The sequence below is a fragment of the Anopheles nili genome, chromosome 3 (genome assembly GCF_943737925.1).
Source record: "Anopheles nili chromosome 3, idAnoNiliSN_F5_01, whole genome shotgun sequence".
In the NCBI taxonomy this organism is placed as follows: domain Eukaryota; kingdom Metazoa; phylum Arthropoda; class Insecta; order Diptera; family Culicidae; genus Anopheles; species Anopheles nili.
The window spans coordinates 7528126-7597325 of record NC_071292.1 but is presented as its reverse complement, the minus strand read 5'-3'; the positions used below and the strand labels follow the sequence as shown (position 1 = coordinate 7597325).

At 49.3% G+C, this 69200-nt stretch overlaps 6 protein-coding genes across 11 annotated transcripts in view; 4 read left to right on the top strand and 2 right to left on the bottom strand.

The window, feature by feature from the left end:
* Positions 1 to 15412: 15412 nt before the first annotated feature.
* LOC128723022 (protein Wnt-10a) lies at positions 15413 to 25596 on the top strand. Its single transcript, XM_053816724.1, has 5 exons — positions 15413 to 15456; positions 19424 to 19650; positions 24501 to 24886; positions 24953 to 25325; positions 25409 to 25596. The coding sequence occupies exons 1-5, from the start codon at positions 15413 to 15415 to the stop codon at positions 25594 to 25596; spliced, it is 1218 nt and encodes a 405-aa protein (XP_053672699.1).
* Positions 25597 to 29227: 3631 nt separating this feature from the next.
* On the top strand, positions 29228 to 34878 carry LOC128723093 (neither inactivation nor afterpotential protein C). Its single transcript, XM_053816804.1, has 12 exons — positions 29228 to 29521; positions 29602 to 29905; positions 29968 to 30248; positions 30328 to 30603; positions 30676 to 31064; positions 31132 to 31680; positions 31750 to 31900; positions 31972 to 32980; positions 33046 to 33296; positions 33377 to 33762; positions 33839 to 34223; positions 34281 to 34878. The coding sequence occupies exons 1-12, from the start codon at positions 29228 to 29230 to the stop codon at positions 34755 to 34757; spliced, it is 4752 nt and encodes a 1583-aa protein (XP_053672779.1). The 3' UTR covers positions 34758 to 34878.
* Positions 34879 to 35396: 518 nt separating this feature from the next.
* On the bottom strand, positions 35397 to 36879 carry LOC128722928 (cardioactive peptide). Its single transcript, XM_053816621.1, has 3 exons — positions 36805 to 36879; positions 35850 to 35972; positions 35397 to 35789 (listed from the first exon to the last, which is right to left on the bottom strand). Exons 2-3 carry the CDS (start codon positions 35937 to 35939, stop codon positions 35397 to 35399), a joined length of 483 nt encoding a protein of 160 aa, XP_053672596.1. The 5' UTR covers positions 35940 to 35972; positions 36805 to 36879.
* A 1473-nt stretch (positions 36880 to 38352) lies between these two features.
* LOC128723618 (ficolin-2-like) lies at positions 38353 to 39677 on the top strand. Its single transcript, XM_053817375.1, has 4 exons — positions 38353 to 38480; positions 38566 to 38927; positions 38989 to 39221; positions 39285 to 39677. The coding sequence occupies exons 1-4, from the start codon at positions 38353 to 38355 to the stop codon at positions 39675 to 39677; spliced, it is 1116 nt and encodes a 371-aa protein (XP_053673350.1).
* A 741-nt stretch (positions 39678 to 40418) lies between these two features.
* On the top strand, positions 40419 to 54273 carry LOC128722978 (uncharacterized). 4 transcript variants are annotated; one of them, XM_053816677.1, is made up of 7 exons: positions 40419 to 40548; positions 42326 to 42575; positions 50151 to 50398; positions 50503 to 50678; positions 51101 to 51350; positions 51442 to 51588; positions 51980 to 54273. In XM_053816677.1, the coding sequence occupies exons 2-7, from the start codon at positions 42511 to 42513 to the stop codon at positions 54271 to 54273; spliced, it is 3180 nt and encodes a 1059-aa protein (XP_053672652.1). In that variant the 5' UTR covers positions 40419 to 40548; positions 42326 to 42510. The 4 variants fall into 4 exon arrangements, with proteins under 4 accessions (XP_053672652.1, XP_053672653.1, XP_053672654.1 ...); XM_053816678.1 differs by lacking the exon at positions 40419 to 40548 and adding an exon at positions 40953 to 41077; XM_053816679.1 differs by lacking the exon at positions 40419 to 40548 and adding an exon at positions 41513 to 41605.
* A 14022-nt stretch (positions 54274 to 68295) lies between these two features.
* Positions 68296 to 69200, bottom strand: part of LOC128723404 (neural-cadherin) — a 166718-nt gene continuing 165813 nt past the window's right edge. For all 3 annotated transcript variants that reach the window (XM_053817140.1, XM_053817139.1, XM_053817141.1), the window contains one exon: positions 68296 to 69200. This exon is cut by the window's right edge and continues 780 nt beyond it. The gene's annotated coding sequence lies outside the window, so the exon portion shown is untranslated.

The window sequence follows — 69200 nt, the reverse complement described above, 5'->3', positions numbered from 1 at the left end:
CGCTTAATTCAGCACACCGAGCAGAGTAGCAAAAAAAAATATCTCCTACCAGAGAGTGGGCTGAGATTTTGGTTTTATTATGGTCGTTTTTTTTTCTCGTATTTATTTTTCACGTTACTTCGAGCGGTAAGATATTTTTCTCCTGGCCCTTCGCGCGGCCCTTAAGCGATCCAAATATCGTGATTATCCTGATGGCAGGAGTATGTCGAAAAAATCTCGCCAACCACGTCCCAAGGAGGGCTCCGTGTGGCAGACCCAACAACCGACAGGATGTTTGCGATCGGCAAATATTCCGGTAGAGCCATCCGACACCGGCCGAGATCAACCGGTGTCCTGCCTGCCTGCCTTCTGCCTGGTTGTGTCCCTTTTTTTTTACAGCAACACTCAAGCCTTCCTCAACCTGTCCGGGGCAGTTTTTCCCGCGCCGGTGCTCGCTTTTTCTGACGCTGTTTGCACCGCCCTTACCGTGCATTTTTTTTTTTTCATTCGTCTTCATTCCCTTCGCCGCTGCGTGTTCGAGTGCGGGCACGGGAACGCTTCCGGGTGCGCAGGGTGCGGCGGGAAAGTCAACAAAACGCGCTAAACTAAGGGTTCCATCTTCATAGCGGGTGCTGATGCTGAGCGTTTGGTTTGATTTGCCTTTCTCTGGCCGCCTGGTGCGCTTGATCGTTTTTTTTTGGTATGTTTTCCACACGGACGACCGTTTTTTTTCATTTTTTCAGACATCGCAAGAATTGCGGTTCAATCGGACGATCGAGTGAATGATCGCCTGCTTGAGCCTGCGTTCTATATTCGAATTCGCGAACGAGATCGCGTTTTGATCGCAATTGCCGTTTTGTCCGCGCCCAAGGGACCCCCGTTGCTGGCGAGGATTAAACAAAGACAAAAAAAAATAAAACAAATAAACCGTACACATACAGTACACAGTCGCAGAAAAACAGCGCTCATCGATCGGATTTAACGGTTCACCCTTTTTCGGACGTGTGTACCCTTTTTGTTTCGTTCCAAATTTTCTTGCGGGGTGTTCGTATCGGGGCATTTTTGTTTTCTTGTTGTTGCTCGTCTTGCATTTATGCTGCGCTTTTGTTCGCGACGCATCTTATGATGCACAATCCCCATGTGGATCTGGTCGATCGACCGGTGACGATCCTGCAAGCGGGCGCACGAGAAGCTGAAATATGTCCACCCGACGACGGGTCCTTAAAACATCGTTTTGAATAAGCCAATCTCGCGAACGTCGCAGTCCGTTGGCTGGGGCTTCTTTTACTGCTCAACATTATGTGGAGGTTTCTTCTACGAGAGAGAGGACGATCCGGGACGGTCGTTTGGGATCTTCAGACCGGTGCAGTTTAACCCCGGTACAGGAGGAAGATTTATTGGTAGTTAAAATAAACGAAGCGATCCACGCGGTACGTGGCTGGTACGTGGGTGCACGATCAGCCTGCCGTTTAATGCTCGATTTCGGCTCGTTAAAGATTATGGATCTTTAATCGGTTGCCTGATGACACCGAGCGGATCCCCGTTCGAGCGTGTGGTATCGTTTCCACCGTTAATTTCCATCACAAGAAGGCAGCCAAGGAAGCATTCTCGCGGCTATTCGCTACCAGTCGGTCGGCTTTCGGTCCGTTCACTTTCACTTTCTTTCACTATGACACACATATCTTAATCATCACGGCGATCATCTACTTGATCTAGCTATCTCTTTCTTTCTTGCTCTCTTCTTCTCTCTCTCTCTCTCTCTCTCCTTTTTCTTGCCCTCACACGCTAGATCGCATCGCATCGCTTCAAGAAAATGTCTCAGTTGATCTCGGAACGAGACAAGGCGGTTCTCATATCATGTCATAAATCCATCAGACCAGCCCAGACTCACTCCGCTCCTCTATGACAGGTTGCGTCCTCCTTCTCCTCCCATTTCTGCCTCCCACACCCCCTTTAACCCTCGTGCGCGGAAGCAAAAAGGGCTAGTAGAGGCAATTTCCGGCCACTCCGGCGATGGTATGTTGGGCGATAAACCAAACCAAACGAACGCGCACGCGAGACGAGATGAGGATTTTTACTATCGCACAACACCACGCACACGGCCACACTGCCCACGGAGAGGGGATGCATTATTTGACCCCTTTTTCCACCTGAAACGTTGCTCCCGTTCCCATGCGCCCATCCCCGTGGGTCCTGGTGTGCCTTTTTCCTCTTCATTTACTGCTTCTGCTCGTCCGGAGTCACGAAGCATAACCGACGTGACGCTTTGGGGTTAGGTGTTTACAGCAGTTTTTATGGCGGGTAGCTGGCGAGAGAGTAACTTTCGATGTATGTTCGAGTATAAAACATCCATTAAGGGGTTGGCATTAAAATTTAACTTACAGTAATCGATTAGATCGCGCGCGAGGGCCTCGAAATATTAATCTTGTCGTCCGATCCCGCGGACGCGGCGTCCTTCTTGTAGGTTGACCCTTTTAGCACGGCTCGATGCGCTCGAAAAAACGGACGCTCAGTCGATGCACGGGACACCCGTAAAAATACAGCACACCATTCGGCAACGGAAAACGAGCAGCAAATCAAGCGAACATGACCTTTAATTCCCGGCAATCATCGATGGCGATCAATCCCGACGCTCGGCTGCATGTGCAATAAAGTGATTTATTCCATTTCGAGCGCTAATTCCCCCGTTGTTGGGGATGCGTAATTATGCTGCTGGGTTTGTTGCGTTTTTGCGCACGCCATCGTGCCATCGTGCCATTACGCAACCAAGCAAGGGCGTGATTACTTCTGTGACTTCAACCGAAGGGACCATTCAGGTCGATTTCAACGATCTGATTCGCCATCTGTTGCTACCATACTGTTGCTAAGGACGCATGTCTTTTCTGCCCTTCCGAAGGCATAAAACTCGTAATTACCTCACATGATGGCTTACCTCCGGAGCGAGTGGAACATCGGGAAGGCGTTCGATCAGTTCGAAAATCCTGCCACCCGGCCTGGGCCGTTCATTCATTCATCTTTCGATGCCAATCCCGTTGGATGTGGCATTCTTGCTTTCGATCCGCTCCACCGACACTCTGTCTTCGATGCTCCGTATCAAAGGCCACGTCTAGGATCTATGCCAAGGGTGCCTTCTGCTTCGCGCAGGATAAGATCCCCGAGGGCCCGTTCGATTGAATGCTCGATTTGTTCGAATCGGTTCCGCTTTCTTCGCTTCTTTACCGCACTTTTCACCGTTGAGAGAAAGAGAGAGAGAGAGCGCGCGATGGAAAGAGAGAATGCGTGAAAGCGATCGCCCAGTAGAAGAAGCAAAAAGCTCCCTGAAAAGGATGAAACATCTCGAAATGATATGGAGTAGAGAAAAAAAAAGAAGCATAAAACGAAACCGATATGATCCGCTCGATGCGTCGATTCTTCGTTCGTTTTGTGCTCATTCCTGGTGCCTCCGACCCGGGACCGTCACGCCGATTGCCCCGAGATGCCGAGATGTTATTTATATTCATCGAAATAGACATGTTACTCAGCGGGTGTTAATTATATTAACAACAGTTCGAACAATAGGGCCCACAACGGGGCTCCGGGCTCACGACCATGGAGGTCTTTCTTGGTTGCCGTCGACACACACACACCGCCCCCGATACCCGTCGGCATGTCGGCCCACCGGGGGCTTTTCCTTCAGCCAGCCAGGTTTGTGGAGGAGGATCACCGAAAAGCGCATCATTCCTGCAAAAGGCACCGGAAAGCCCCGGCATGTCTCACACGACGAACTCGCACGGAAGCCACCGAAGCTCGAGTGCAGGCAATTGCAAACATTTGCCGCATTGTCTGCAACGTCGGCTGGCAAAATGGCGCAGAAGCGTGCGCAATTTCTAGCCATCGAGACGGCCCACATGCGGCGGCCCTTTTTCTGTGGATGATCATTACGCGACGTGCTGAAGAAGCTGTCACGCGCGAGCGCATAGTGATGCACTTTCCCGTGCGCATCGTGGCGATGATTGCGGTTTCAATGGCCGTCACGCCATGATCATTGTGACTTAGTTTCCATTCCGACGTTGGAACGGCACAAATGAGCGAAAGAAAAAAAGCCCACACCCGGCAAGGGGTGAGCGCTTTTCCGCCCTCGGAGGTGTAAAGGCGGCTGTTTACCGCACACAGGCACGTCCCCCGGGCGGTTGGGACCCAAGCGGACAAAGTCATACACACTTAATGATTGAGGAAATTGACTGTGAAAAATATTATAAATGATACGAGCGTGAGATGCACTTTTGACCGTCGGCCAAAGCACAGATTACGAGGCACGCCAACGAGGGCCACCGGTGGGGTGGAGGTCTCCGAGGCATGGAATGCCTTCAGAGCGGCTCCGAACCAGCCAAGGAAGCCTCCTTCCGTGCGGAGATAATGGCCCCCGGTCCCGAGAATGAAGCGCAATTCCTGCGCCTCGGTGGTATGTCGGTTTTTGTGGTTAGGAAGCTGTCGTGCCTTTTGAGACCGCCTTCACGCCCTTGGAGCGTGTCGAAGGGAAGAGGGACACGATGATGGGGTTGTCACTCGAGCCCTCGAGCTCGTTATGCCGCGGGTGTCACCGAGAGAACGGCCCCCACACAATGATGCGATAATTTATGACGCAGCTGTGATTGGCAGCTTTTGCATCCGCTACACATTATTCGTCGGATGGTTGCGTGGGGCGAAATCCGATTTTGATGAAAAACCACATAAGTGCATCTTGCACGGTCGATTTGCGTTTCCCTTTGTGTGTGTGTGTGTGTGCGTGTGGACGTGTGCGTTTTCGTTTAGCTTCCTTCTGCACCGTGGACGGGTGCAAAAGAAAGCAGCTGCCTATGGTGCGTTCTATTTCCAGGAAGCTGGTCCTAATTTCCACCGCACTCTCCGACAAACAAACCGAAATTCTCGTCGGCGCGAGTTCAAAGCCGTCGGGCGGCAGATGACGGTCTGGTTGCGAGTGGGCCCATGGGCCCCGGGAGGCGGTAAATTGAAAGTACATAAAATCAGCCCCTAATTGGCAGTTTAAAAAGGTTAATTGACCATTAAAACAGCAAGAAATGCGCTCACGCAAACGCACCGCGAACGCAACGCCAGGCCCGCTTCCAACCCGTTGCGTCGAACCGATAAGGAGAAAGAAAGAGAGCGAGCGAGAGCGCAAGAGGGAAAGTGAGAAAAGTGCCGTAGCCTGCGGTGTAAGGGAGGGAAGCGAAAAAGAAAACGCAACGGGCCCAGCGATCGTTCCCATTACTGGCGCGGATTCCCTTGGCACGTGATCGCTTTGATGTTGACTTAGATTTTGGGTTGGAAAATTACGCTACTTTATGCAGTCGATCAATTACGATCGGTACGAAGGTGCGTTCGATCAGGTGTATGATCGTTTCATTTAAGCACCGAACTGCTGGTTAGAGGCGCTCTGGAAAAGTGTTCCTTCGACGGCTCTGCCGGATATGGCAACATCGGTGAAATATGTTATTTGCTAAATTTATAAATCCATTCATACGTCTTCAATGAAACGCAGCCATCTAGCTGGTGCTCCTCCGGTGATCAATATGTTAGTTGGTAGTTTCCCGCTTCTGAACAAAATATGTGTTTATATGACTAATATTTTATGCCATGTTTGGATCGGTGCATTACTGTTTACTAGCAATGAGATTCATCCTAAACGTTACGGTTGATCAGCTACGGCGTTATATCGATGTTGCAATTCCATTTCGACCATAGAAACATTCATATTTCCTGCTAATTGTGTGTTTATTGTTTTCCATTTGACACCCAAAGCGAGCATTTTCTCCACGTGGTGAGCAAACTCGCTCACGTGCGTGAGATGAGCTCACCTCTCACGGTTAGCAGGGGTTGAAAATGAACTCTTTCTCATGCGGGAGCTCACGGGTGGCTTTAGCGTGTGGTCCTTGTCTTTCTCACGCTACAAACGCGCTGCTAGCCCTTAAAGCGAGATGGCGTCTCACATGGGGTGGAGCCTCGGTGGCTCGGTTATGGGAATGCGTATAATGTTGAATGTGAATAAAAATACATGGTTCGCGAAAATTCACACTTCTCGCATGCACACGAGCGTCTTTCGCGTGCGAAATTCCTATTCTTCTGGGAAGGAAAACGTACAGCACGCTAGCCTGAAGGGAAAATAAGTCCTTCTACTACACCATCCAGTTCCGATGTGCACTTCTGATGCAGGCTACACCGCTAGCTGCAACAGGTTGTTGGCCACGACGCCCCAGGGAGTTGCAAGCAAACCGAAGGTACACAAATCGCCGTTATTAGTAGCACATCGTGTTAGTGTGCAAATTGGCGATAATCACACGGCACACAGCGCCGAGCGAGTGCATAATGCAACGTGTGAGGTCGACACAACATAAAGGGCTCCAAGACCTGCAAGGTTGCTCGATTGAACGGTGTGATAATGCTGACGACAGGACGACGATAGCTTGAAGCAAAGTGACCATCGAAGTCGTTGGAGGGATTGTTCTTGTAAGGGTTGGAATAAGCTTCATCGTTTAGTATTACTAATTACTAAAAAAAGGGAGTGTTGTTCCACGTGCCCGAGGACTGAAATTTGCATGACGTGGTAACAAGTTTAAAAGCAAACTAATTCATGCTGAAAATGCGTCATTGAACACTTCCTTTAGGTGGATAGAAAAAGGTGGGGCTGCCCGCTCACTAGCGCGCTGGTTCAACATGTTCGCTATGCTAATAAATCCTTATCATGTTAATCACTCGCCATGTGGTACTTGCGTACGCATGCCGGCACGTCCTCAACCGTGACCGTGAGCGCGCAAATTATACTGCCTTCATTTTCATTCACGGCTCGCTCTGGCGTCGGAAAGGAACCTGATTAACCGTAAGTGCGTAATCAACTAAAACCGATGATTGCGAGGTACGAAAGGGCGCTCGAAATGGATGCAAAGTACACGCTTCAAGAAGCGCACGCTTCCGGTGCATCTACGCCATTGGGCCCTTTGGTATCGTTGACACAAAAAGTTAGAATTCATTCTCATTGTTTACAAGGAAGTCCCCGGAGACCGGAAAAAAAAACGTCGAAATTGGGGTTGAAGAAAAACCAGAGGACGACATAACTGCGCCACAGTCGAGAGCCGAGCCCATCCGTTTGCTCACACCCGCGAGTCACACCGGAACTGCGACTTGCGATGCCGATGGGCCGCATCCGGCGATAATGAGAACGGTAAACAAATCGAAATTCCACACGCCTGGGGGCAGCTTGGGCACGCCACGGAAGCTTTGGCCCGGTGAAACGGCCGAAAAATTGAAATTGAAAGCCGTTCGTTTCGGGCTCGCGCCAAGCAATTAAACGCATAACGTCTCACTTGGCGGCGAGCTCGCGCGAGGGCCATCTTTTGTTTAGCGTTCAAACAGCTCGAATTAGTACGGCAAACAGTGACCTGGCCGATATGGAGCCGGATCGGGCTCTGGTGGGTGAATTAAGCGCCTGAGAGATGGAAAAAAGTAAGCCAGGTTCGATTGCTAGCTTGGTTAAGTCCTTGAACGTCCACAATTTTAATCAATCCAATGTTTTACAATAAACAGTTTGATATGGTCAATAAGGAATCATGAGATTTATGGTGAATGTTAATTCTATTTTTAGAAAAAAAGGGCTTTTTGTTTTTTTCTCTCTCCACTGCAGCCCATAAAAAGTAGAATTCCATGCCGTGTGTATGTGATGCTTCAACCGGCATCGAATCACATGTAAACATCGAAATAAAAGCTTTGCCATGAAACATCAAACCCCACCTTATCTTATCGCTATCGATAAGCGCTACGAAACGGCACTGGTTTGAAAGCCCGCACCGCCCAACGACTCGAAAGCCCTCCGGCAGCGCGGCAGTCGCTGGTGGCAGAATAACCAGAGAGCGCTAAAAGACGCGGTTGATGGATTTGACTCATTCGGCGTGCCCACCACCACGGTAAGGATCCGTGCACCAGCCGTGTCAGCCGGTGCGTCATGGGAAAATGCTGCGTTCCTAATTGGTTCCACCCGAGCGTAAACGAGCGACAAATGGAAGCATAAACGGCTCGGCGCAAACAGAGTAAACAACAATTAATTGTTGGCGCAAGGAAATTGACTTGCGTAAGCCGTCGTCGCTTGGCATCGCGGTAGGTTCCCAGGCCCCCAATGGTGACTTCCCCTGCGGCTGTTCGATTGTCACCTGAGCACTGACAGAAGCGAAGTTGACAAAAGCCCGGCCCCGAACCAAGCGATTTAGCCTTTGGCAACCCATCACCAAGATGGCAAGTTGCTGCTTGTTTGCCAAGCAATCGCCATGCGGAAGGGTCCTTAAGGGATGGAGGAGTGGGGGGAGGGGTTGGTGAAGCTGCGAATTGGAATTGTCCCGACTGCGAGGGCAAACGCGGCGAAGCTCTTTCGGGCCACCGTCACGATGAGCCACCCCGCTGAAAGGTTTCCATTCATCGGGAGGGTAGAAAGAAAATGTGGAGGAAAAAACTCACCACCCCCCATTCTCCCCCCCCCCCTCCCCAATGCGGTGGGTCAGCGGGGTGCGAATAGATCGAATGGATTTCTATGCAAATGCCACCAACAACGTTTTGACCACCATCGAGGGTTCCGATTGCGGCTTCACGCCACCCACAACCGCTCGTCGTGTCGACAACAAAGACGCCGCCTGTACGCGCCTGGCCAAACCGAGGTACGTGGTTTTCCCTTCACCCTTCTCCAACCTCGGGTCTTCCGCAGCCCTCTGGGCGGGTGGACCTTTTCGGGTCAGCGATATTTAGCCGGCGACACACACGCAAACAGCGAGCTCGGAAATTGCTCTGCCAGCGCTTTCGAAGGCAAATACGCGTGAAATGTAATTCCACGGGACGGTACGTCCGATCGTACGTGACCCGTTCGTTCGTAATGTTGGGCGGGCCTTTTTCCCCAATGGCACACGTCTCCGGGGCCGATAGTTTCGCGCACATGCACCACATGAGAGCGCGTAAACACGTGCTGGGGCTGTGGTATTAAACCGATATATGGGAGAGGTTGCAAGAAACAAACCTATTAGCTATAAACGCAAGCATAAAAGTAGCCGGTAATCATGCAATAAACCATACTAACCGTACGGCGTCGCCTGCTGCGTTTTGTTTCGAACCACGCGTCCGAAGGATGCGGCCACGCTAAGGGAGCGTTTTTATGCACGCCTCGTCCGTTCCTCGCTCATGCCATCGCGCAGCTCGTTCGCTCGAAAGATGGGGAAGAAAAGAGACTCGTTTTGCGACTCGTTCGTACAACACTTTTTTTTTTAGCAATTTACACCCGCTAGTGGCACTGTCAATATTCTCCCATCGAGAGGGCAGCCCTTCACGAAGGCAGTCGGTTTGAAGCGCGCATAATAATTCGCGTGACGCTATCCGTGTGGGATTTTTTTCGTGCTCCCTCTCTAGTGTGCTCTCTAGTGTTTTTTTTTATTTTCACCAATATCGTTTCGCGTGGGTGGGTGTGATAAGTCTACCACCAGGCGCACGCGGGATGGGATGTGCAAAAATCCCTTTGATGTCGGGAAGAGCGCAAAACCGGTGACTGAGTGAGCGATTATACGTGGAATTATTCCGTGGCAGGTTTTGCCACCGGCTAAGGACCAACGGCGGGCTCGAAGCTGCCGGGCTGTCGCGTTCCAGCTCGAGGTTAATCATTCAAAATCGTAATACCCACGACGCAAGGGCAGGGCTCGGTCGATGAGCCCTTTCGGTGGTGCTAAAAATGCCGGTTGACGCTTCCGGACCGGTATGGGCCGGGGCTGATCCTGAGCCGTGGAAGGTGTCGTGGCGTACCAGGCTCTGGAGAAAAAAAATTAAAGGATTAAACACGATAAAGCGAGTTGCTGATGAGTGATGTCTCGGTACACGAGGATGGCTTCCGGGGTGGATAATTTGTTTGGAATTAGAAACATCACATATAAGCCAGTCAGTCAGCGGGATCTCGACAGCCAGGAAGAATTGTTAATGAACGAGTGTATTAAAAATAGCAGCACACAGAACATTCCGTAGGGTTGTGTTAAGACACATCATACAGTGGATTGAAACCAGGAGCTTCGAGGCTATAGAGACGCTTCAATGTTGTATGAAGGATAATAGGCAAATTGCATTTCGATCAGCATCAAACAAGCGTGTAATGGTAGCTTTTCTTTAATTGACACTGAATCCGGATAACGTCGATGTTTCCGGAGTCTAAAGCAATTTTGCATTATTCAACATGTATCCTTCTTGAAGGCAACTTCAAATAACTCCTACTTCATTCTCAATTATTTATTCGCATGTAAATTACATCAAAGCTGAAAGCATGGTTAATGTTGTGGATATATAATTATTCTTTGAAACTCTCCCTTTGAAAGAGGCTGCTTGAGAGCCACTGTGACAAGAGGGACTTAAAGCCGACCCAGCAAAAAAAAATGGTTTTCTTTCGCAATCAACGCACTCATCAAGTCATTTGTCTCATTAAGCTATCTGCGTGAATCTGATAAGCCACCATTGCCTGTTTTTCGCCTTATTCGCCTTGGCATAAATAACCCTTTCGGCTTCGATTGCATCCCTTCCATCGAGCGACGCCGGTGGTCCGTGGCGTCGATTGAATTATTCGCCATAAGGGTGCAAGAATTCCACAGCATATCTCACACCTTCGCCTGCCTGTGGCGATGCATTTCGCAGACCCTCTCGGTGCATCGCATCGCATGCGAAGGAACGCGAGGGCCGCCAGCCCGACCGCAAAGGAATGTGCCATCGCACCGCTCGTTGGCCTCAGGACCAGGGCTTTAATCCTTCACCTTTCAACCAGCCCGCTAGCCCGATCCCTCATCCGCATCCCCGTCACGTTCGATACGCACGCTGGCATTTTGTGGCGATGCAACGCGCGTTTCGGTGCATTGATTGTTTATGAGAAATAAATTATCTACGCCCCGGCCCGTTCGGGTGTTTTATTATCATTCCGCTCGGTTGCGTCCAGGCAAGCCTTCCTCGGCAGCCATTTTGGTCGATCCTGCCGATCGATGATTGCGGTTTTGCGAGAAGCTTTTCGGACCCTTCGGGGCAGCTGGCCAGCGCCGGCAAGCCATACGGACGAACGTTCGCCTTCACGGGGTGGAGGATGTTTTGAAGAAATATTACCACCACCTTGATGGTGCTTGCTTTCTCGCTTGCTCGCTCTCCCCAGATGGGCTCGCTAGGGGATGGAAAATGGTGGAAAGGAGGCGTGTGATTTAATTCGGAAGGATCCGACCGGGCAGTGGTGCTTTGTGGAGCTGGAACCGCTTTTCTTTGAAACGGCATGGCCACCATGGTCGTCCATCGGGAAGATGTGCGAGCGAAAACGAGAGCATTGAGAGAAAGACGAGAACGAATGATAGAAGAACGAGGACAGCGAGACATCGACACCGTAAACCCGAAGAGTGACGCAAGGAAGCAGCTTTGGTGAAAATATGTTGAAACAGCAAATTAAAGATGCTACACAAATTACAGCATACGATGTGGTGTTCTTTCGCCTCTTTTTTTTACTGTTTGCTGCCCTTTTAGGGTCGCACCAGGGTGGTGGAACCGGGCACGCGGAAAAATACCATCGTCATCGCCGGGCTCGGGATTGGACACCGAGGACTTCCCTCGTCCAGGGAAGCCATCACGGGTGGAACAAAAATCAAAGCAAGAAGAAGAAAAAAAAGCACGCATCTCCAAACCAAAGGCACCAAGCCAAAGGATCGAGCCCGAGATGGCCGATAGCATCGTGCAGGCCGCAAAACCCCGGACCCAAATGGGGGAACGAAAATTGATTCTCGGAAAAACGGGCCGAAAAACGCAACGCAAAGGCGCCGAGTGCCGAGATTTGCGCGAGCGGGCGGGCGGACAAGGCGAGATGAAACAATTTAAGGATAATTATTTTTACTTTGTAACGGGCCGCAGCTGAACCCGCGCGAAACGTCCTGCCGCACCGCGTCAACCGTTAATGCACCGGATCGGCTGATGTTTATCTAGGATCAGTCGCTGGTTGGCAGGTTTCGGCGCTTTTGGCTTCAGCGAAACAGAAGGACAAGGGCTCGGAAGCAGCACCGCAGCCAATTTGCATATCAAAAGAGGGTTTGCACGGTGGGAATGTAATTTATCCACCTCTTGGCCGCTGGCAAAAAGGGCTCGCAATAATCCACCGGCCCCGGGGACGCACGCATCCTGTGTCATTTGTCACCGCGGCTGCAACGATCCGGTTGCGTGTGTGTTTTTATTTGTCCCAGCTCAGCATGCACCATTTGCCCACCGAAAAGGGCACCGGTGGTTGTGTTTGTGTTTTTTCGCATCGTCCCTCGTTTCGTCCGTCCACAACGGGCCGGTTAATCATAATGTTAAACACTAATTTTCATGTCAACGGGCGCATCGCGCGAGCAAACGCGGACATGCTCGTGCTGTGGTCGATGAAGCGCAACGAAGCGCGTGGAAAACGTACGCGTTATCCTTCCAGCACGAGCGGTGGTGCAGTGTTCGGCTGAGGGAAAACGCAACCCTGCAATGCCATCGACCAGACCTAATTGACCCATCGTCGTGTGTGTGTGTGTCGCGGGGTTACGGATGCATAATTCACCTTGTGTGAACTGTGGATTCGCTGCTGCAAGCCGGGAAAAACGGGGTTCCGAGATTTATTTTTTTTTTATCCGATGGGGATTTTCGGGTGACAATCACACTCGAGTGGGAAGAGAGCGAAACGGGTCACGCGCACACACGCGTGTGTGTGTGTGTGTGCCACCCCATGCTGGCCATTATTATTGCGGACCGGAAGTTGTCGCGCAGCGAATTCGAGCTCACCGAGCTGCCGAGGGCTTTTGGCGTTTTGTAGTTTGATTCCCATGTTTGCGTGGCCATTATGTGTTATGTTGCGATACACCCCACATCGGTTCCGGTGAGTAATATGCTAACGGGTCGAAGTCAAGTAGCGATTCAAGCACACTTGGCCATTGAGGGCAATTATTGTCCCTTGCAGCGGGAAAACATGAATACGATATAAAGCGATATCATCTTCATTACGTTTGATTACGTTCGGGGTATCAAAGTAGCATCCTATTCAAGCAACCAACCCTTCACCGAACGCTTGCATCCTATTTCACCACGCGAACCCGGAAAAACGAAACCCATCGAGGACCGCACCCACTTCCTGCCGTGGAACGGGCTCATCGGCTGTTCAGGTGTGTTGGCTCCGTGTCTTTTTTTTTTCTCATTTCTCCTTTTCCAGCTTCCGGCCAACCGCAAATACATGCGCGCCCCACGCGCGAGATAAAAAGGACCCTACGCTAGAGCAAGATCGCGCGAACAATGCAACCGAAACGGAAACCCCGCGAATGCCCTTGCGCAGTGGCGTAGGGTGCGCGTCCGCACAACAATGTTGTCATCGCATGTCGCGGTCGCACGTGTGTGTGTGCGTGTATGTCTGTCCGTGGTCCGTATATCCTGGCTGGGGTGAATGTTGCAGGAGGCGGACGGACGCCACGTCAAAATCAATGCTCGAAAGACACATAAAAATCGGTCGTGTACTGGGCGAGATTTACGCGCTCATTCAGTTGTCGTCCTGCGAGTCTCCGGCGTGGAAGCCGCGCCTTCCGTTTCGTGCTGTTCGTTCGTTCGTTCGTTCGTTCGTGCGTGTGTCTGTGTCCCTGTACGAAAAGCAGAAAGGAAGCAAGAAAGACCGGGGGGAAAAACACACACGCACATTCCCTCTAAAAACACATCATTTCGTTTTTCGCTCAAGATTTTCAATTTGCGGTTAGTTTCACGCGCGCGATGAAGCGCAAAGAAACATAGCATAGGCATAGCGAGAAGCGCGAAGCTCACGTGAAGCTTAATTTAACGCCACCGAAAGGGTTCGTCATCGTTTGACGCGTCACCGCGCGTTGCCAGCTCGAAATCTCATCAACGACTCATCGCCGCCCGGCCTGAGTTGAGGCCAGCAAACCTGAGCAAAACGGGGTCTTCGACAAAGTTCAATTCCGAATTCCTGAACTAGCCTGTTCGCCCCACCGCCGGACGCACGAGAAATGAACTCAACCGTGCTCCAGCGTGAGCGACCTTCCCCCCAATAGCTGAGCGGTTGCGTTTTGGGCTGGTGTTGGTGTCTATTGCTACCGCGGGTCGCGACCGCGGCACTCACCATCGACGGTCGTGCGCGGTTGCTGAAGCTCCGAAAAGCTCCGCGGGATCGCACGGGACCTAGCGAGAACTAGCGTTTCATTTCGCGCGCGCACGGCCCCATCCGAGTTTGACTGGCGCTGTTCGGCATCGCGATCTTGCCTTGGTTTGTTTGTGGTCTTTTACGCGAGGTAGAAAACGAGCTTGTGTTGGCGAGCGAGGACGTGGTGTTGTGATGCGGTAGTGCTATAGCTAGTGCACAAAATGTGTCTTTAATCGAGCCTGTGACGAGTGTACGATAGGTCAAAAGTGTCAAAAATATTCTCAAGTGATGTGATGTGCACAACGAGTGGTTGAATTTTCCCAAATTCCGAGCGATCCATCGCCCACCGAGAACGATCTCAAGCGAGCCGAATCGTTCAATAGACGACGAGCCCGTTTGTCTATCAGCCCGGGCTGGAAGCGTAAAAGCGCATCTGGAGAAACGCACAACTCGACCGAACGGAAGGGAAATCGAAGAAAAACAAGACCAACCGTAGTGGTGCGTGTGCGTGCGAGAAAGAGCCCAAACGCGTGAGTTCCCCGTGCCAGCAGGATCAGGGCCCATTGAGGTGCCAAAAGCCAGGGTCTCGTTCGACCAATCGGAAGGACCACCGGCCGACGGGTGTGGTGATTTTAGTGGCCTCAAACCCGGAACGGCTGCAAATCGACAAATTCCGAGCCCTCCCGAGAGAAAACCGCGTGTCGATACCGCCGGGAGAAGATCGCAGACGAACTACCGCTTACACCATCATCAGTTACGTGTGATTGTCGTCCTGTGGACGACGAAAAGTTGGCACCCCATCGATTGTGAAGAAGTCTTTCGTGACGTTTGTGACTCGTGGAAGGACCTCGTGTGTTGTGTACGAAAAAGGAAGCCTCTGAGCCCACGGTTAGTTTCGCGAGATCCTGTTCAAAGTGTGAAAGGCTCGCATTTGCATCCCCAGTGCCGAGTGACCTTAAGGGTGGTTGGGTGGAGGGTGTGAGTGCCACGTTATCCTGCCCAGTGGGGTGAGATTGGGCCAGCGAGTGTCCTCGAGGTTGGAAGAAGACAAAGGAAAAAAAAACACAGACCCCAAACGCGTGCGGTTGAGATGCGATTGCAAGGTGACGGATCGATCGGAACCGGTACGCAATGGATTAAGCAAGCGAACGCGCTGACACTGAACTGCATACCGTGCTGCAACGTGCATCGGGTGCATCCTTTCGCAAACAACACGCAACGATGGCCCGCGACGGAGGCCAACCAATGGGGAAAAGGAGTTTCGGTGCGATGCGGATGCTTTTACCGTGGGTGTTTCTAATCGCACTGCAAAGGTAAGACCCTCGTGAATAGTGATGTTAAACTCAGGTGACTCATTTGTAACACCGATAAAAGGCTTTATCGGGGAAATCTACTAAAAATAAACCGTGCATCATTTGAGGCAAGTTCAATCTCTTCCCAATCGGAAGAATTGCTCCAATAAGCGCCTTAGAAACTCCCGAATACACTGATGCATGGCCCTAAACGTAACTGACCGTCCTCGTGCTCTGACGTTCGACGATATATGGCCCACAAATTCTTCTACCGCTGACCCCATTCCAGGGAAAACGTGATTCCAAAAAAGCTGCCCCATTCGACGTGGCGTCAAGTTTCTAAATTTGTTTGTTTTCAAAAACTGCATCAGCAGCTTGAGCCACACCACAGATCGTCGGTGCCAGCGCCAACCGAGAAGGTATTAATCAAGATTTATCAGTCACTCAATGCTTGAATGCTTGCCAAAAACGGAGCGCTAACCATAGCTGCGCCAAAACAGGTCCCTTCCATCGCGGGCAGGACGTCCAGGGCGCCAGGGATGACGCGAGCAAACTTCACCCCACGGCCCGTAAATCAGCATTATGCGCGCTGTAAAACATTTACCAAACTGTTACGAAAATAATAAAGTGCGCTCCCAGAACCGCTGGATGGATGGATGGGCTCTCGGCTGTAGATCCGCATCCCCGGACTGTCGGTAAAAAGTGATCCGATAAAGGCGAGCGCTCGGAATGAATACAAATTTACGCATTACTCTCTGTTCGCGCACGCCACTCGCCGGCTGGCTTCCACGGCAAGCATGCCCAAGTCAAGAAGGAATTTATCTTGTCAGCTAGCTCGCTCGCATGCAGTTTCGCACCGCCACCAGAAGGGCCAAAGGACGGTTCCCACAAGATCGATCCACCACGATAAGAGCCGGCAGAGGAGGAAGAACGCGCCCTACCGAAGCGAAAGCCCTCGGGATAAATGAGAACGCGACGCAAACAAAACACTAAACAAACACCGGGGTTCCGGGATGCGCTTATCTCCCGGAGTGCGGGCTTCCGCACAGCCTAAAAAAGGATTTATATCCGCCCAAAGTGTGGCCCCCGAGGGCTGACCTGCATCTCCGGTCCAGTTTCCATTCACAAAATGCAGCCGCGCATCGTTGCGCATCAGCTGCCGGAATCGAACCCGCTCTGTGGCCCGGCCATGATTTTGCATCGTATTGTGACATCTCCGGCTTCGGCATCCGGCCCGAGTTGAACGATATCGATCTTTCGCTCTCGTGATCCTGCCTGAGGAAGGATCTGGTGAAGCGAGCGAACCGGCCAGAGGAGCCAAAGAGATCAAGATCGAGATCGCAGATTAAGCGACAGCGACAGGCCAAAAACCCGATGACGACTGGCAATGAGCCGTTTTTGGGCAGTGATCTGAAGGGATTAATGACGGCAATCGGACTCGGGGTGACATTCGATACAGTAGGGCAGGGGTAGCTTTTTTTTTTCGACCCCTCGAACGACCCCTTCGACCCCTGCGCGTTTCGCAACCCCGTCCCCGTTGGCCATCAATCACCGGCCATCAGTTGGTTCGATTCTGGGGGTCATTCATGATTCGGCCCTTTTCGGACGCGCCACACATTTCGACGCAGTGTCCTGCCTTGCGCATTCCAACCAACCTCACGGAACGGGGCTATTTGAGAAATCTGTTTCGCGCTTGTTCCCATGCGTTACAAAATTTGTCCAGCCGAATGTTTCGTTGGCGTGGCTCCGAAATTCCAACCTCACCGTGGTGCGTGGTGGTGATTTAAATTAATTTTCCCTGCCGTTTCGTTGCGCTTTGCCGTGTGGCTCTAGGACGCAGTGCGAGATAATTTTCTTATCCTGTCGCCTCAGTGCGGGTTCGCGTCCTGCGCACACAAACACCCTCCCAAATACCGCACATTCTTGCAGCGGGTGCTGAGCCGCGCGAGCAGCAAAAAGGGATGCATTTTTCGCCCGGTAACCGGCGATCGCAAATTAGTATAAAGTTTCATCAGCAGGCACCCGCGAGCGGCAGGCAACCATGCATTCCTTAATGGAGTGATTATTTTCCCCCGGGGTTCGCATTTAATCGCCAGCGGGCCAAAAAAAAAAAATAAAGTAACACAAGGTCCCTGGGCGAATGGAAAGCAGCATTACGAAAGTGCATTGGCTTCTGGTGAATGCGCGAGCGCCTGCTCGTGGACGCGCCGTTCCCGGTGGAATGCGCTTTGCGCTTCGAGTGCGAGATGACTAATTGCGTTGCGGTGGCCCTGGAGCCGCAGGAATCCGGCACGCTGCACGGGAACTGCACTCGCACTCGTCCTAGTATGTGCGAGCTTTTTCGCTATCACAACGGCGGCCCCCGTTTTCGTAGTCGGTTCAGTCGCTTCGCCTCGAGATCATTCCGCTGGTGGTGCAGATCATTGCTCAAATAACTCTATTTTTGCGCTCAGACCCACCGATCGGATCGAGCGACCCTTCTAATGCCCTCTCGGCGCTGCAGATGACCATCGTCAGCCGTGGTCCCATCGCTGACAGGAATGCCAAACATTTGGTTTTATTGGGCTTCGTCGCGGGCTTTCTTCTCTCCCGTTCGCGATAAGACGGGATCGGGGTTTCTTTCTCGCGCGTTGATTCGCTAGCGCAAACGATCTTCCCTGTGTTCCCGAGAGCTTCAAGCGAGAGCCTGGTGGACACGATGGAACGGGGATTGAAAAATATCTTTAAAAGTTCTCACGGCCCCCAAACACCGAGCCGAGGGATCGTCCTTTCGATTGGTGTACAGTGCGCGACTGCACACCGCAACTTTGCCCTTGTTTTTTGCCGCACCGAAGGGCTTTCGACATCGATTTAAAGGGCTCATATTTACCTAACCGGCTGGGCTGGACCGGCATGCACTTTGGTTGTGGTTCTCGCAAGCGTTCGCCCAGCGGAATCTAGTGCCGAGCGAACGCGGACACGGTAGCAATTATGATGAATGCCTCCACGAGGAGCCGCACAACAAAGCGTCCTGGGTCCTGTTCCCAGGATCATCTGCCGGGTTTCAGGACGTCTCGGTGGGAAACGGTGGCTTGGTATTGTCCCTACCGTCAGCGGTGGGAAACGTCGCAGAAGAATGCCCCTGAGATCGGTTCCGAATCGCTTGGACGAGATGAATGTTTAACCGGTCGACATTAATAACCGATATGACCGTTGGTTTCGTTTTTTTGTGTGTGTGGCGAACGTTTTTGCAAGCGAATTGGCAGCGCATTCCGATGGATGGCAAATATTTTCCGACCAAATAGTCTCTCGCTCGGTATCGGCCAGCTTCCATCTTGCGTTCGTTCGACGGGGCTCCACACAGGATAAAGCAAAGCAAAGAAAAACAAACGAAGTGAAAAAAAGAAGTACCTCGTTTCCTCGGACTCGAGCATGATTAACTCATAACTCACCCGTTGACACCAATTAGGCTCGGATTAATGCGCACTGCATCGCGACTGCATCGCTGTCGCTAATTGATAAAATTAATTCTTCCCCCGAAAATTTCCCGACCCACCGAGAAAGCGCTCGAAAACCTCGGAAGTGAACCTCGGAAGGGGGGCGAAAAACATGCACACCCGACCGCACACACCATTATTAATGGGACGGCTGGCCCGCTGACTTAGGTGCAGCATTTTGCAGCCAATAAAACGACTCCGGGATGCTCCGGCCGATGCTTGATCCTCGGGTGGCAGCTCGAATGGGGGACCTCTGACAGCTTTTGCGAGCGATTGCAGCCGTGTGCGGACACGGCAACAATCCTACGCGCAACGGACGGCAGGATGCATAATTTATCTGCCACGTATTAATTGGCTCCCATTAAGTTAACGATCCCAAATTAGCAGCCATTTCGCTGCCACCCAGTCGTCTCTGTCCCTTCTCGGTGGCTCCCGTGTGTGCGGTGTTGACGTACATTCTCTCTCTCTCATTCTCTCTCTCTCACTCTCTCACTCTTTTTTCTCTTCCACAGAGCACAGAGTCTTCCGGATGTCCGGGCGACGTGCCGTACGGTACCGGGGCTAACCCGGAACCAGCTGGAGCTGTGCTACCGTGCCAGTGACGTCACAGCGGCCGCCATTGAAGGGTTGGAGTTGGGAGTGCGCGAATGCCAGCATCAGTTCCAGTGGCACCGCTGGAATTGTTCGTCACTCAGCACCAAAAGCCGCAATCCGCACACATCGAGCATGCTGAAACGAGGTAAGATTTCGCTCTTTTCCACGCAAGCAAGCGATCATGGCGGCTTCACGCACGGCAGGAGATAAACACACACACAGACACACACGGAAGGACGCACACGACGCTCGATCGAAGGAGATCGGATCCTAAGCGACCCGACCCTCAAAAGCGTGACCAACGGGCTTATGGGTCATAATTTTCCCTAATGCTACCAATCCGAATGGATGCGTGTGTTTGTGTGTCATTCTCTCGGCTTCTTACGCCGGGAAAAACGGACATTTCCCCGGGTGTGCCATCGGTGACCGGACTCAACAAAGGAGCGCAACCAGCATCTCCTGTGACGGGGCATTTGCGGGCCGGCTTCGGGACATAAAAATTGGAAAATTTATGGTAAATTAAAGCTTCCTCCCTGTAGCCATGAGCATGAGGTGTCGCTTTATGCACCGAAGACTTCGCCCCGGGGTCCGCCGACTCATTAGCATAGCTCTTGCCACAATGACGGGATGAGCGTCAGTAATTCGTTCGGCCCTTTCCACGCCCGAGGACCCACACGGTTCGGTTCGTTTCCCTTTTTTTTTTCTTCCGTTGGCACAGGGCGCACGCGTTGGGTGTTCTGCCGGTGTGACAACGATCGACGACAAAAGGTGACGAATGAGAGGGTTTGGCATCGAATACCGAGGGTGGAGGTGCTGGTTCGAGAAGCCTCGAGAAACGGGAACGAAGATGTCTCCCAGACTGCGAGGGATTTTTGGTCCATTTAATTGAAATCTCGAACACAGCTTTATCGGCATGCTGGAAGCGGATTACACGCGTACTCGTCCATTGAGAAGGTTTAGTGTTACACAAGACCTCGTGACGCGCTACCAGAACGGTTCACTATCACTTTCCACCTTTCGCCAGTGCCAGTGTTTGGTCCCGCTTAAGGGCACTTCCGATGTTCCGAGGCGCGCAGATTGACGGTTGCTCTTTGGAGAAGCGCACACGGGCTGTCCTGCAACTACCTGGCAGGCTGCGAGGTCTTAGCCCAGGTCCATTTCCATTCAATTGTCAACCGCCGGTTCGTCATGTCGACCCGATGGTGGTCTTCGTTCTCCACGCGCGCGCCACACCAACCCCGGTGTGCATCTCATTCAATCGTCAAACTGAGCGGGCAATCAATCCTTCAACCGCCGGACAAAGCGCTGCCAGTTGACAACTCGGAACGGAGCCTCACCGGAGTTCGCCCGAGATGGATGGATGGATGGATGGGTGAAATGAAACATCAAAATCGAAATATAAATTGATGTAAATGCCGCGCCTCCTTGCGGGATGCCCACGTGTGTGTGTGTATGTAAATGACACATCATCATGTCGCGGATCTCCGGCCGAGGGACAACCCCGAAAGGCAAATTTAAACACGCGAAGAACATAATTTGTCATGACGTGTACATATGTCAAAGTGTAGCCACCGAATCCCGGGTCGGGGACTTGCAGAAAGGCTTGTTTGTGTTCTTGCTGGGTTCGCGATTTTCCGCGGGCCACCACGTGACATTTCGTCTCCATCCACTGGGGAGGCCAATTTATGCAGCCTGGGTTGTGAGGCATTTTCTCCTTCTTTGCATCGCAATCGATCGATCGATCGATCAATCGTGGTCGCGGTTACGGCCATTCGTCAAATGGGGTTGAAGTGTGTTGCAATAAACCAAACCGCCCGCGTTTGGGCGCTGATCGATCGATTGATTTAAAGGTCGCCGAAGCAGGAAGCCCTGTTGAAGCCGGCCAGCAGGCTCGAGGATCTACTCGTGGAAAACAATGAGCCGAAACGAGGGTTGTCCTGGACCGTGGACGAACGACAGATGGGGGTTGAATACATTTGAATGCACTTACCAACTGATTCCACTTCCTTTGATGTGGATGACGCAACGGGTGCTGGTAATATTTATAACCACGTGGAAGCATGTTTCCCCTGCCAGCTAATACAGCCATCCGTCAGCAGGATTCGTCCTTCCGCGGCATGGCGTGCTGCAGGTTGCACCGTTTTTTTTTTGGACACGAGAAGATAAAGCCCGAATGTGTGCGATTGTTGAAGCGAACCGACATAATTGTGTGAGTGAATTATTACCCAACCGAACCCACGCCTGTAGGATATTAGCACTAATTTCGCTTACTGTTTGTTTTTCCACCGTTTCCACCCAACGGGCCACCGTTATTGCATTCCACCCCTTTTGCCGAACGCCGGGAGCTGTGTGTGCATGACCAACGTACACGAGAGAGAGAGAGAAGGAAAAACAACGCTCGACCCGGGTATTGAGCTAATTGAAACGCTTCCGGTGGTCTTTCGCAACACGCCACACTCTTGCAGCCAGAATCGGCCGCAAAAAGCCGCGGCAAGCTTTAATGCGCTCTAAGCGGAATCATTAAAATCAATAATAATTTGCCTTGATTGACTTCCAATCCGACCGTCCGATCCGGGCGTCGATTTCCTACCCCTATGCATGGGTGGGGGGTTAGTTTGCGGGCGCGTGTGCAGAACAACCCCCTTACACCCCTATCGTTGCGGTCCGTTGCGATTACCGTTATGGAGTCGATTTCGATCTCTCACACCCACGAGTAATGATGGCTGGCGCGCGCGCGCGCGCGAGTGAGTTCGAGCCCGAGATCATTCGAGCCATTTTCCGAACGTGGCGTGTGCAAGATATGATCGATTATTTTTACATTTTCACCCTCCGGCAACTGGGCTGGGGAGAAAGTTACCGGCTGGCGTCCTTCTTTGGGCCACCCGTTCACACGTTGATCCTGGGCGGATCCCTCGAGGGGACGTGCTCTCGATCAGTGGTCTCGCGATCGCCACAAAGCAGGCCGCCGTAATGACGGACCGTCGAGGGTCTTTTTGGTATCGATGTTTGCACAAACGAAATGACGCAATTTGCTACCACGATATGATAGGATAAGGGACCCGCGATTAGTGCCGCAAGGGTTGAGAGTGTGCAGCGCGTTATTAGAGCCGCATTATTAACGATAATGTCTGGGCTTGTGTGGGACTTTACGTGCTTGATCCTCGATGTACTTGAAACGCAAATCAGCGCCAACAAAATCAGTGGAAAACTGCCCGAAAAATGCACCCAATTGCATCACCCGCGATTGCTCGTGCACACGGCTGTATCGGTGCTGAATGTGAAGAATGTCCCTTCAATCCACTCGATCGACGGTCGCGATCATCCCGACCGAAGGGAGCCTTATCGTCGGAAGCATTTTCATTGCTCATTGTCAACACTCGTGCGATGGTAAATTGCGACGGTGCTGTCAGTGGCAGGTAACCCGTTCGCCAGCGAGCCGCATCAGGATCGAGGATCGAACGTGGATGACACGGCTCCAGCGAAAAGGGCGAATAGGGCGATCGTCGGGTAGAAGTTATCCCGTGATTGTACGCCTCGAAGCCTGCAGCCTGAAGCCGACGCGAAGTGGCCCGTTAACAAAGCAAATAAATTCACCCAACTACACGATCAGATCAAATCAAATCTGATACCTCTCCACAATATGCGAGCCCTCCGGCTGCTGGTTCCGGAGGGCAATCCTGCCAGTGGCCTTATTTATGTGCGCTCGCGTCCGTATTCAAAACCACACACACAAAATGTCATTTATTTACAATCCGGCAGCGTGCACGGCGACCGCCTGAAGGGCCGCTAGCATTGTCTGGTGGCTCTGTGCCCCGGGTGGTGGTGAGTTCAGTGCAGGATGCATCAACGCGGGCAGCAACTTTATCATACAATGTGCCTAGTTTGCCGGTAGCTCTCTACTGCTTCTAACTGACTGCGAGCCCCGGGCGATTGACACTTTGCCGACGCCACGCTCGACAGAAAACGCTCACGATGGTGTTATTAATTTGATTGAACGTACCGGACGATCGCACAAATTCTAGGCGCGGGTTTCCCAGCGAGCCCTTTTGAGGGAAGTCCCAAGGCGATCGATGTTTGCGCTCGTCCTCTTCTTTTTTTTTTCTTGCTTGCTTCACTCTCATCTCACCCGCACCAGAAACGTGGCCTGGAAAGCGCGACGTAACGAATGGAACGCCGCCGGATGCAACCCGTGCAAATTCCCTCCTATCAACTTCAGTTCCGCTGGCAGGTTGTAATAAATAATTCAAAAATCACCAGCCAACCCTGCGCCGCCCAAGTCCTCCACCCTCTCTCTCTCTCGTTCGCAGCACTTTTCAATTTAATTTCCATACAAATGAAAGAAAATTTATTGGCTGATTGTTTTCGGATTTCATCTCCCCCCTTCCACGGCCGTCTGTGCCGAGCGAAAAGGGACCAAACGTGTGGGAAGGGCCAGCCGAGAGCATCATGCGACATCTTGTCTGTCTGTCTGCTGGGCGAGCGGTGTCGCGGGCTGCCAATTCTTCGGAGGCTGCCTTTTTCGCGTCGATTCGTGAAGGAATCGCTGCAGCGTGGGGACAAGCGAAACGATTGAGGCGAAACGATGAATTTAAACGTCCATCCAGTTCGGTGTTTCCCGGGTGCCTTTTGGGGAGTCGCTAGTCGTGGAGGGCACAAAGGGAGGTCCTGCTGGTGGGGAGATCGAACCGGAGGAAAAGGCTGAAACGGAGCTAAATCAAAACCTCGAACCTCGGTTGGGCTAACGAGCGCTTTACATCGGTATAAGTCATAACAGATCACATCGAATCTCGCAGGGATAACGACAATGAAAGGGCTACCTCTTGAAGGGTTGGAATTGGACCGCGTTCTGTGTGTGTGTGTGTTTGGTGCAAGGTTTTTGTCTCCTGTGGACATATTTTCGTTTAATACAGAGCGTGCTTTTCGATTGATGCTTCAACAAAAAGGCTAGAGCTCTCCATCGCTAATTACTCATCAACCCCCTGGATCTCGTTTCAGGCTATCGTGAAAGTGCGTTCGCTTACGCAATCGCAGCCGCAGGAGTCACCCACAGCGTAGCTCGAGCCTGTGCCCAAGGACGTCTCATCTCGTGTGGCTGTGATCCATCGGTCAACCGACGCGGGATGTCAAAGTCCTTGCGCGAGAGTCTGGAGAAGGAAAAGCTGCGTTTTCTCGACGCTATCGCCGAGAGTAACAGCGTGTTTGAGGAAGGCGACAGCCTGCGCAAGATGAAAGCGAAACAAGCGAGCCGCTGGAAATGGGGCGGCTGTTCGCACAACATGGCGTTCGGGGTGGAATTTTCAGAGTTGTTTTTGGACGCGCGCGAAAAAGGCGCCGACATTCAGTCACAGATCAACCTGCACAACAACCGTGCCGGTCGAAGGGTGAGTTCGAAGGTTGTCCATTGGTCATAAGAGACGCTCGCAAACTAATGTCCTTTCCATCCTCAGGCTGTCTCGAATAACATGCAAGTGAGGTGCAAATGCCACGGTATGTCCGGAAGCTGTCAGCTGAAGACATGCTGGAAGGCAGCACCGGATTTCCGCGTGGTCGGGCGTGTCCTTAAGCAACAGTACCGTCGCGCGATCCTCGTTGATCAGTCAAACCTAGGCAATGGGCCACCGATGATCGTCTACCGCAAGCCAAAGAAGCGAAAGCACGTACCCAACCTGCGACCACCCAGGCGTCAACCTCGGGAACAACAGTTTATCCCACTCGGGACACAGATCGGCGGTCCACAAAACCGGAAGCTGGAAAATGCGCTCTTCTACTACCAAAGATCGCCGAATTTCTGCGAGCGCGACCAGATCTCGGACATTCCCGGTAAGCCGCCCTTTCTGGAAGCTTTCGATTTCAATCGCTTCAATTGGACGGGCTTTCCCACTTTTTTTTTTACCATTTTGCAGGCACGATCGGACGGCGGTGCAACAGGACGAGCAGTGGTAGCGAAGGTTGCGCCTCGATGTGCTGCGGCCGAGGGTACAATCTGATCCGCGAGAAACGCGTCGATCGGTGCAACTGCAAGTTTCACTGGTGTTGCTTCGTGGAATGTGACGATTGTGAAATCGAGGAGTGGATCAGTGTGTGCAACTGACCCGATCGCCGCCGATCGGAGGCCGTATGCAGTGCACGTTTGTGCACGTTCGATTGTTCCGAACCCTCGCATAGGGGGTGATCTTGGTCCGCGGAGTGTCCGGCTAATTAAAACGACCGCGATGGCGGATGGGAAAGTGAAACAACCAACAGTATTACGCACAGTGTCAGCTGATGGCACAGCTTGGCGATGTTTCTGTACAATGTTGTATAATTTTTTTTTGTTTCTTAAGTCGCAACCCCAACCGGGAAGGCTAGCAAAATAGGCGGATAGACTAATCGTACCATTCGTTTCGTATCTCCAACCCAATCTCTCAACCTCTCTCTTTCTCTCTTTCTCTCTATCTCTCACACACTCTTGCCGTTTTTTCCGTGCGCTTAACTAGTGATTTCATTCTAGCCCCTAAGGACGGTGTTATTTATTGGATTGTGTGTTGCGTTTGAATTAGTTCTAGCCCCAAAACGAGAGCTAGCACGTACTTAGTGTCATAGTGCGGCGAGCGAAAGTTGCTTCATGCTAGCAGCGCCAGCGTACCTTTTTTTATGTTTCAGCACGTAACGAAGCTAACGAACGTGAGGTAGGTGTTGTAGCTGGGGCGAAGGAAAGAAAAACCGTGGCGTAGCAGAGACCGATGTCTCGCAGGATCCGTAGGCGAAAGTAGTAGACATGCAGCGCATCTTTGGGCTTTAGCAAGCGCGCGGCTAATGTAGCGAATTGAGTTCGTGATATAAATTATGTCAGTCAATAAAGCAACGTTTCAAAATCGATCCGATCGTGCGTGTGTCTCTTGTGAAATTGGCAATCTAGATCGATGGGATGAGCAGAGGTTTTTGCCCCAGCATCGGGAAGGTTTTATGGGTGTTTGTCTTGGCGAAAGAAATCCGACATTTTGAACCTTTGGCACGAACAATGCAACATTACGGCGCACTTCGGGGATCGGAACCGGGAAGTCTCTTGGCATCGATCCGTGTCACAGTGATCCTGACCGAGTGCTTCATTCATAGATTGCTTTCCATCCTGTGATGGGTCCATTCATGTAATTTCGCACGCGCATTCAGCAGACTCGGAGTTTTGCGCTACGAGATAATTACACCAGCGGCTTCATCACGACCTTTAGCCCCTCGGATTCTGCTGAGTAGGCAGCTTTATGTCCCATTGATACATCCTCATTGATGCAGCCTCATCCGCGTTGGCTTCCCATGCTGCCAATACTCCAGGATATTGCTCGCACAGGGATGCACCCAAAGTCCAGCGGAAGTGCAAGCTCACGCAAGCCACGCTTACCTGAGCACGCCAGCGGTTCTAGGCGCTTCAGTCGCCTCACGACGACTGCCTTTTAATCATCGTTGTTTCCCGCCGGAGCCGGATGATAGCTTCTTTGTTTATTTTCAGCACACCTTCAGCACACCCTTGGCCAAGCGCTTTGATCTTTCCCGCCACGGACACAAGGACACGAGTGAAAGCACTTCTGCGCGATCGGTGATGCGGCATTCGAGGATCGGATCGTTCACCGGGATCGTTTCGGGGGCTAATCTGATCATCGAATTATGCGCCTGAGTGCCTCTTGAGCCTGAGCGAACCGATAATGCGACCGGCCCGTGATGCCATTAGAGCGTGATGGTCTTTCTTCGCTCGTCAAAAGTTAACAGATCGTCCGAGTCCGATAGCGCGTTCCGTTGATGCTCGAGGGCTTTGTTTGCAAGAAAACACAAAAAAGAGGCCCAAAATCAGATTAAATGTGCGAACGATGTATGCGACGCGGCAAAGGGCAGACAACAAAAAATTAGAAATAGAACAAACAAGCTTACGATCGTGTATCCGTTCTCAGCGACCCCAAGCCATGGATCAGCGTTAATAGACTTTCGTATCACCGAATTGCGTGCAAATGACGCGCCAAAATTTCGAGCGAATTAAATCACATCAAACCCTTTGCCCTTACGCTTTGCCCTCGCGTATTTTTGACCGTTGGATGGTGGCGAAATTTGAGCTCTAACCCCTGGCATCGGTTTTCACGTGACGTCCGAAAATGCCTCCACGCGTTGCATTAACACGCCGGACGTTGGTGTCGAGGCAAACGCCTAGACAAACCACGCGGAATCGCACGACATACGGTGCATGTGAATTTGAACGCGCAATCGGCCTTTTCCGATGATTCAACTGGTTGATGGCATTCGTCCACCCACAGAAAGTCTCGAAAAAGAAAACGTGTCCGGTGTAGACGGAAATCGCGTCGAGCTACTCCCGGGGGAGGCCGGTTAGATTGGTGTAACCGTGAATTAGAGCACCCGGTAGTGGGCTTCGACAATTAAATTAGTGCTGGCAGGACTTTTGGGGCTTCCCAGGACGTAACACCGGTGTCAGAGCGCTTTCCCGGTGACAACCGGTGGCGACCAACCGTCAGTTCGTGTCCAGAATTCGCGGTTAGCAGTCGAGCCTGCTGGAGCCTCGGTCTTCGGTGCCGGTGTCGTTGAAGTTGCCCAGTTGTGACCCCTGCAGTAGCTCAGTAAACGAACGGTGCAGATTTGGTCAGAATCCAATTGGTGCTTTCACTTTTAAACCTTGTGACACAGTGAGAGAATTTTCCTAAAGTGTACATTCAGCTATAATCACGACGTTGACGTAAAGTATAACTGAAAGCAATATCTTTTGATATTTTGCTTATCGAGATCGAATGCAATAATATGTAGTGAAAGCATTCAGCACCTTTGTGTCATCCGCCTGACCTGGTGCCTTAAATGTACATGTTAAATGAATTAAGAAACCTGGCGCCGGAAGTGTTTCAAGTGCTCTCTGGTCGATGGCAGCTCGACCATCTAACAGGATTAGTGTACGGTGTGACCTCGAAGTGAAAACCTAGAGCATGATATATTGAAACACTTTTCAGTGTTTCATGTTAATGTTGTTGTGACATGGTGGCATACAAATTTTAAGGATATTTAATGTAGAACAGAAAAATTTTTAAGCGTAAAATTGAATACCTTTTTTTAACAACTAACTTATCTAAGAGAATTTTAAAGCTAATGTCGAACTTTTATGCTATGTTTCGTTGGCTTATCATCAGTATCATTTGTTATAACTACTTAGTTTACCCATTTACTTTGTGGAAAGCAGTCGTTGAATCGTCCGTTGTGTGAGTTATTTACTGAGAGTATCTTTTTATGCGAATTCATTAAAACCTTGACACATTCCGCACCGTCGACTACCATGGACCAATCATCCACGGGATCGTTAACGACAATCGGAGCGTAAAACCGCAAATGGGCATCCCAGAATGCGGCCCAAGGGTGTATGCGGACTGGTAAATAGCTCACTCAACGCAGGTCGCAGGCAATGAAAATGAATGAAATTCCTTCGGTTCAATCAATAATGATTGAAGTCTTTCCGTGGTTTATCTCGCAAGCTGTGGCTTGTGGAGGAAGACTCTGCCAGGGACTGAAGAAAGACTGAAGAGAATAGCTTTGGATGTGTGCACAAATGTCAAACATTTAACTGGTTTTTGTATTCTACCCAAAGCGCATTAGGTCGCTAATTCGATTTCTCACAAATTTTGAGCTCCCCTCATGAACGTTGCGATTGGGAAGTAGTCCAGTTGAGCTGTGAACCAGTGAACTAGTGCGGAAGTAAAGTGGAAATGGCGAATCTCAAACTCGAAACGCTGCCCGATCCGGGCAACCGATACAAGCTCGGTGAGATAATCGGCAAGGGTATTTGTGCGAAGGTGTACCGTGCCACCGACACCCAGGCTGGTAACAAGAATGTCGCGATCAAGGTGCAAAAGTTCGAAGGCGAAACGAAGACGGCCATCCAGGAGGAGTTTCGGATCTTGCGGGATCACTCGAAACATGCGAATCTGATCGACTTCTACGGCGTGTATCGGAAAAAGTGCCCGGCTGGTGAGAGCGACGAGATTTGGTTCGTGCTGGAGGTAAGTGATCTGTTTGTACTTGAGGTGGCTTTCGATAGCTTATCGGTTTTCGTTCTTGATTGGGACCACCATTACTGTAGTACTGCGACTTCGGTCCTGCGGTCGACGTTGTTCGGAAACTGTTTGTGAGCAATCGCCGCGCAAGTGAGATGCAGTTGGCTTACATCCTACGTGAAGTATCGCGAGCGTTGGTGTACCTTCACGAGCACCATATCGTTCATCGGGACGTCCGTGGTAACAACATCCTGTTGACGAAGGAAGGAGAGGTGAAACTTTGTGACTACGGGTTGGCTCGCGATACGAAGTCTACGCTTGGAAAGCGAGGCACTTGCATCGGATCACCCTGTTGGATGGCTCCGGAGGTTGTGACTAGCTCCAAGAGCGGTGAGTAATCGGTAGACTACCAATAAAGACGCTAGTAAACTAATTTGCGATGCACTTCGCAGATAAGGACGTGTACGACAATCGATCGGACGTGTGGGCGCTAGGTGTGACGGCGATTGAGCTGGGCGATGGAAAGCCTCCATTTGCGGACATTCACGCCACCCGTGCAATGTTTCAAATCGTGCGCAATCCTCCACCGACGCTTTACCGGCAGTCGAACTGGTCTCAGGAGTACAACGACTTTATTTCCGAGTGTCTGGAGAAAAATCCAGACCATCGGCCGTTTATTATGGAAATTATTGAGCATCCGTTCCTGACGCAGGTTCCCGAGAATGACTATCATGTAGGTTTAAATCTCAAGAAGCATAAAAATGTCGTTGTTCTTCAATGATCTAACTTATGTTTTTCATCGACGCATTCAGTTGAGCCAAGAGCTGAAAATGCTGGCCGAATCGGTGCACGACATTCAGCTGCCAAAGAAAGAGGAGGTATCCGTAGTGCGCGGCATGTTGAAATCAGCGGGAAACAAGTCGGAAAAGATGCACGTCGAGGATCTGGCGACGCTAGAGCAACTGTCGGAGGAGACAATTTTGGAGGAAATAGCGCAGCGATATAAAAACGGGTCCATGTACAGCTTCGTTGGAGATGTGCTGCTTTCGGTCAATCCCAACGAAAGCATCCCAGAGTATGTCCGTGGGGTGAGTGAGACACACGTGTGGGAAGTGTTTGGTTGAAGAGGTACTAAATGATCTTGCTTCCATTCCATTCAGTTCCATTCCAAGTACATGTTCAAATCTCGCTCGGATAATGCGCCACACATCTTCGCGATCGCCGACAGCGCCTACCAGGACATGCTGCACCACGAGGAACCGCAGCACATCATTCTGGCTGGTGAGAGCTACTCGGGTAAAACTACGAATTTGAAGCTGCTGATGAAGCATCTCGGCGTGCTCGGAGAAGGCAACCCGGGTGTGTACGAGCGAATCGTCAACGGATACAAAGCGCTGAGTTCTCTCGTTAATGCTGGCACCCCGTTGAATCCGAATTCTACCCGTGCTATCGTCCAGCCGCAACTCACCTACGGATCTAGCGGCAAACTCTCTGGTGCCATCTTCTGGGTGTATCTGTTGGAAAAGCTTCGTATTTCTTCCACAAACATGTATGTCAAGATGCGATTGATGGAATAAACTGATCCCAATAGTACTCATTTTTCGGCAATTTTTCAGGAATCAATCGAATTTCCACATTTTCTACTACTTCTACGATACGATGGATGCCGAGGAACGTCTACTAGACTTCTCTCTGGATAGTGGCCGAAACTACCGCTATCTTCGCATTTCCGAGGAGATGAGCTCGGACAAGCTGAAATACTGCCGGGACGATATCCAGGGCAACGTCAAGGCGTTCAAGGAATTTGAAGAGCAACTATTGGCGCTTGAGATTTCCCAGGACATTCTCGACACCATCTACCGGACGTTGGCTGCCATTCTGATCCTTGGAGAGGTACGCTTCAAGGAATCAGATGGCATGACGGAGCTGGAAAACCTGGAGGTGATCAGCAAAATCGCCACCTTGCTGCAGCTGGACGAGAAGAAGTTCCAGTGGGCGCTTCTAAACTACTGCGTCATAGTACGTGGCTCGGCGGAGCGTCGTCGACATTCGGCGGACGAAGCACGTGACGCACGTGACGTACTGGCCGCAACCATCTACTCTCGACTGGTTGACTGGATCACGAACACGATCAATCATAAGCTCTCGTTTAGTAGAGCGATCTAGTGAGTATTGCACGACTTGGTATGCCTCTGCTTCATGAACAGTACCAAATGGGCCATTTGTTTTCACAGTGGAGACAAGCATTCGGTAACCATTACGGATCACTTCGGATTTGAATGTTTCCATCGTAACCACATCGATCAGTTGGTCGTGAATTCTTTGAACGAACAGATGCAGTATTTGTACAACCAACGAATCTTCGTATTTGAGATGATTGAAATGGTAAATACTCAGAGGTTTGCTTTTATGGCTCGTCCCAGGCTTTAACCAGCACTATTATTCTCCGTTCGCAGGAAGAAGAGCAGGTGCCGGTAACATCACTACACTACTACGACAACAAGATGGCCGTGGACCACATCCTGACCAAGCCGAAAGGCGTGTTTAGCTTTATCGATGACGCAAGCCGTGGCCGTCATGGGCAAAACTACATCATCGAGTCCATCCACACGAACAAGAGTCCCTTCATCAAGCGCTCCAGTGGTCACGAGTTCACGGTAGCTCACTACACCGGTCGCATCACGTACGATGCACGTGGAATGCCCGACAAGAACCGCGATTTCATCCCTCCAGAAATGGTGGAAACACTGCGCGCTTCCGGTGAGTCGATCATCAAAATCATGTTCTCGAACCAGCTGTCTCGCACCGGGAACCTGACGATGGCTGCAGAGGAGGCACTCGGCATTCAGTCGGACAAACCTACCAAGAAGAAACGTTGGGGTGCCGCCCTAGTCGCCGAGAAGAACAAGGCGAAGAAGATGAATACCCTTTCGAAGGGAATGTACTCGCAAGTGCACAAGATGCGCACGATCGCGGGCGTCTTCCGAGCGACCAGCCTGGACCTGTTCAAAACTCTTTCAATCGGTCCGAACAGTGGCGGAACACATTTTGTGCGGTGCATCCGCTCGGATTTAGACTACAAACCGAAGGGCTTTGCACCGGAAATGGTGCGCCAGCAGCTACGTGCTATGGCCATCCTTGATACGGCTCGCGCGAGGCAGAAGGGCTTTTCGCACCGAATTCCTTTCCAGGAGTTTCTCCGACGGTACCAGTTTTTGGCGTTCGATTTCGACGAAAACGTTGAGATGACGCGGGACAACTGCCGGTTGTTGCTGATCCGGTTGAAGCTCGAAGGGTGGGTTATCGGAAAGACCAAGGTGTTCTTGAAGTACTACAACGTGGAGTACCTGCAGCGGTTGTACGAAACACAGGTCAAGAAGATCGTTAAGATTCAAGCGATGATGCGCGCCTTCCTAGCAAAGCGAACCGTCGAGACGAAACTGAAACAGATCCATCGGGAATCGGGTGAGTAATGCGAGCTTCTGTTGTACCAAAGGATCAGAAGAACCGTACTAACACATTGTCGGCAGTTCGCAAGCGACAGTTGGTTAACCAGGACAGCCAGGACGAAGCAGCACTCAAAATCCAAACCGCATTCCGAGGACATTTGGCCCGAAAGAAGTACCGTCCGTTGATTAACGAGCGCACCGGTAAACTGGATGCGGAAACGGCCGAGTTTATGAAGCCATTTGTTTACCGCTGGAGAAAGAAATCGATGTACCAAGTGCTGTTACAATACCGGGCGGCACGTTACCAGGATCTGGTGAACATGTCGCAGCAGGTGAGCATTGTCATGCGGGTTGCATACCTTCAGGCGTTTAACGAACAAAGTGCATATTTTCCTTCGATTTCCTTTTGCAGGTGCACATTTACAACCAGCGTCTGGTTGCCGGATTTGCCACGAACAGCAACTGTATTATGTTGGATAAAATAGACCCCAACCAGCGTAATCCTTCGCTGTTGGGACCGCAGCGTCCTTCGGTGTGGAAGTTGCGCTTCCGATTCGATGATATTCCGTTCTTCGATACAACTTACATGTGCGATCCGTCGGCGGCTTCTTATGTTTACACAGGAAACGACTCTGACAACGAGGACTGGGATGCACCCTTGCGGCGGAGAAAAAATCTATCCTCTGAAATCACTCAATCCGCCCGAAAGGGCATCCAAACGGAAAACACCGGCGATGTTGGTGATCATTCGCTCGCCAACGAGCCATTTCATCGCGATCCAAGCCTTCCGATCAAGCGGTAAGGATTTCCGGTGGCTTTTGGTTCGAGGATGCTGTTGTGCTAACTAGATGAGCCTTTGCTGGTCGTATTTCAGGCTATCTCCGCAAACAGGCTATCGTATGGTCGAACCATACGTCATTAATCGACCCCGTTCGCCCATTCATTCGCCTGTTCAAATGACAGCAAATGTCTACTCACCGATGCCATACGTTAAGCAGAGTGTGGACGACATTCGCAACAAATTCGGAGGGACCAGCTTCGATGAGCAAGGAGGTGCGTCAGGAAAAACGGCCATCTACAAGAAGCGACAGGCACCACGTGTGCCTATTGTGGAACCAGAACCACCCGTGGCACCTGACTTTTCACAAAAACCACTCAAAAAACGGCCAGCTCCACAACCGCAGGTGCGACCCATCACCCCGACCAAGATAAATCCCATCAAGGAGCTGGAGCTTATCGGCAAAAAGAACACCGACGAGGTGAGTCCGATAGAGGGCGCTGCGAGCAGCACGTGCTAACTCTTCTTTTCCCGCCAGAACGACAACTCGGACGACGAGCCGCCGTTCAATTTCCAGGGCATGCTGCGAAAAACGAACTACAACCGCGCATCGATGAAGCGAAACTCGGAGGGGCTTTCGATGGCCGGTACCAGCATCGACTTCGATGATGCCAACAACAACAACAACAACAACAGCAACAGCTACTATCCCACTGCCAACGCGGATGCCAACCGTCGGGACTCGTCAGTTAACGTCGTTTATCAGAGCAAACCGACGGAGCGACCCAAATCCTGCCAAGGACCAGAGAATGGCACCAGCAACAGTAGTTCGCCGAGCCAGCGGAAACTGTCCTTGTCGCAGGACACGATCATGTTGAACGAGGCGCAACCAGGCCCGTCTCGTAGCCGCTCGGTTACGCCGCAGGACGAGAACCAAAACAGCTTGACCGGGGGTTTCATAAGCGAAGAGATCGTCCCAGGCATCATCATAGAGGGCTACGTAGAGGAGTTCTAGGGCCATCGTATAGGCACCGTATAGCAGAATGTGCACTGCTTAACAACCGCAACCGTTTAACCGCAATTGTTCGTCTCGTTTTACTCGTTCCCGTTCACGTTTGGTCAATAAAGCTCTAACTCTAATCGCAACCGGGTGCTCGTTTCAGGTTTACTCGCGCGTTTTATTGCATTGCAGAACGTGTGTGAGTGTGCTGTGTCTTGTGCCTAATCATTGTGCGGTGTTGAGCTGAATGTCTGCCTTAACTAGAAAACGAAAAGCTACAAAATATGGTGCGTGTTTTTTGCCCGCACTGCGTATGGGTTTCTTTTTTGTTTGGTTTTGGGTTTCGCTTAAGGCTAGTAACGATCTACATTATAAGAAACATGCTGTCGGTCGGGCTGCCTGCGTGGCGCCCTCACCGATCAGATGAAGGAGTAACAGTGTTCAACCGTGGAGCAACTAGTGTCCGTTTCCCTAGCCTGCCGTTCGGAAGGTGTTTCCGTGCCGGGTGTGCTTTGTGCAGTAGTAGTTGGTGGTGGTGGCGAGAAGTCATTGCCTCACCAGCGCACGCGATAATGCCGATGCAGAGTTGTCAACTATGCTGTATACACCAAGAAGTAAGAAGTATTGTTGGAGGTCCCGACGGTCCGGACGCCATTACTGCGTGCTGAAGGTCAGCGGGAAGTCATTGCGCTGCTCCTTGAGGCCCGATTTTTGTAGGTAGATCTCACGGTTCGCCTCCTGGATGGCTTCCCACAGCTTTGCCTCGGACATGATCTGTCGCAGCAAGTCCTCGACGGCCGGTTCCGTGTTGAGATCGAGCAGGCTGCTGATGGATTCCTCGTTCGGGTCGAAATCACCACCTAGACGATCCTTCCGGTTTGCGTCCATGGTTTGTAGATGCCGTTGGAGCATAGCGGCTGCTGCGGCTGCTGCTGCAGCTGTTGGTGGACTTGAGGCAGTTGCTCGTTTTTTACCACATCCGGTAAACGCGTTGCAGAACGGTCTCTTTTGTGGTTCGGTGTTGTACTGTTTATACGCTCGAGGTTGCTACAAAATGTTGGGTCTTCATTAATCACAATCAGAATGAAATATCGCTCTCTTTCTTACCCTATCGACTACTCCACATTGCAGCATTTGAAGTACGCAGGATAGCACCACTACCGCAAGCATAAGTTTGGCCGGATTCCTATTAGCCATCCTGTCCGTTTGGTGATCTGGTCTGACACCTGTCTGTAAGCGAGAACCAAATGAAGGGAAGCCACTATCACTGCCGTTACTCAAGGATGTAAAGTCCACTAGATCAAGGGTGGCTTTAACTGGAGGAATCTGAAAACCTGCCCAGCTAACCCAACCTTGACCGAGTGTTGGATGGCTTCGGTCTGCCTGGCAGATGCACTGAGAGTGGGCCTTTTTTATAAGAAATCCTTTCTTTTCACGCTTTCTTGCCGCTCATGGATCCCCATCCCACCGCTTTGAAATTCGCCCCCGTTGTGTGGAGTCACATGCATGGCTTCGGAGCTAAGCATCACGAGACATCTTGCGTGGCGGCGGCAGAAACCCGGCAGCTTCCATGCTGTTACGGTAAAGTGCGAAAAATTGTGCACTTACATCCCGCAGCGTGTTTTGAATTGCATTAACGTGTATGGAAAATGTGCCTCATTAGTGTGCGAATGGTGCGTGGAACACGTGCCCGCTGGGATGTCCCAGTGAAGTAGGTTAACGGTTTCAGTACACGAAATCCCATCGCTTCTTGTCGGAGCTCATCTATTCTTCTCTATGTAGGATACCCTTAAGTCGAACTAAAGTAATAGCCTTTTGAGAGTGCATAGAATTCGAGTCATTGAAATTCCACGGTTTTTGTTTCAACAAAGCCTGCAACAGCTCATGCCTTCGGTTTAATATCCTGCCTACAGAATAGCAGCCCGTGTCAGGACTCTGCTCTTGTCTGCAGCAGATATTCGTTAACCTCAAAGCGACTCAGTTTACAACGGCTGCCTCAACCAATACGCCACCACCCACCGAGATCCCGAGACGCAACACGTTGCTCGACACGATTACTTACACACAACTCACTCACGCGCGCTGTCTCGCGGTTTTGCTGCCTAACTTCACGAGGATGCCACAAAATCACGCCACCGGAAAGTCGAAACGAGTCCTGCTGGAATCCGGAAGTACACTCGCGAAGGAACCGTTCAGTATTGCCACTAGTTGCCGATACAATCGCTGGTGTGTGCTTAAACGAGGCCTAATCTTCGTTGACTGAAACTCCATCCTGCCAGCCGTGTGCTTTTATATACATTCGCAGACGACCGGCCGAGCACCGACGAGCGCGCCCGAAAGGACCGCCCGCGGGGCGTTTTTCTTGTAAATAATCTCCCGGGCGAAGTGTATCGTTACATAAATGCACATGATTTTTGCATAAAAACCTCGTTTCAGGGTTCCCGAACGACTGGTACGACAGGCACTCGGTTTCCTGTGGGATGAGGCGCTGGGTGCGATCCTGGCTGCGACCGGCCAGCTGGTCGATTGGCCGGCCGGTTGAACCAGCATCCATCAAACCGAGCGCCCGTTGGCCACTCGCGCGGTTATTCGCAGCATCCCGCGGAGGAGGGATTTTATTACAACAACTCTCGCACCACTTGGTCTGCTTCTTAACGCCCCCGGAGGACACCTATTGACAGGCGATAATGATCAAACCGCAAGAATCGTTTTTAAAAGTGATGTGGCGTGTCACGGGCCGGCCTCGCAGGAAAAGCGCCTGAAAGTTATACTAAATCTACGCCGAAGTGACATTTCTTGTACCGAAAACAGCAAGCAGCATACCATCGGGGGCCGCATGGTCCGGCCCGGCATGCTTCTGACGCGTGATATTTAGAAAAAGGAGAGCGCCGACGACCGTGGGTGGCATTCACCTACTGAACTTTTATCCACCCCGTTTCCTTGCGGCACATCCTTGGCGCTGCGTGCACAGCCAGACCGCCTGTACGGCCGCCGGGAGTGGCTTTCCGTTATGCAATTGCACTCACATGCACGCAGCAATCGGCATCTGCAAAACATACACGCACACCCCCATTCGGTTGTTAGGGGTGTTTAATTATTGCATTGATTTGCTACTAGGTTGCGGTTCTCCCCAAGGGCTGCACATGAGAGGTCTCTATGCGCACTGGCGAAAAGCGGTTCGAGCATAATCGATTCACTCGCTGCAGGTTGGTGTAATTGTTTGCTTATTATTTATTGGGAGATGTTTTTGCTTACTGTCTAATTGGCGAGATAACGCACACTCGGCTCGTATGGTTGATTTTTGCTTCAAATAACCAACAAACTCCTGATAAGCAAAAGAAACCGCGGAAAAACAAATTTGCAAACTTTTGCTGATTAGCGACCCAATTCATTATTGCGGCTTATAGGGGAAAGTTCATCAAGGATCATTCACTCGCAGCATCACCAGGAAGATCGTGACGTATCTAAACGGATGCATGTAACCTTATATGACCTTCTTGTTCTTGGATGCAAATTCTTTTTATGCGTTGTTTGTGGAGTTGCGAAGTTCACGTTCCCGGCTTGGATCAGTTCTTCTCATGCAGTGAAGCGAACCGGTTCTGGTGCAAGAATGATTCTTAAGTTGGGATTCTGTATGTTGCTTGCTTTGGCTTCTGTGTTGGGTAATGAAAGTTGCTTCAAACGTGGGGAGACATTTCTCTCGAAGCTCAACACGGAAATAGAGTTTTTAGAGAAAAGGTACGTACCCCGTTACCATACTGTTAAAGAACAATGAATTGTTGTGACCTAAATGCGTTTGCCACCGATGTTATATTTACTGCAGCATTGTGGGGCTTTCATCCATCATGAAAGACGTCATGTGGAGTTCGCTTCAAATGGAGATGCGACTTAGGCTGCTGCGGATGGAAATGGACACCTTTAGGCAGGCGTCGTTAGTTGCTGACAGTGCTACATCTATGTACAATACACCATCAGCGTCTATCAAGGACTCGTCTTCCTCCACCGTACTACCACAGAAACCAGCTCCAGTTGCTTCATCACCAGCATCCACAACTACAACGTCGAGCAATATTAGCTGTCTGCAGCAGCTGCTTCAGGATCAGGTACAAGGTAACGTGTTGATCGAAATCAAAGTTGCTCCAACAACAACGGTTGTACAACCAACGGAACCAGCTCCAAAAACAGGTCAGCAAGGTTGAACAACAAGAACTCTTCGATCGAGAGACTAATTAGGATGATTTTGCAGGCGAGATAACGTCTTGTTCGAAGGCACCCAAAACGGGTATTTATCAGTTGAAACTATCACAAAACGTCTCCACAAACGTGCTATGTGATGCAGACTACGACAATGGCGGTTGGGTAGTGATACAATATCGTTTTAATGGTTCGGAGGAGTTTTATCGAAACTGGACTGACTATAATAATGGATTTGGATCACTTAACGGCGAGTTTTGGTTGGGAAACCAATACATCTATCAGGTATGTATTTTTTTATTTTCTTTTTCATGAGATTGCTCATTTTTGTCTATAATTGCAATGCAGCTTACCACTGAAAAACCACGTGAAATTGTCTTCATGATGGAGGACTTTGAAGGAGGAAAAGCAGTGGCGAAGTATGCCTCGTTTAAAATGGGAGACCAAACGGAAAAGTACATCTTGAAAAGCCTAGGATCTTTTAGTGGTAACGCAGGAGATTCGTTGTCGCGTAACGTTGGATCTAAGTTTAGCACGCCCGACATGGATAACGATAAGTCCTCGAGCCATTGTGCACTGCTATACGCGGGAGGATGGTGGTACGACGATTGCCATCTTTCTAACTTGAATGGGCAGTACATGAAGGGACCCACCAGCGTTTATGCGAAGTCCATGTGCTGGAGCTCGTTCAAAGGATTCCATTATTCGCTCAAAATATCTCGCATCATGGTACGTTTTTAACATGATATAGAACATTGAACGATGTTCAATACGTACAAGGGACCACGTGGTCTTGCCACGTGGTCGATATTCCTTTTTAAAATTGTAATAAATAAATATGGCATCTTAAAACTGTACATACATTGTATACATATTTGTACGATTTATATTACTTTGTATTCGTTATTTCTATATTAGTTTCGTTACAAAGTTTTATTCAAATTCATTTGAATGAAAGGGCTTGCTTCACGCACTCTACATTTTTGCTGTAGAAATTTTTCGTTTACAGGTGACATTGATTCACAAAATTAGTTAATTTGAATATAACATGTAGGATTTTAGTTTTGACAATTAATGCTTCTTTTGCATGCCTTAAAAGGGCGTTAATGTTAGAGGATTTTTAAAAAGCAAGAATGGCCCATCGTTTGACCCGCTAACTCTGGCTGAACTTTGAAACCTTGGCGTATAAACAGCATAATAAGCCCAACGAACACCAGCTGGGGTAAAGAGACGATGTTTAGCTCGAAAAAAGTATTATTTGTTGTATATAGAATATCAAAAAATAAGAAAAATAATGTTTTTCGGTGCTAGACTAATAGAGGTGAAATTTTCAGGGTTCTATCAGGTAGGACAACGTTTATTTTAATAAACTTTAGCGTTTCCAATTGGTTGAAGTGAAGTTGTCGGCTATTAGGTGTAAACTTCCGAACAATCAACAAATGGAAACATCAACTGCAACCGCATCGATGGAACTTGGTTGAATATCCATTGGTTAGTTAAATTTCTGAACAGGGCCTACGGCACATAACTCTACTAAGTCGTAAGCCTGTAGAGAAGTGGTATTTCGCAGAATATGCATAATATCTGCCCCCAGAGTGATCCAACATAAAAGGTGACTTTCGTCTTGGCGTAAAGAATAAGAAGAACGGTAGCTAGAACATAGAGCACCACGGGCAAGCATAAGAATCCAAACAAACACGCGACGAATAAGTTGAGTTGCGTGGAAAAACAGTTAAGAAAAGTGACAACATTACCGTGGGTGCGTAAACTAAAAACACAAGCAACAAAAACACATCTCGAAACCATCGCGAGTTGCTTGACCGCGGCCAAATCTGTTGGCTAGGGTTAGTTAACGTTGTAACGGGGTGGTAGAGTTTGCGACGGTCTATTTTCGGGATGGGCGAAAATATGCTAATAATTTAATTATATCTCGCTTGTTTTGTCCGTACGGTGCACGAATTCGTCTGCCGGAGTGTGTTTTGCGTGTGTACAGTGTGCAATTGCAAGAGGAGAAAGGTCGTGTTTGCGTTGTTTGTGTACATGTGCAGAACCGAGGTCGTAGAACTCCGGGAAGAACAGCTTCTTCTGCGGGGCAGATTGTGCCGTCGATTTGCTATTGCTCTCAAGGGTGGCTTTGTTCGGTAGGGCATCTCCTTGGCAACAACGAATCATTCGTCATCGCCACCGCGATCCCTTGCGATCATGAGTATTGCTGTTCGGTTGTGTTTGTGCGTATGAGCCCCTTGTCGCGTGTGACGGAATTCTCGAACCCTGGCCACCCCGCACGCGAACCCCTCACGACGGATTGTTTGTTTACCACAGCGAGTCAGTCAGAGCCGATATCGATTTTCAAGGGCGTGTAACGAACCTGCCAACACACACACTGCGCGTGAGTTGTTGCGTTCGCGAAGGACACCACCTTTTCGTGCGTGAAAAAAAAGGACGTCGAGCGACGGGAGGAGAACCTGGAGCGGCTGCGCGAGAACGCGTCATCACGTAGCTGTGCCGTCATTGTGTGTGCCGTCGTGTGCTTTTCCGTGCCAGCGCATTCCAAATGGTTCGACCGATGATCTCATAATTTTCGGTCCCCAATTTCGCTCGCCAAATCGCGAACACCGTCACGAAACCCACCCCGTGTGTTGGCGGTTGCTGCCTACTGCGGTTGGAGTGTGCGTATGGTTCCTTTCTCTTTTTCTTCTTCCTCATTCCACGGGTCAGAAGCATCCGATTCCGCCCCAAAAAGGGGGTACCATAGCATAAGGTATCGAGACCCTGACGGTTTATTGATTCCTTATCTCACAATACCCGATCTCGGTCGGCCCTTCCTTCGCTTCGCATCGCCGTGTGTGTGAGCTGTCAGTTTTGTTTATCTCTGGGGTAGCAGGCTTACGGTGTTGTTATCACTCGCGGTTTTACTTTGCCTGCCTTCTCGAGTGGGCGCACGGTCAGATAAGGACGTCGAAATCGAAGTAACTCGAACCCAGCGCCAGCGAAACCTAAGGGCCATCCGAGGGCCATACCACCGTACCAATTCCCCTAGTGCCTTTTGTCCGTGCGGTGTCGAGTGATGTGATTCACGCACGGCTGATTCGTGGCATCGTTTCGCGGTGTAGATAGAAGAAAAGTAGTGTGGGAGGGAAGGAAAAATCACACCAAAGCTTTGTGGAGGCTCCTAAATTATCCGAAACGCTTACCTCGCGCGGGTGTGCTTTTTGTGTGCTGTTCTGGTGTAATTTACATATGATCATTACAACATCGCGATCGTGGCTCTTCGCGTGCTGGACGGGGTCGCGATCGTGTTTACGTTCCCCGGTCGAGAACCGGATCCGGTCGCCGGTTACGTTGGTGCGGATCGAGCCGATTATGATGATGTTGCTCTCTTTTTGCAGCTCGCTTTCGACCGCGACGAGCGAATAGAAAGAAAAGGCGAGTAAAAAAAAACCCAACTCCAAAAAAAGAAAAAAAAAACAACAAAACACCATCACCCACGGGGTTTTGAGCGAGTGCGAACGCGAAACAGTTAGAAAGTGCGAGCTTAAATGCATCTTGTGACAGCAGCCCCAGCGTGTACCTAATGAACAGAAACATGAAACGGCAGCTGGAAAAGTTCAAAGAGGAACTCAAATCGAACCTATCCCGGTAAGTACCCCCGTGGTTTGGGTTTTTTTTGTGTGTGAAATTTTCGCCTCCCTCCTCCCCGAGAGGCCTTTTTCCGTTCGCCAAAAAAAAAACCTCCGGGTTTAAATTCCTGCGTAGGTTTTGGGATGACAACAACCTGCGTACTGCTTCCACACCACAAAACGGCTTTTACCTCATTTGAATCACAATTTAGCGAACCGTCCGCAAAACGGCTTGGGCTTTGGGGCGGATTTTATTTCTCTCCATATTGGCTTCCGCGCCCGGCATGATGCAAATGAGGGCGTTTATCCACTTGTGGCCTCCCAGCCGCAGTGGTGTGGTGCTTCAATCAATTTGATCGTCTTGCTGCTCCGATCGGGCATGAAGGAGTTGCGATCGCTTCACGCAACATGACCCGCGCGAGTAACGAACTTTTCACGGCCATCCACACACACACGCACGTCGATGGGCTGTGAATTTTCCGACCGGAAGGCGACCGCGGACAGCCCAAACCGGACGTTTCCCATCGCTGGAAACCGTAAAACGGTGGGCTTTTTTCCACGTGAGCTACGGGTTTATTGCGCACACGAAGCAGGTGGGTTTTGTGGAAGGAGGATGAGACAACTTAGTAATCTCCTCTTGGCCCACTACAGCCGCTTGTTTTATGTTGCTAAAAGGCGGGTAGCCATATTTGTTTTGATTACCTCACAACTTAGGGCTCGCGAGCACCGTGAAGGCGGCAGATTGACGGGTTGATTGCGGTTATGTGATAATATGCGTTGCTTGGTCTCCCGGTTAAGTTGGTGGGAAAATCTGCCTCCCTCTCTTCACTACTGGAACCTGTTGCCAGTGTGTGTGTGTGTGTGTATGCATCACGTCGGTTGTTGCACTGACAGCTGGTTGTCCGGGCCGCATAGTGGACATCGTTCACCCCATTCGTTGCGCGGACACTTTGATTGGGCTCGAAGGGAAGATGCGCTAACAAGCGAGAGATCCCACCGATATTGGGTGGTGGAGTATGCAAATATCACTCCCCTTTCTGTGATGAGACCACGGACCTGGGCTGAGTGTGCGTGTCGACTGGTGGAGGTGATTGAATAATCTGTAAGGCTTTAATCCGGTTCTTTTTTCGCGTTCCAAGCCGTGATAAGCTCGCTCGAGGGGGATGGCGCTTTATTTCGATGTTCGAAGGTGACGTGCGAGTTTGCGAACATTTTCCCCCGAAAAGTAGTAGTATCGGTTCCGTATCGGGGAAGGGCATAATTTGAGGGTGTTCGTTGGTTTTTATTTTTGCTTCTCCCGCCCGTTGTTATTGATGGTGTGGATCGATGTTTGCGGATACCAGCAGATGGAATCTTATCAGCACCGACCGGAAAGCACACAGAGAGAGCCCTCCTGACCGCTGATAAGCCTCAATGACTCAAAATGGGGAGCTCGTTTTTCGCGAAATGATACAATTACTTTGATAGATTGTGGATCGGACGTTACATCGAATGGAACGCGCCCCGAACGGGGTTTACAAAATGGGGTGTCGCGTTAGACCGCGAAGTGGAGCATTAAACGATCCATTTAATATGATGCATTTTTCAAGCTTTCCCGTCAAAAGGTTTACCGCCGCTTAAGGGCATTTGGGTGGTTTTTGGGCGGTTGGTTGTTTCCTCTTCTGTCTTCCCGACCTCCTCTGGTGAAGGCGGAATCGATGCTCAATGTTGGATGACGAAATGGAGCCGGGAAACTTTCTCGATTCACTTTTCGTCGAGCGAATCACACACCACGGAGCCGATCGGGTGCCCCATATTCACCCTGCTGTTCAGTGGGCCAGCCTGCGGGAGGTGTTCGGAAATTGGCCTCCTCCTCCTCCTCCTCCTCTTTGATTCCTGCCTCCAAACACACCACACCAAACGGTTCGTTGTTTGCTCCAGTTTGGTTCATGTCCGCTGAACAGCCGGTCCGATGTAAATGAGATTTCCGTTCCGATACCCTTTTTTTGTGCTTTGATCGGCTCTTCCATCGGTTTCCTTCCTTCGTCCGGTTCCGTTCTGGTTTGCTTTTTTTTTTTTGGTGTGGACAATTATTTTTAACCGGCTCTTATTTGGGAGTCGATTCGAACCGGAAGAAGACCCGCGCGTTGGCATCCATCCGGCCGTAAAGTTGGAAACCCAACGCCCCAAAAGTGGCTCTCGTGGAGAGCACCATGGGACGTCCAGATAAATCTTGGTAAAGATCCGCACCAGAAGCATTCGCCTTTCGAAGGGAGAGCGTGTTCAGCCAGTCGTGTTGCCGGGTCTGGTTTTATTTGTGGCAAAAATGCATCCAAGTGGAAGTGGAATGTACAAAATTTGCACAAAAGTAGCTCTTCTACTGCAAACCCGTGATCGACTGGAGCACATGGGCGGCCTAATAATAATGCTTTCCATTCCTGTTATTATTAGCTCATCCTCGCAGACTCACAGACGCAGTTTCGTGTGCCGCGGGGTTTCGCTTTAATGACGAGGAAGAGCATTCGTTTCGTGTCCGCCAATGGCTAGAGTGAGCGCCTTTTTCCATCCTGGTGACTCGTAACCGACGTTGTGGAGTCGAACGGTCTCGTAAATTCCATTACACGTGACACTGTCGTTGCGGATTATTTGCTGCCTGGAGGTGAATCCTTCCCCGTCTAGGCGAGGGTGATCATCATCGCATTGAAATCATCGCGCGCATTACTATTCTTTACGGGAAGCGCATTTCCACCGCCCGTCGTTGCACTTCCGAATGCTGCTGAAATGTGAGATTTTGTGCCCTTTTTTTAGCCGTTTTTCGCACCGTCGCATTCAGAGGAGAACCAAGCCAAGCGCGCGCGTCACAAAGGCAACCCCTCGGAGGGAGGGTGTTCGAATAACCGAATAGAAAATCTCTTGCATTTATGCGACCACGAGCACCCGTGCCGGCGAATGGCCGGGAAAAGGTCGCCCTGTGCTTTCCACCGAGCGTTTGCGAGACCTTTACGTTTTTGTTCGGTCCCATCGCGGGCGTGGAGTTTGGAGAGATGGAAAGCAGAATAAAGGATTAGTCACGAACCGGAAGCCTCGAAGAGACTGGGCGTCATGAGCGAGGTTTGTGTGGGGGTGCGTTTTTAACCCCCCAAAAACCCAACCAACCCTCGCTGCTAAGTGTGACCGTTTGACGAGCAACGAGTGTTCCGGTTGGCGGAACGCGCTGACTTTCGTTTTCATTATTTTTGTTGTGTGAATTTGTCAACCACTTTCGGCTCGCAGTCGCTGGGAGATTTGTCAGTCTTTAGGGTTTGCGACGGGTGGGGTAGGAAGTGGGGGGGAGTGGGAGAAGGGGTGTCTCAATCCGTGACGCTCAAAGTACGCCTGTAATGCGTCATTTGAAGTACGCCGAGTCTGGTTGTCTGGTTGGTTTCAAATGTCTCGCGAAAACAATCGGACATTCGGACATTGAATTATTGGTTTTGCCCGGTTCGAGTGTTTCGCTTTCCTGATCGGGAAAATGATTTCCCGATCGCGAGACTACCCCAGGACCCCCTATCGGTGCGACTTCATTAATCATTTCGATTGGGGGTTTAATTTAATTATCACGTCCCCGTTCGTTCTGGTCTTTGTTCGGAAAAGGCGATCGCTGGAAGATTAATGGAAACTATTTTTAGAGGGGTTTTTTTTTTAGTTCAGGTCGGTGCGAAAATTCCTCCATCGTAATTGGTGCCGGGCCCGTGGCATAGCGTTTGACCTGGCACTACGTCATCGAGCACGTCGGGTTGGCGATTTGCCAATCTTTAACGCTTCCCAACTCGCTGTTTGGTTCACCTCCTGAGGGCAAGCGTTTGGATGAAGCAAACATTGCCCCTTCTGCTTCAGCTAGCTTCCCGGGAAAAACGGGTTTTATGGGTCGATGCAATAAAACACGGTCATTTGGGATGCAAGTCGAGCGACACGAGGCTGTCTCGCGTTCAGTGTGTCACATTTGATGACCGAGTTTTGTTGTTTCTTCGGACGAAACCGAGCCAACGCAAACATCGGGCAATGTTTGCTCAATTAGCAAAAATGGCATGAATATGTGTCGCCGCTCGATCGATAGATGACCGGTCAGAGAAGGCTTGTCTGCTCTACGTTTCGAGTCCAACGAGGTGAATGCGTTGTGTGAAAAAGCACGCCCGCAGTTGGAAACGAAATCCTGAAGCCCGTTTGTTTATGTAAAGCTTAAGCGGGTGCAATTTTGCGAGGCATCATTATTTAAATACCATTAGAGGGGTTTTATGTAAGCGCGAGAAAAATGGAAAGTTTTTTTTTTTAATATTCACAGCCCGGCGAACTCGCGTCGTAAATCAACGAATGATTCATCCCGCGATCCGGTGGACGGATAAAATCGGCAACATCGATCGCGTGCACCCACCATCATCCTCCTATGTTTGGTGGTTCTCCATTTTTCGTCTCTTGATCGCACCGGTCCGATGTACTGGCACGATAATAATTGCACGATTGCTCGATCGCAAGATAGCATATTTCTCGAGTCGGGCGGAAGTACCACAAGAGGTTCACCGTGGATCAATGATCTTCTTCGATATGCTCGCCTCAAGTGGAGTAACAGAGTGAGGGGGGCAGAGATGGCCAGAAAGCCAACATTATCGTTTCCTCGAGCGGAAAGCCGTCTCGAGAGAAGCTCGCGATCGCGAAGCGCAACGCCATCGAACTTAACTGACGGGGCGCAATGTTGTGTTACATATTTCCCGACCGTCTGCTCTCGCTCCATCGCATCCATCCGGTGCTGTTGTGCTGTCTTTATCTCTCGTGCGGCATTTACGTGGCCATCTCAACAGCTGTTCTCGCCACGATCGAGAGAGGCTGTCTGGAACGGAAAGCGTCGGGCGGAAAAACGTGCCGACTTTCCGACTGGGTGCGATCGTCTTTGGGATTCGTTCCGTTTCGTTTGCTGATTGCTTCGGTCGATTTGTGGCTCGCGGATGAAGCCTTTAGAGGGTGTCGATTCGATACCCACCAACCACCACCCACCCACATCACCCATGGAAGGGTGAGACGGAAGATTATGCTTCTCCGGCCGGCGTGGATGCTGTTGTTGTGTGCGAGTGATTCAATTTGTACTTCCTCGTGCCGGTGGCGTTCCGTTGCTGCTTCTGGGAGTTGTTTGCGAATCCAATCCGATCGGGCCTGATGTAATCTTTCGCCAGCTCTCGTCCCGGGCTTTTGATCCGGCCAGGCGTGTGGTGCTGGATCGTAAAGCTTTTCCATCCATTTTGCTCACCATCTCGCTCGATTGTTGTTGCGTTAGGGGTGGGTATTTTTTTTTGTTTGCTTCATCGTACAAACAAAAACTAAATCGATTTCTCACTACCACCCCCACCGATCGTACGATCTGCGAGCGGGCTGTGTCTGTTTTCTTTCCGATTTAATAATGTATTTCCTGCCTGTCTGCCTGGTTTGGGCCTTGGAAGAGCCAGCAGTGCGTGTTTTTTGTGTGTGTGTGTGTGTTGTGGGTTGCCTTTTCGCCCGCAACCCCTTCACGGGATGAATGTGCATGTGTTGTGATCTTCGATCGTAACCACCCTCACCGGGCTGCTGCACCACGAAGGGGTGGGTTGGTCTTTTTTTGTGGGTGCCTTTTGTCCGGAGGGTTTTGTCTTTCCAATTCACACCCTTTATTGTGCAGTACCGGGGGGCTGTGGCCACGGTTTGGTTCCCTCTTCGTAGTTTATTGTTTCTGCACTTCGTGTGAAATTTATGCTTGCTAAATGTTTATTTCTTGCCTTTTTTTTCTGTCGGTCGCTAGACCCGCACCCGCTCTTTCGCATGCATCGTTCTTCATGCCAGTAGGTTTGTGTGATATTTCGCCGGTTGAGTTTGCGCAGCAACGCTAAACAGCTCGTGGCGATTGGGCGCAAAGAGAATACGGTCTAATAAGCTCGTTTGCAGGTAATAATGTCTGTCCAAAGTGAGTGGTTGGGGTGGGGCGTTTTTGTTTAGCTGCTTTTGGGAAGGTTCGGTATGGCAAATGCACTTATAGTGGATTGCCACATCCTGCTGCGGGAGCGATTGTGCCCGGTTTGTTTGAGTTGTCGAGTTTGCTAAAGCTACTGCTGCGAAAGATCTAATCGAAAGCTTTCGTCACAGTTTCGAGAAGGAATGACGAGAGATTTCCTCCCTTTAGACGCAAACCCAAAAAGGTAACCTGTCATTAAGCTTGCTGAGTAAAGCAATTTTCGCAAAAGAAGCCGAAAGGTTCCTCACCGTGCCATCATCATTTGTCTTCGTCGTAGGATGCAACATGTCATCACGATCCGCAGCGTAGATGACTCATTTTTGCATAGCCCCTTCGTTACATTGACATCACAGAAAGGAAAGGCGCTTAATTTGTGGTACAAAAATAAAAGCAATGTCTCCAGCATGACAGCATATGACTAAGGTGCGTTTGGTGGAGGTGTCTGGGACAACTGCATTTCCTGTGCACCCGTCACATGATGGGATGCATCGTTTTTCACATGCACACACGTAGGTGACGCTCGGCAGTACCTCTGTCAGGGAATATCCATCGAATCTAATGATGTTCTCACGACGGTCCACAGACGCGAAGACAAAAGGTAATAGCAGAAGCAAGCGTCTTTCGCACAATGTGTTGCTCTGAAGCGAACGATCTAAACGTCCCATCCACTCGAGGGGGGTTGATGATTGTGCGCATGTTGTCTTATGTGGTTGCTTTTAATTGTTTTGCTGTCCACGGCACGGTTAGTGCAATTACTTTAACGGGGAACGATGCAAGATCGCGCAAGGGGGCATTGGTTTCGCTGGAGGAAGATGCTGCCAGAGGGCCGTTCGTCAATTTTGCTAAGTGGTTTTAACTTATCAGCCCAGCTACGTGCCTCGGTGGTACCCGAAAGGGCAGTGGCAGAAAATTAAACCAGAAATGCCTTTTGTTTAGGATTCCATCGGTACCGCTCTGTCGTAAGACAAAACACGCCATAGCCCTGAATTTGAACCGAGAAGTGCCTTTCGCATCCAATCAGCGGACCTTATGAGTTTTGCTCAATGTAGCTCAATGTTTTCGAGTTGTTTTATTGCATACGAACGCCAGCGGCCGCCAAATGGGCGTTGATTGAATGCTCCAAAATGATATCGACGTTTTATCGCGCGTAAAAATGGCAATAAAATACACAAAGCAGCTGGCCACCCTTGGGGCCGCAGGAGGGTGGTTGTTGTTTTGTATACAACCCCCCCCAAAAGGCACGCTTTCAAGACGGTTCGCGATGCTGCTGGCCTGTTTACGCTCGAAATTGTTGGCCATTTTTAGAACATTGTATCAGACACAGCTGGCCGTCAATGGCACGCACGCCCTGACTCACGTACGTCGTGTGTTTGTGTGTACGAGAAAAGAAAGAAATATGCATGGGGCGGGGAACTCATCGTATGCAGCAAACGAGGGAAGAATTAGAGACCGGTTAGCCCAAGCGGCTGAACGATGCGCGCTTGTGCTGAATGCATTGCGCTGCGTTACCTCAGTAAATGCCAACTGCCAATTAATTTGCTCATCACCCGTTCATTCATTTTGATCGCGCACCCCTTCGACCCGGTGGTACGACACGGACAGGTCCAGCAAGGCGGAGAAAAATGCCGACGGGCTGCAGGAAATCGAGCGTGAGGTCGACCGGTACAAAGACATTCTGCAGAACCTCAACAAGCGGATAGCGACGAACGTGTCTGCTGGCCAGCCCCAGGATGCGGTGGCACGCGAGAAACGCTACAAGAAGGTACCGGAGTTCCAGCTCGGCCAGCTGATGGAGGAATCGGTCAAGGATCTACCCTCCGGTCTGCTGAAGGATGTGCTGGATACGTGCGGTAAGCGGTGGCTGGTGGCTGGTGGCCGGTAGATTGGCGATTATTTAATCAAAGTCTTCTCGTTGGTCTCGTTATCTCGGTGTCTGCCGCAACTCGTCTCGTAGCACGCGTCGAGAAGCGAATAGCGACGGAAAACGTCAACAGCGAGGTGAATGTGGAAAATTCCGTCAGCAAAAACCTCAACGACATCATCGAGCGTCACTTGTCCACGATCCAGAAGCAGAAGCGCGTCGTCACCAAGTGCCACCAGGAGTACGAAGCTTCGCGGCAGAAGTATGATGTAAGTGCAAACTCGTCGCTTTGACTCATCCGGGTGCGCCATTACCATCAAGAGCGCTAAAGGGAGAGATACGCTTTAGTGTGTGTTGGTGGTGCATCGGAGGCAGAATGCAAACGTGTAATGTGCAAAAAAGCCCACGTTAAACCGGCGGTCTGGTGCTGGTGGATCATCGAGACTGCACAGTTATGATTCACCGCCCCTGTTACTTGGCTTTCGCTTGCTTTTGCCCTGGTAATGGGCCGCTTTTATCGCTGGCAATGATCCAAACCCGAGTGCACTGGTGGGAGCGTGATACTGGAAGGTTCTTTCAACTGGCCGGGGAGCCATTTTGCTTGTCTTGCCTGTTAAAGTGCAGCCGTATTGCAGTCCATCAGCTCCCTTTCTTTTCACTCATGCGCTATCTTTATTTTGTCTCTCTCCAGTCGGCCCAACGAAACAGCGATCAGGTTGGGAATCAGGCAAAGATCATCCAGCTGAAAGATGACCAGGAGGAGCTGCACACGAAGCTCGAGAAGGAGCGCGATCTGTACGAATCGTACATGTACGAGCTGCTGGCGGAGGAGGAAAACATTGCACTGTTTGTGAAGGAGTACGTCAAACACCAGGAGCTGTACTTCACGTTGGTGCTGCGTGAGATTCAGCAAACCATGCGGAGCATGGACGGGTTGTTCCGTAAGTCCCGGCCTTACCCGGTCGATCGCAATCCAAACGGGTTTGCCTGTTCTTGTAACATCCCTCCCGTCTTCTTCTCCACTCTCCGTAGGTCGTAAAAATAAGCAAATCTTCAACACGCCCCTGCGGGATCATCTGAAGGCGACGGATCGTAAAATTGCTTACGTGATTGAGCTGTGTGTTTGCTGCCTGCTGGAGAAGGGCCTGTACGAGGAAGGGCTGCTGCGGGTCGGATGTGGTAAGGGCGGTGTGTGGCGCGTGTGCCCGTGAAAATAAGAAGCACACATCTCTGAGCCCTCTGAGCGAGCCCTTGCGGTTGTGCTCTGTTTCAGTTCGCTCTGTTTATTTGTTTGTTAGCTTCGCTTGAAATATGATAATGATGATGATGAACTCTGGTGTCAATTCGTGCCAGGAATCCCGGCGATTGATGGCAATTTATTGCTGATTAGCCTACCAAGGCTTCCAATGTAGGAGTTGATTTGAAGCGTTTAGCTTAGTTTTGACACGAAGGGATACGTTTAAAAAACATGGGCACAGAGATGAGATGCTTATTTTGAGACACACGACGTTTTTTTTGAACGGTGGGAAAGCAGCTCTATTGACCTTCAATATTCGAACTCTATTTTTAGCGTCATCCAAGCTGCGGCGTATGATTTCCGCCATCAATGCCAACTACGTGTCGCCACCGTTGGCGGATAAGTACTGCGATCCGCACGTTGTGGCCGGCGTGTTAAAGAAATACCTCCGTAGCCTACCGGATCCGCTGCTCACGTTCGAGTTCTACCAGAGCTTCGTACATGCGGCCCAGAAACCGAGCGACGCTCAGCGTAAAGCGGCCATCCTCGATATTGTGAACCAGCTGCCGCGGGAAAACTACGACAACCTGCGCTACCTGACCAAGTTCCTGTCGTACCTGGCGGAGAAGAATCAGGAGAACAAGATGTCGCCGCAAAACATTGCGATCGTGATGTCGCCCAATTTGCTGTGGTCACCGAACGAGAATGAAAACTACATGGATCAGGTGAACAGTACGGCGACGGTTAATACGATTGTCGAGGCGCTCGTTGCTGACTGGTCGTTTTTCTTCGATGGTGAAGTGAATTTTTACGTCAGCATGACGCGGGACGCCCTGTTCCCGGATAATGGGGGGTTTCCCTTCGACAAAGACCAGAACGTTCGGATTGTTCCTAGCGGCGGTGACATGATGTCCCGGTCGATGTTTGTTACGTCGTCCACCGCTGGCCAACAGACGGTGGCGATGTCGACGACGGGCGGTAGCAGTCAGGACGAGCTTCGATTCGGCCGCGGTGAAGGTGGCGGTGGAGTAGGAGAGGCAGGTGGAGGAGGAGGAGGAGGGCGCGGAGGATCGACAGTGTCACATTCCCGCAGCAGCAGCCACGATACTAGTCTAATTCTAATCAATAGTAGTAATAACAATCACAGCGGCAGTGGCAGTGGCGGCAGTACCGATCAGCTGAAATATCGCAGCCAATCGAACAGCTCGCTGTCGGATCATTCCAGTCCACCGCAGGAGAACAGCCCGAAGCTACCGATTAGACGCAAGCACAATAAGCAGGTGGCTCCGACGCCACCGGAAAATCATCACTACAAGGCGTCCCGGGAAGTCAACAACAAGCTGCATTCGACGCACTATTTCAAGCAGCTGAGCAGCTCGACGACAGCGGCGTCCGTTGGTGGCAACCATACCGGGGATGGGGACGAAGGATTTGCATCGTTGCAGCATCAGGCGTATAAACAGGCTCAGGCCGAATATGATCGCCAGCCGATGCTGCGTGCCGAGAGCCACGACAATTTGTTGAAGCTGAAGACGACAGACAAGATCCCGCCGCCCAGGCCGGCCGCCGTAAGCGTCGATAGTCAGGTGTTGAGCAAAATCAAGGCCAGTGTAGCGAGTAGCACTCAACAGCAGCAACAACAACAGCAGCAGCAGCAGCAGCACCAAAACAAGCAACCAAATGCTCCCAATTGTGATACAACTAGCGGTAGTAGTAGTAAGGAGAACAAGGAAAACAACAACAGAGCGGCTGCTGCGGGAGCGGTCAGTATCTTTCCTCCGTTGAAACCTGTGGCCCTTCCGAGGACTACCATCCCAGGACCATCGTCAAAGGTCAGTGGTGTTGCCAGCGGAAATGGAACTGCCAGCCATGACGACGTTGGGGACACGAGTGCGTTAGGTGGATCGGCCGGTGGCGGTGTCGTGATTCGAGAAAAACCCATCATCCCCGAGCGGCCAGCAACGCTGATGCGTCCGATGAGCTTTAAGGGCTCGATACCTGAGATATCTAAGGTCAGCGAGGGCACCAACACGATCATCAGTGGGCTGACGTCGTCGTCGGCGAGTTCTCTGAAGAAAGCGCAGAGCTTCCGGGGTGAAACTAGTGCCGGCAGTCGAGCGACGGAGAAATCATCCGATCTGGAGCGAGGCACGCTTGAACGAACGCAGATTTATAATATCGACAAGCAGCAGGTCGCGTTCATCGATGTAGTGGAGCGATCCTCGGACGACGATCACGGTTCGGGGCATCCAAAGACTAAGCAATCGGGAGTACGAAAGGAACGGCCTGACCCGCTTCCGGCAATCAATCATCAGGTGGACACCACGGTGTCTTCCAGCAGCGTGGTTCCCCAGGGAACGCCACCTCTTGCCATGATGGAATCGACGGGTTCGTTGGGCAGTGACATTCAATCGCCCGTCAGCACGATGCCACCGCCAGGATCAACCGCAATACCGAGCGGGACGGGAACAGGAAGTTCTGCTGCTTCTACGACCGTCGTCACCACTAGTCTGCAGCATGTTCCGCAGTCCCCGCGGGGCATTGATTCGAAGATTAAGCGGCCACAGGTACCAGCCCCTCCACCACCGGTCGGGCGACCAAAATCGTCCGACTCAACTGATTTATAACAGTTCGGGGAGGTGTTGATTTAGGATTCGGCTCTGGTACTGGTGCCCAGGTATCACACAACCCGCGTGAAATTCGATGGAGCGCACGCGAAGAGTTCGCTAAGCAGCCAAGCGGCCGGCGTTCCAACCCACACCTTGTTGCTGAATGTTCTTTGTTATTAATGGTCTTTCTTTCTTTATTCTGCTAAGAGAAATTATGTAGCGATTGAGTTTTTTTAAAACCATTTCGCACGAAATGGTGTAGCGAAATATGTTGATAAGACGCAAAGTTTGTTCGTTTGTGATTTGTTTTAAAGCGTTGCCTTTTGAAGGAAAACGTAACACAAATTCGAAGCGTTCAGTTAGGACTAAATGAATTATGACCCGGAGGAACATGCATTTGTTCCGTTCGATTATAGAGTAAGGCATGTAACATTGGAGTATTCTGTAGCAAATCACATCACACTTAGAAAACCCAAGCATCACGAGCTAGAATGGTTGGTAGAAGGATTTTTTTTCTTGCTTGCAAAATGCTTACAATCACAAAGATAGCCTTCTGCTGCAAATCTCTTAATTATTATTACCATCATCATCTTCTCCCTTCTTTCATCTTACTATCCATAACTATTTCTCTACCTTGTGGAAAGATGGCACCGACGATGCCAGACGAAAGTGAAGCGGAAAACCTTTGACGTTGCGGGTATTTCCTGCATCTGCGAATTACAGCACTAATGCTAGAGAATCGAAAAGCATAAAAAGGCGCTAAATGAAAAAGATACTATTAGTGATTTTCTGATTCTTGGTTTGAAGTCGAGGTTTGTGTGTCTTTTCGGAAGCCACCCGTCTTGTGGGTCCACAGAACGAAAAGAAACTAGTAACCGGGAACTAACCGTCTCGTGCGCATCCATGCGGAAGGTTGCAATTTCATTTTGTGCTGGGCATTTGATTAATGGCTCACGGTGTCGTGGCTGTGTGCTTGTGCGCGTGGCGATTTATCGCTTCGGGACGGAAATTGAATTTTACTACCGAAAAGAAGGAAGCGAAACTAATGAAAGAATGGCGCGCGTATTTTACTACAGAAAAACTACCACGTCTACTGTTGCAGCAAAACAGAGTCCTGCTGGTATTATGCTTGAGCTCGTACTTGCAGATGCTTTAGAACGGTTAGATTTGATAGGTGTTGTAAAAAAAGGAATTGGTCAAACGACAGCGTAGAACGATTACGACGTTTTTTTCCCTAAAAGTTAGTACTTTTCCAGATGTAATCTGTCCGGTACGGTCGCGATGGTAGTACAACCTCGTTTGGTTCTCTGAAAAGTGAACATTCAGGACGCGTTAACGTAGTTGCTGTGTCATTGACATGAACGCTGACTGAGAGAAACTGACATGAAACTTCACCTCAGCAGCTTTCTGCATCGCAACGATATTCTAATGGCGAGAAAGTATAGGTTGTGCAATGCTGTAACAAATTGCAGGATTCTTTTTGTCGAAAAGCATCTGCAACTAGTTTACCTTCCACATAGCCTCCCATAATGTATAGCATGCTTATCATAGCGAATGAAGTTTTCCAACCAGGATAGAAATGAGGAATTGGAATCTATAAATGATTCCGCTTCATCTGTTTCTCAGTATTAGATCGTTATTATCGTATAGTTTCAGCAACTAAGGGATGCATTGTGAAAGCTAGATGTACAAAGTGCAATAATATGCATACAACATGCAAGCAAACAATTCCTACAACATGCAGCATTTTTATTGGTTTATGAAGCATTTTTGGTCTATACTCTGGAATGGACTCATACTTTTGATAGAACAAGTTACGAATGATAGACAATTTTGTGAACTATATCTATACATACATTAACATATGAACATATCAAATTGAATTGTTTTGTTTGACCTATGGTTGGTTTACGGGAAGAAAGTTATTTTGGCAACCAGTAAATATGTCTACCAGCTCTGCAGCACCAATAACAATGTGGGATCTCAATACTTGTGAAGCCGGAGGGTCATAATTATGCGCTGTTTGATGCTAAATCAGTTCGTTTCCCGCTTCTTATTCTCGCCGCACGTCGTCGTAATTCCATAGCTTCAGTTGAAGAAACGTGAACGCCATAACGACAATGATCATTTGGATCGATCGGATCAAAATCGTCAAAAAGTAGAGAGACACGGTGAAAATCACACATCAGTAGATTGAATACGCCCGGTTAATGCATGGGTTCGATGAGAGAAGGGCAAGGTAAGCACAATCGGAAAGGGTTAATACTGCAGCTTTGGCTGTGGTTGCATTCAGGATCAGTATTGTTTATTATAACTGCTCACCAAAACCCGCTATGTAATGCTGGTGGAGTTTTAGCGGTTTACCTTTCATTTTTGCTCATAATTTACATCACAATTTTACACGTTAGTTAAAAAAGACGTCCTGTAACGGGACATTATAAACCTAATGCATGGCGATGCGTGGTAGCCGGCTTATCCTTTTTCATCTCGCACGTCCTCCATGTCTCTCACTTACGTCCCCTGTCGCTGCCCAGTAGCGTGTGGTTCCAAATTACTGCGGAACGGAACTAATTTCGATCTCATATCAAATGCACCGGCAGAAGGAGGCAGCGCGCAGTGCGCGAAAATAATCCCTCTCGTTTGAGCATAAAGAACGTGGTGCCGAAATTTCAAAGTTGGTCGATAGTGGCGTGACGTGGTGGGGTGGCAGTTACCTTTTTATCGCCTCTCGGGTGCGACGATGCTGTGGCAGCCAAAAAAAAAATAAAATAAAGCCCCGAATAACACCGGTATCGGAGTGTCACATCCGGTGCAGGCGCTTACCACGCGGGTCCGGTCGACACTAGAGTAATTAGCATTTAAACAAAATCATCATCAATATTCATTAAAATTTGTTACTCCGTTCCGTGCTGGTTGACCGTTGGGGACCGCGGAAGGGCGTGAAAAAGCGACGATAAGGGACTGATGCACGGTTGGGCCAGCCCTTTTTTCCACGGTTTCCCGCACGCCGTTGCAAACGCACCTGACGTGACGACGTGGACGTAATAAACCACAAACAAACAGGTACACACACTGCACACATGCACTTGTGAAAACGGTTCGCATTTGGTGGGTTGGTGGGCGAACATACTCGGCGTGTGGTATACGTTCGGTAGCCAGGTGATGCATCGTGGCGCACGCAGCATACGCCTCACATCATTATGCTTTTAAAATGGCCACTCGCGCCTGGCGTGCCACGGGCGATGGTGATGTGATCATAAAAGGAAAAATTTCCTACCGATGGTAATATGATACAGAGAAGAATACGTGCCGAACGCGAAAGGGACACCGCGGATTTCGGTCGTAACACAACCTACCTACTACCTCCGGAGCGTTTCCGTGGCAACCACTCGATGGTGACGAGCATGAATCTGCCGCAGCAATCGTGTGTATCATATAAAAAGCTCACTTTCATGAGAGTGGGACGAACTCGGACACGAATAACGAGCCGCAACACACAATTTATCAACACCGCGCTGGTGTGGCCAAGCTCTTTTCAATAATTCGTCACCTGTTCTCTCACCAGCTTGTGATGTTAATTACGGTCGGTTGTTCAGGATGTTTCGAAGCCTCACTTGCTGCGATTGAAAATTGCCAAAAAGTTTAATTTTCAATATTCGCATATTTGAACCACTTGGTTGCGGTGGATGGCGTTCTTTGTGCTGTTGCTCTCGAAACGTTCCACGGTATCATTTCCGCGTTTCATCAGCGTCATGAATCTATGGTTTATTACCGACGACATGTGGCTACCAATCGGGGCGAACAATGGATGCCTCCTTATCATATCATATGGTAACACATATTTTCCTGGTATGCAGCCCAGAACGTGCTTGATTGCATTTTGCTTCTACTGGCACTACACTTCGTATTATGGCTTTAAACTTGTAGACCGCTCTTTTTCCTAAAACCTAGTACAGCTTCTGCTTATGTAACTATGAAAGTGTTGCTTAAAATCCCCCGAATTACTCTACGCTGCTTCTGTCTGTTGAAGCATCACACTATTCCAAGTGCCGCCGCTGGTAAGCAAATGAGCAACAAAAGCAAAGAAAAAAAAATGGTAAAGAAAAATCACAAAAAAAGCTTCGGAAGCATATTTCAGTGAAAAAGAGCACGTGTTTAGGATATGTAGGCGAGGCGGCTGCAATGATGTATGGGCAAGTTTGATAGCTATAAGAATGCGAAAGATACAAATATGGAGGGCAAATTATGTGCGAACAACAGGCCACGTAATCAGTGGAATCGCGACAGGTGATAACAATCGAAGAAAAGTGTAGCGAATGTAACAGTACATTGAGAGGCGAAACGTACGTCACGCAGTGGACGTTTTGCGCTAGATAAATAGTTCTGAATTTAATTCAATTACTCTGTTTTCTTTCTTCTTCCTGCTGCATTCGAGCAAGTAATGAGTTACACACACACACAGCTGCAATTAGTAATGATTATGACTATGATTATGAGATCGTATTACTACAATCAATTATGCATTAATGATTAAAGGCAGAATTAATAATGAATACAAGTAATGGAATCGATAAAAAAGTAATAATAATCGCGTGCCGCAGGGAGTAGGGCGAACCGTCAGGATCGGATAATGGAATTTAAAAACTATGGAAGGAAAACATTAAATTCACCCCTTCACCTCCGTACTATATCTTGTTTTACTTTTTTTTTCATCCAGATTGATCAATCGGTAGACCGTTGTCGAATACATAGAGTATGCCGATAATTGCTCGTACCCGGAGTGTGTTAATGCGTAAAAGTAACAAAATATTAATGATTCGTGGCATGGCAAGCAAAACGGGAGGAAATGGAATAAAAATCGCGAGCGAAACACAGTCTGCTCCACGCAGCACAGATGTAACTAATTATTAATTATTGAAATAAAGCGGAAACGAATGTTGATTTTTACTACAGTGAAAATTATTGCCGTTCTCATTGGGACTCGTTTTGGGGGGATGAGCGGGTTAGCAGGGTCAGTGAATGAGAGGTAATTTCGAGGGGCTTAATTGATTTATAGGTTCGAGACACCGTTGTGGTTTTAAATAGTATGGTACTTTAAAATCTATTTCGCAGCGTTGTTAATATTTGTACGATTTTTGTTGCAAATACCGTTGTGCGTCGCATGTCGTGATTTATCAAGCATTCAAATATTTTCTAAACCCTTTTTTATGGTCCTAAATGCATGAATGAATCGCTACCCTGTCATTGAACGGGTCGTTTCAGTTACAGTAATGCATTAAATTAAGTTTTTGTCGTTGAGGCAGCAACCAATCACGCACACCAAACGTGCACAGCTTCTTTCAACCGGCCTTCCAAGGCCGGTGTAACGCGAGTCCCTTTTATCATTGTGTTTTATTTTGCGAAAGAAAATGGAAGTACAAAATAATTAGATAAAAACGTGATAAAACACGGGCCTCACGCGCTCGGAGCGGCTGGGCACGCAACGCGATACCGAACTAGAACGTTGAATTACATTCTCAAACCCATCCTCTGGCAATGTCGGTACCGACATCAAACGAAATTGGTGGAATCGTTTTAATTAGCAACCTTGTCAGGTACGGGTTTCGGGCCGTCAAAAAGAATCCTCCACAAACGCGAAACGCTTTGTCGCAATTTGAAAAAAGCTCGCACGACTGTTTCGCTCTCGTTGGGCGTTATTTATGATCAGTCGTAGCGAGATAGTACCAGAATGTGCGTTGGGTTATCGTACTGCGATTTGTACGGAATTTGCAGCAGTTGGTGGGAGCCAAAAAAACATTTACGAACACCCGTAGAGTGTAAATGGCTCAATGATGATTAGTATAAAACTTAATGTACTTTAGTACGAAAGTAAGTATTTTGGTAGGAATCGAAATCGACTATTAAACGTTTCTAATTCATAACTGTAAGCCCCGGTTTTAATGGAGCACCATACGCCGAAGCTTTCACTCTCCCCTGGGAGGCACTAATCACCCGGAAGGCGCAACATAATCGTACGAAATTTCTGCACACGTCATCCATCAGCATTCACCGCAAACAATGAACTATCTATGCACTTGCATCCGTATTCCATATCGTCCCGAGCTCCCGCGATCCCTTGCCACATTGCCCTCCATCTACGAGGTACTGGGCGTCTCCATTCGACTTTGGGACATGGGACCCGTTGGCTTTTTTGCATGGTAAAATGGTGCAACCGGATCCGGGATTGGAGCCTCCGGGTGCATCCGGAATCAGCACCGAAATCAGTACAAATGTGTGTTACGGAGTGTTTATGAAGCCGGGCATTATTTATCGCCGCTCGGGCGGGAACTCGACGCTCTTTTTTCGAGAGCAAACAGGAGGAACGTTTCCCATAGAGCACAATGAAAACGGAACCTAAATGGGGGTTGAGCTAGCATTCGGGTCATATCCTCCGGCTACTTGTTGGAAGGGGGATGCTCAAATTTCCACCCCAAAAGCAACACAATGGATTCCAATATCTTCTCCCGAAATTCAAGATTATGATGATGAGATCTTATGCAGTAGCCCGCAGGGTGCTTGTTTAGTACGATGCACACAGCAGATTAGTTTTTGGTGTGGAATGGCTAAATAGCATCATGCACAAGCGGATTTGGTCCGCTTGTTGCTTTATAACGCGATGTAATAGAGGCGAACGCTGCTTTCGAACGATTTTGCTCGATTGAAAACCGTTGTCCTGAATAATTTTCAGTTAGCTGTACGCTCAATCAAATCAATGCTGAGCAATCAATGTTTTCGCACGTGTCATCTGCGAAGTGCCATGTCAATTTGTTGGAAACTTCCCTGACCAAATAACCCTTTTACATATGGGAATAGATAAAAACACGCTGGAAAACGGTCGCACCACATCGCAAAGTGGAGAGTTTGTGCTTCAGATTCCCCATTCGCGTGTCGTTGTTGCATTAAATCAAGCCATATCGAATTCATATCCATTCACAACGCCATCGCAAGTTGACATCAAAGCAGGCGCAGAGTCAATATTCCACTTTTCTGCATCCTAGCAACCAGCACAAACGTACGTAACCTCTCCGTACCCACGTGTCCTTCGAGGGGCGTCGTTTCGAGAATGTTGCACATACATTTACTGTCACCCGCGCACCCGATCCGGAACGGAAGCCCTTTTCACCCCGATGGGTGTCGTGCAAGGGCGGACGTTTCTTCACCGTAAAGGACTTCGCCTCGCGCCAACACGAGCGTCTTTGCACGAGGATGCGAGCAGGCAGAGATACGACCTCAGCAACGGCACACGTCCGTAGCTAGTGGCGGGTTCCAGGACATCCGGGCCACCGGAAGGGCGCACGGGAAACATGGCAAAATAAATGGCCAGCATAACTCAAATGATGCCAAGTGATAATCGTAAAAACAAACTTGTATTTCTCACACGTTTCTCGCTCGCGCCCGGAAACGCATTCGTATGCAGCGTACGGCGTCGTCGTGCGCGCGAAAGCTGCACCGAGCTGCAAGGTACCCGACGGGTAACCGACGAAGAAAGTGCGAGAAACCATACTCTGGTGCTCACTTTAAGGTTGCACTTGCTCGGTGGAGGCTGCAGCGATCCTTGCAACCCGGCGACACGCTTCTGGGCATGGTGAATAATTCCGCCATTTACGGCTCTGCCACCATGGTCACCATGGATGGTTGCTTCGATGCGTCCAACCGGACGGGCAAATATTTGGCGTGGAAACGCTGACGGAGCTTAACTTAAAATGGCGCCGGTTCGTTTGCTTCCTACTTACCTTCCCACCCCGGTGGGTAGAGCTTGATTTTTCGGACATACAAAAGAAAGAGAGCGAAACAATTTTACCGTTTTCCAGTTTATGACAGTTACTTCCCATTGTAGCAATTTATTTCAGTTTTTTTCCTTTCTTTTCTGTTTTCACAATCTTTCTCGCACCACGCGCAAACTCGTTTCGTTTGTCTTTCAATGTTTTCTTGTATAATTTTTTTTTCCATAATTGAACGATTTCGATTTTACTTTTCACGTGTACGTGTATGTGGTGTACGGGTGTGACTGTGTGTTGGGTTTTCGTGTCCGGTAATGAGTGTTACCGTGATCCTGATCGACTACTACGCGCATCCGCCCATCGTTCCATCAATCAGACATCTGCCGTCCCCTGCCCTTGGCTGTTTTTTTTTTCAATGGTTACAAGAAGTCTTTAACTCTGATAGTAGTGGATCCGTAAGTAGCGCTCGAGTTCGCTTTTTTATCCTTCCCTGGAAGAGGATGCTGTGTGAGTGTGTGTGTGTGTTTTGTTTTCTTTTCTTTAATAACATTAAGATGGATGTTCTGTTATCGCTTTATTTGTCTTATACTCTTATCTATTTTACGATGGTTTCGGTGTTCTAGTGTTCGTTACTTGTGGCTGTAGACGGGTGATGCTCTATGTTTCGTTTTCCCTTTTCATTCTTCCTGATTGGCTCCAAAGGAGAGGGCAGAGGGTTTGATGTAGATGCACGCACGAAGCCGGATTTTAAGTGTCACGCTTTTACTTTCAACTCTGGAAGCCCGCAAGAGGACACACTAGAGTTGCGTAAATTGGCTATTTCCATCCTTTCGGGTGGCTTCCGGTCTGACTGTCTGTACGAGTGAGTGTTTTGGGGAATTTCCCTATTTCACGCGCGCAATTATGTGTGTGTGTGTGTGTATGTATTATTGTGGTTCGAAGTGATTACTTTTAATGGGAAAAATTGCCACCTCTTCCCTCTCCATATCCATATCCGCGTCGAGAGTGTGAGTGAGTGTGTTTTTTTCTTCTTTAATATCATTTCACTATATTTACAACTAGGATTTTGGTATCGCTATTAATAATATTTACTGCACTCGAACTTCCACCTTTCTTCATCGTGTTCGAGCTCAACCACCCTCGTTTCGTTTCATGTTAATCTTCTTAGGTTTGTGTTTTTTTTTTCATGATAGGTTTTTAAATGTATCAATCAGCTTCGCTTAGGTAGAGAGCCACGATCTGCGGCGTGTCTTCACGACACGCTCACCGTGACTTTCTTCGCTCACAGCAGACCTCAAAAAGGAAAAACAAGTATAAACGTGTTCTGCTGCTGTTTCACTCGTTCGATGCTTAGTGTCCTTTATTCTTACTTAACCCATTCCCAATCCTGCTCGCTAGTGTTGCATTTTTTAGCAAGACCTTCTGCAAGAACGGAATGGATTGGTTCGGAATGAAATCCACTCGAGTGCTTCCTTTCTTCTCCATTTAAGAAGAGAAAACCATTTTCCAGTGTATGGGTGTGTGTGTCTGTTTCTCCTTCTGCGTCAAGTTCATTTGCTACAAACGTGCTTCCACGTTTCACGGTTCAACTGATGTCTCATTTTCCTTTTACTGTTTTTCTTTAGTCTATTTGTTTGCGTGTTCTTTAAAAAGTCACTAATATATATGTGTATGTATATATGTATATATGTATATCGATTTTACGCAATTAACAAACGATCTCGCAAAGGGGATGGGGATAAAGATTGTTTCCTTTTTTTTGTGTGTGTAGTTATCTCGAGTTTCTGTAGGTTGATTTTTTTTTGTATGTTTTTCTGTCCCATTTTCCTATTGTGTATTTTCCTTGCACTGTGATCCGTTGTAACTATTACTTACGAAGCTTTGAAGTCGGCTTCTATTTCTCTGCTTGAATGATCTGTGAACGTTAGTCTAACATTTTTAGTTTATCAGTTTTTAGGATACTGAGTTGCATGACATGACTGTGCGTTAGTCGGGATCACACCGTTAGTGTACGAATATAATCTTTTCTCATGTCCCGACGCGTACGATCCAATCATGATCTCGTTTCCGCTCGTTTGTTGACGCTTAAACTTACATGAATGTATGAATACTATCGTGATGGCTCTGAGCAAGGGTTTTTGCCTGTTCGTGCCTGCCGTGAGTTGTGTGTCTGTTGCACAACAAACGAGGAGGTGAAAAATGAAACACAAAATGAACGGACTCGCAAACAAAGTCAGCGGAATGTGCGGTACGAGAGTGTGCCCTTTCGGTCGCGGATTCGACGACCCAAGGACGAACGGTTGCGGAATCATTCGGTCGTTGACTCGAAATGTCCTTTCGCCTTCGTTCGCCTTCGAGAATTTTGCAGTGCTACGATTTCGCTAGCTTCTTCCCTTTCGATTTAGCTAATTATGCCGATTTAGTCTAGTGCAGCCATTATGTCGGTAGTTTACATCATTTAGGTTGATTTTTCTTCCCTTTGCGGCTGAATTAACTACTGAATGTTTATACCGACGAGAGTGAAAGTGTGGATGTGTATGCGTGTGTAGTATGTGAGTATCTTTGCTGGGGTTTTAAAAAGTCTATCCGAAACGGCTTCCGATTCGAACGAACGAATGGTTCCCATCCTGTAATGCTTGAGCGCTTCCGTTCTTCTCGTCGTACGAACGAATACTTAAACCGCGCCACCAAGATGGCCGGCAAAAGCGCACGAGTAATAATGTTTCATTGTTTTTGTTTGTTGCTTAAAATTATCTCTACTTGCGTGTGTGTGTGTGTGTGTGTATGTGCTTCGAACTTTCCCCATTTTCCCTTCCCGCTCACGATAGTTGAGGTTATTTTGACGTAAAAACTCAATAAAAGTTTTGAGGAATAAACTAGTGTTGCTTACACATATTACAATAGATACTGCTGCACGGTCAGCTTAATACATATTATCGCCATGGTGTGTGTCGTTTCATACACTTCCTACAGTGGCTATTTCTGGGGGCGTCCTCAGACGACTGGCCTTAGTACCCTAGAGATCTCCTCTCGTAATGTTTCTCGCAAAAAACGTCGCAAATACAGAAAATGGGTGTACTCCGTTATGGCATAAAAAACGTTCTCTCGTGCGTCGGAGACCCTATCTCCTGCCACGTGTCCCTCCCGCACACGCTGAGCCACCCCTTCCGTCATGTACACAATATTCACTTGTTTAGCATGGGACGCCTTAGTCGAATTATTCCTACTACCTCTCAATCCTTGTTACGTTATGCTGCCTGGTGCACGAGCTACATTCATCCGGCTTGACGCCGAATGCTGCCCTACCGATGCACTCGGTCGATAAAAGACGAAAATTAACTCTACTTCATGGGGAGGGAGCAGAACTTAAACTTAAAACCGCCGCCTGGCTTTACCAAACAAATATGTTACAGTCTTTGGATACATGTAATATCAGTTTTGCTTTGCTTTCTTTTTGTTTTGCCTTGCCGTCTTGCCGGTTGCTAATAATACGTTCACTTATCGAATAAATAAATTGCAGCCCTTATGTCGTAATGTTATGAATGCATGCAGTTCGCCGTACTGATTTCCCATATCGGGTTGTTGTGTTTGTTGCTAATAGGGACCTGTTTTCTTCAAGCTTTCGAAGCTGCTGCAGCTGAATTGCTTCCCTTCACTGCGCACGACCGCCGGTGGTGGGCTTATTCAAGAGAAGGAGGATCATTCGGGTACTCGCGTAAGACGTTCAAAATGGGGCGCGCACGTGAGGCGAATGTGTGTTGATGTGTTGATGTTGTTGGTTTCATTTATCAATACCGCTTACTTGTTGTATATTTGATTTACTTACGCTAGTTTTCACACTAAAAGAGCCATGAACTAGTCATTTCGCAATTGTTACGTTGTTGTTACGTTTTTCGTATGAATGAGTTCTTACATTTTTCCTCCCGTCTTAGTCGATGCTAGGGGTTTAAAAAGTCCTTCCGATTCGTTTCACCGTTCCAATGCCACCCACTATCGATCGTGCCCGTACCGTGGTCGGGCTACGAAATAAAGATCCTGCCATTGCTTTCCTGCCAAGCTTCCTATGTGGAGAAAAACATGCCACTCTCTACGAAAGATCACGCAATCCGAAAAGTAAAGTCAACCTTACCAGCCAACGTCACAACGCTTTGCATCCGCCGACTGCATTCTGGCGGACATTTTCGGGTTTTTTCACCAGCGGTGCCTTTAACTACCCAACGAACCGTTCGCTAATACGTCGCAATAGAGTAAAACCGGAAGTCGATCTTTTTCGCTCTTACCCTTGTACCCTTCGCATTTTTTTTGCTGCTTTCACTTCTATACGTTCTTACGTGTTCCTGTTCTTCCCACCGTGCAGTTGCTGCAGTTTATGCAGAGACAAATGTTTTATAAAAACAATCGAAACGCTCATATTTTCCTCCCATTTTCGTTGTGTTTGTAACGAAGACAGAAAAAAAAGAAACAATAAAATCACACACAAACGCGAAAACAAAACGCAACGAAACTTTACGTCCTACTTAAAACATATCCTTAAGCTAGCGGTGTGGATCGAGGAATGAAGTACGGACAGAACCGAAAGCACATCCAACGTACACGGGATGGGTTTAGCAATGCTTTGTTCCTGTTCCAAGTGGCTAGTTTTGCCCTCCGCGACTCGGTGCTTTGCGTGTATTTTCCCTTGCGAATGTCCATCGTCCCAGGGCAGATGGTGTTTTTTGTTTCAGTGGTCGAAAAATGTGCAGAACACAGCTCAGAACAGAACACGCGCAACACGGATCACCGAAGCCCGGTGCATTAGCTCGAAAAACAGAGCTTTTGAGGAGGAAAACATAAATAAAAACAACTCCATTGTATCAATATTGTACCGCTGGTTGAAGTGGATGGGATGGGAACGCAACTTCGAGAGTTTGTTGATCGATCCAACAAACGCCAGAGCCGGGAATGCAAAATGCGTATTTATAAAATATCAAAATTGTCGGAGTTTGTTATTGACCTTTTTTTTTCCTGCAGCGATGGCAAATCAATATTTCGGCAATACCGTGTAACGCAATTAGGGCGTACCGCTGGCCATTATTGGCTTTTCGGTTGGGATGTAGGCAGGTTGTAATGGCTGTTGGCTTGTCACGGTGTGTCAGTGTTTGTGGAGGTATGCTATAGAAGAATAAGAACGATATCGTACCGTTAAAATCCCCATTCTGATGGTTACGTTAAGCGTAGTAATGGTGTATGAATTCAATATTGTTCGTTTCGGAGTTTCTAAACAATCTCTTCCGGCTCGTTAATCGAACGAGAACGGACCTACGTGTAAAGGAGTAAGGTGTACTTGGAGGTTTGTAAAATCGTACCGTAATGTTTCCTATTGCAGTATATGTACAGGTATAAATAATGAGTGTACCTCACGAGAGTGAACATGGCCGCTCCCCCGAGGTCTCCCTGCTGGTGTATTAAAGTTGTATATTACTAAAAGAACGTTCGATGAAAAACTGTGTACCAATACTGAGGTAAGAACACACGCACAAGGGGTGTACGGAAGCTATGAGAATGCGCAATATATGCTTGAAAACAACGAACAAATAATACAGAAGAAGTACAGCGGAAAACTTTCCGCGCGGTAAGGAGCAACGGTTGCAAACCAAAAATCAACGAAAAACTGCCACATCCAACATCCACCGGAGGGAACAAAAACGAATCAAATCTAACAAAAAAAACCCGTGATCCTTCATTTGTCTGCTCTGAAACCACTCGCTATCGTTTGTAACACGTAATTCTAGGCAAAAACATGCAGTGGAACGAGACATCTTTACGTGTGGGCCGGTCGTTCTGTCAAGGATTTTTCGCTCGTCATTTCGTGGGTGTCAACCGCGAGGTTTGCAGTGGGGCGCCTAGAATAATGCGATATTTTTTTCTCCAAAATTCTCCAATTTATCACCAATCTGTCATTGCTGGCTCCCCGAGGGACACGGCAATAGAAACGAAGGTTAGCATCTATCTGCTCTTGAAAACAGAAACCATTTGGTAGGGATGAAGATGAGCGAACGTTTCACCCAAAGATTACGCTTCACTGTATTGATATGGAGAAAATTTGTCCAACATTGCCGGAGGGACTGCGATGAACAGCAGCTGTACCGAAGCAAAAGAAAAAAAAACGGCGGCCCGCCCAAAGCATCCTGTAGCGAGCCGTTTTACAGCAGTGCGGGTGGGATAAGACGGTCGAACTTCGAGAAGAAGCCAACCGAGCTGCCCCCGAGTGTGATCATTTCAATTTTTCACGCTTCAGCACTTTCCCATTCGCTGGTACGGAGCAGAAAAATTGTTCCCATTCTCCCCACCACGTGCTTTATTACACCCATTCCGCCCTCATTTTCCCCACAATTGCGTGGATAGAAAAGGGCGGCCAAAATTGCTGAAAAAGCTGCGGCGTTGTTTTGTGTTCGCTTTCGCGATGGTCATTTCGGTTGGAATTTAGCCACTTTGATAAAAGTTGCCGCTCACTGGCACTGGCGACACCAGGCGCCTCCATTTGGTGTGGCACATCAATTGGTTGGCCCTTCCCTCGTCGTCATCGCCGACAGATCGAGCGACGATAATTCAAGCGCCCGTTGTCTCGCTTCCCCGAATTCTCGATTGAACAGTGGTGCCTTTTTTGCGCTGAGTATTTGATTTTCTTCCTCCAACTTCTGACGCTCTTCTGGCAGCATTCAACACGCTTTTCGCTTCGTTCTCGTCCCTCTCAACTGTGCTCGTGCTTAACCGTAACCTTAACCGTAATCTCAACAATGATTATAATTAAACTTTGGTTTAAAGTATATGCTCAAGTTTTTTTTATGCTCTCTCGCTTTCTTTCTTTCTCTCTCTCTCTCTCTCTCTCTCTCTCTCTCTCTCTTATTCTGTTAAACCTTCTCGTGCAGTCACTTCATTGTTTGCCCCTAGGGCACCAAGCATGGCAGGAAACCTCCGATCCCTTTCACAGGACAATTAAAAAAGAAACCCGGCGTACGTATCGACGAAAGCCCGAAAATAAAAACCGTCCTTGGACGCGTGTGCTTTTTTCTGTTGCTGCTGCTATCGTTAGTGTAATAGGTCTTATAAAGTACCGGGGCGTAACAGGAGAAATGCAAAACGCAAAATAAATAGGGATTACCGCTCCATCGCACTTCAGTTCGCAGCCCCTAATAAGGTGTGCTC

What these genes read in the sequence shown, in the direction of transcription:
- LOC128723022 (XM_053816724.1), top strand. Translation starts at nt 15,413, where the DNA reads ATGCGGATGCTTTTACCGTGGGTGTTTCTAATCGCACTGCAAAG. An exon ending in TTTCTAATCGCACTGCAAAG is followed by an intron (nt 15,457 to 19,423) that starts GTAAGACCCTCG and finishes TCTCTTCCACAG; the next exon opens with AGCACAGAGTCTTCCGGATG. An exon ending in ATCGAGCATGCTGAAACGAG is followed by an intron (nt 19,651 to 24,500) that starts GTAAGATTTCGC and finishes ATCTCGTTTCAG; the next exon opens with GCTATCGTGAAAGTGCGTTC.
- LOC128723093 (XM_053816804.1), top strand. Translation starts at nt 29,228, where the DNA reads ATGGCGAATCTCAAACTCGAAACGCTGCCCGATCCGGGCAACCGATAC. An exon ending in CCAAGCCTTCCGATCAAGCG is followed by an intron (nt 33,763 to 33,838) that starts GTAAGGATTTCC and finishes GTCGTATTTCAG; the next exon opens with GCTATCTCCGCAAACAGGCT. An exon ending in GCAAAAAGAACACCGACGAG is followed by an intron (nt 34,224 to 34,280) that starts GTGAGTCCGATA and finishes TTTTCCCGCCAG; the next exon opens with AACGACAACTCGGACGACGA.
- LOC128722928 (XM_053816621.1), bottom strand. Translation starts at nt 35,939, where the DNA reads ATGGCTAATAGGAATCCGGCCAAACTTATGCTTGCGGTAGTGGTGCTA. An exon ending in AATGTGGAGTAGTCGATAGG is followed by an intron (nt 35,790 to 35,849) that starts GTAAGAAAGAGA and finishes AACATTTTGTAG; the next exon opens with CAACCTCGAGCGTATAAACA.
- LOC128723618 (XM_053817375.1), top strand. Translation starts at nt 38,353, where the DNA reads ATGATTCTTAAGTTGGGATTCTGTATGTTGCTTGCTTTGGCTTCTGTG. An exon ending in ATAGAGTTTTTAGAGAAAAG is followed by an intron (nt 38,481 to 38,565) that starts GTACGTACCCCG and finishes TATTTACTGCAG; the next exon opens with CATTGTGGGGCTTTCATCCA. An exon ending in GGAACCAGCTCCAAAAACAG is followed by an intron (nt 38,928 to 38,988) that starts GTCAGCAAGGTT and finishes ATGATTTTGCAG; the next exon opens with GCGAGATAACGTCTTGTTCG.
- LOC128722978 (XM_053816677.1), top strand. Translation starts at nt 42,511, where the DNA reads ATGAACAGAAACATGAAACGGCAGCTGGAAAAGTTCAAAGAGGAACTC. An exon ending in GGATGTGCTGGATACGTGCG is followed by an intron (nt 50,399 to 50,502) that starts GTAAGCGGTGGC and finishes CTCGTCTCGTAG; the next exon opens with CACGCGTCGAGAAGCGAATA. An exon ending in CTTCGCGGCAGAAGTATGAT is followed by an intron (nt 50,679 to 51,100) that starts GTAAGTGCAAAC and finishes GTCTCTCTCCAG; the next exon opens with TCGGCCCAACGAAACAGCGA.